This window comes from Leuresthes tenuis, unplaced genomic scaffold (assembly GCF_036924035.1).
Source record: "Leuresthes tenuis unplaced genomic scaffold, fLeuTen1.0.hap1 SCAF_21, whole genome shotgun sequence".
Taxonomy (NCBI): domain Eukaryota; kingdom Metazoa; phylum Chordata; class Actinopteri; order Atheriniformes; family Atherinopsidae; genus Leuresthes; species Leuresthes tenuis.
This window is the reverse complement of record NW_027325375.1, coordinates 13,303,113-13,360,693: the sequence shown is the minus strand read 5'-3', so window position 1 is coordinate 13,360,693 and position 57,581 is coordinate 13,303,113. Positions and strand designations below refer to the sequence as shown.

At 43.4% G+C, this 57,581-nt stretch overlaps 8 non-coding genes across 8 annotated transcripts; 2 read left to right on the top strand and 6 right to left on the bottom strand.

Moving 5' to 3' along the window:
* Positions 1-4,800: 4,800 nt before the first annotated feature.
* LOC140280705 (U5 spliceosomal RNA) lies at positions 4,801-4,914 on the top strand. The gene has a single exon (XR_011909637.1). It is a non-coding gene; the product is annotated as a U5 spliceosomal RNA (small nuclear RNA).
* Positions 4,915-5,222: 308 nt separating this feature from the next.
* On the top strand, positions 5,223-5,407 carry LOC140280493 (U2 spliceosomal RNA). The gene has a single exon (XR_011909455.1). It is a non-coding gene; the product is annotated as a U2 spliceosomal RNA (small nuclear RNA).
* A 4,046-nt stretch (positions 5,408-9,453) lies between these two features.
* LOC140280454 (U2 spliceosomal RNA) lies at positions 9,454-9,637 on the bottom strand. Its single transcript, XR_011909421.1, has one exon. It is a non-coding gene; the product is annotated as a U2 spliceosomal RNA (small nuclear RNA).
* A 308-nt stretch (positions 9,638-9,945) lies between these two features.
* On the bottom strand, positions 9,946-10,059 carry LOC140280685 (U5 spliceosomal RNA). Its single transcript, XR_011909619.1, has one exon. It is a non-coding gene; the product is annotated as a U5 spliceosomal RNA (small nuclear RNA).
* A 23,400-nt stretch (positions 10,060-33,459) lies between these two features.
* On the bottom strand, positions 33,460-33,651 carry LOC140280815 (U2 spliceosomal RNA). Its single transcript, XR_011909733.1, has one exon. It is a non-coding gene; the product is annotated as a U2 spliceosomal RNA (small nuclear RNA).
* Positions 33,652-33,967: 316 nt separating this feature from the next.
* LOC140280760 (U5 spliceosomal RNA) lies at positions 33,968-34,081 on the bottom strand. The gene has a single exon (XR_011909688.1). It is a non-coding gene; the product is annotated as a U5 spliceosomal RNA (small nuclear RNA).
* A 14,942-nt stretch (positions 34,082-49,023) lies between these two features.
* Positions 49,024-49,214, bottom strand: LOC140280763 (U2 spliceosomal RNA). The gene has a single exon (XR_011909691.1). It is a non-coding gene; the product is annotated as a U2 spliceosomal RNA (small nuclear RNA).
* A 316-nt stretch (positions 49,215-49,530) lies between these two features.
* Positions 49,531-49,644, bottom strand: LOC140280709 (U5 spliceosomal RNA). Its single transcript, XR_011909641.1, has one exon. It is a non-coding gene; the product is annotated as a U5 spliceosomal RNA (small nuclear RNA).
* Positions 49,645-57,581: the final 7,937 nt, after the last annotated feature.

Below are 57,581 nucleotides of genomic sequence, written 5' to 3'. Positions count from 1 at the left end.
GGTTTGATATTCACACCTACTCACAGCCGAACACTTCCGCTCCCGCATTTGATGGTGTATAGTCGGGCATTCTCACCCTTTCTCATCAGCTTTTTGCAAATTATGATCTGACATTCACACCTACTTGCAGTCGAACAGCTCTGCTCCCGCTTTTGATTATGTTTGGTTGGATATTCGAAACTTTTCTTCACTGCTTTTTACAAACTTTGGTCGGACGTTCACACCTTCTTGCAGCCGAACACCTCCGCTTCCGCTTTTGATGGTATATATTCGGGCATTCGAACCTTTTCTTACCCGCTTTTTACAAACCATGGTCGGACTTTCACACCTTCTTGTAGCCGAACAACTCCGCTCCCTCTTTTGATGGTGTATGTTCGGGCATTTGAACCTTTTCTTACCCGCATTTTACGAACTATGGTCGGACATTCAAACCTTCTTTTAGCCGAACACATCCACTCCTGCTTTTGATGATGTATGGTTGAGCATTCGCACCTTTTCTTACCCATTTTTTACAAACTATGGTCGGACATTCACACCTTCTTGCAGCTGAACACCTCCTCTCCCGCTTATGATGATGTGTGGTTTGATATGCGAAAATTTTCTTTCATGTTTTCTAGCAATTATTGATGGACATTCAGACCTTCTTGCAGCTGAACACCTCCGCTCCCGCTTTTGATGATGTATAGTCTGGCTTTCGAGCCTTTTCTTCCCCGGTTTTTACAAAATTATTGTTGGACATTCAGACCTTCTTGCAGCCGAAAACCTCCGCTCCCTCTTTTGATCATACATTGTCGGGCATTCGCACCTTCTCTTACCCGCTTTTTACAAACCAGGGTCGGACTTTCACACCTTTTAGTAGCCGAACAACTCCGCTCCCGCTATTGATTGTGTACAGTCGGGTATTTTCACCTTTTCTTACCCGCTTTTTACCAACTATGGTCAGACATTCACACCTTCTTACAGTGGAACACCTCCGCTCCCTCTTTTGATGGTGTATCTTCGGGCATTCGAACCTTTTCTTACCCGCTTTTTACAAACTATGGTCGGACATTAAAACCTTCTTGTAGCCGAACACATCCACTCCTGCTTTTGATGATGTATGGTTGGGCATTCGTACCTTTTCTTACCCATTTTGCAGTAATTATGGGTGGACATTCACACCTTTTTGCATTTTAACACCTCCTCTCCCGCTTATGATCATGTGCGGTTTGATATTCGAAAATTCTCTTCCATGTTTTCTAGCAATTATTGATGGACATTCAGACCTTCTTGCAGCTGAACACCTCCGCTCCAGCTGTTGATGGTGTATAGTCGGGCTTTCGAGCCTTTTCTTCCCCGATTTTTACAAATTATGGATGGACATTCAGACCTTCTTTCAGCCGAAAACGTCCGCTCCCTCTTTTGATCATACATTGTCGGGCATTCGCACCTTTTCTGACCCGCTTTTTACAATTCATGGTCGGACTTTCACACCTTTTAGTAGCGGAACAACTCTGCTCCCGCTATTGATTGTGTACAATAGGGTATTTTAACCTTTTCTTACCTGCTTTTTGCCAATTATGGTTGGACATTCACACCTTCTTACAGCGGAACACCTCCGCTCCCTCCTTTGATGGTGTATGTTCGGCATTCGAACCTTTTCTTACCCGCTTTTTACAAACTATGGTCAGACATTCAAACCTTCTTGTAGCCGAACACATTCACTCCTGCTTTTGATGATGGGTATTCAAACCTACTTGTTGCCCGCTTTTCATTAATTATGGGTGGACATACACACCTTGTCGCAGCCAAACACCTCCGCTCCCTGTGAGGATCGTGTATGGTTGGGCATTCGTACCTTTTCTTACCCATTTTGCAGTAATTATGGGTGGACATTCACACCTTCTTGCATTTGAACACCTCCTCTCCCGCTTATGATCATGTGCGGTTTGATATTCGAAAATTCTCTTCCATGTTTTCTAGCAATTATTGATGGACATTCAGACCTTCTTGCAGCTGAACACCTCCGCTCCAGCTGTTGATGGTGTATAGTCGGGCTTTCGAGCCTTTTCTTCCCAGATTTTTACGAAATATGGATGGACATTCAGACCTTGTTTCAGCCGAAAACCTCCTTACATTGATCAAAAGATCATACATTGTCGGGCATTCGCACCTTTTCTTACCCGCTTTTTACAAACCATGATCGGACTTTCACACCTTTTAGTAGTGGAACAACTCTGCTCCCGCTATTGATTGTGTACAATCGGGTATTTTAACCTTTTCTTACCTGCTTTTTGCCAACTATGGTCGGACATTCACACCTTCTTACAGCGGAACACCTCCGCTCCCTCCTTTGATGGTGTATGTTCGGGCATTCGAACCTTTTCTTACCCGCTTTTTACAAACTATGGTCAGACATTCACACCTTCTTGCAGCCGAACACTTCCGCTCTACCTTTTAGTGTTCTATGGGGTATTCACACCTTTTTTTTCACCGCATTTTATAGATTATGGTTGTAAATTCTCACCCACTCTTATCCGAAGACCTCTCCTCCTGCTTTGGTTAATATATAGTCGGGCATTCGAACCTTTTCTTACCCGCTTTTTACAAATTATGGTCGAACATTCACACCTACTTGCAGCCGAACACCTCCGCTCCCGCTTTTGATGGTGTATAGTCGGGCTTTCGAGCCTTTTCTTCCTCGGTTTTTACAAATTATGGTTGGACATTCAGACCTTGCAGCCGAAAACCTCCGCTCCCTCTTTTGATCATACATTGTCAGGCATTCGCACCTACTTGCAGCCGAATACTTCCGCTCCACCTTTTAGTGATGTATGGTTGGCATTTGCACCTTTTCTTACCCTTTCTTACCCTACTGATTGCTTAAGATTAAGTTGTTTTTTCTCAAACTACAACATTTTTTTAATTGTTGAAACTTGATTTGAAGTGGATAAATAAGGAGGACAAACAGTTTTAAGTCAGGCTGATAGAAGGAATTAATTTTATAGCAAAATCTGTATTTCGTCATATGTCGAGAGATGCTTATTGCTGAAGAAGTTCTTTCTCATTCTACAAAGTACAACGTTGTTTATCATTGAAACTTGATTAGACATGAATAAATATGAAGGACAAAGCAGTCTTAACTTGGTTAGAGTTAAGGAATTCGTTTTATAGGAGAATCCGAATTCGTGCATAACTCGTAAAATAGAGCTTATTTTCGGATTCCTGAAGAATGAGTCTGGTTCTTTCTCATAATACAAAGTTTGTTGTTTATTGTTGAAACTTCATCAGAAGTGAAGAAATAAATGAATGCCTATCAACAAATGTGGGATATAAACTCTAGTGCTTCCTCTAAAATATTTTCCTTTCTCAATTCAGAAATGTGTGTGTGTAAGTCACAACACCCGTGACACCAAAACGGCTTTCTTTTCTCTCTTTTTTCTACACTCTGCACTGTGAGCACACACACCAAATCAGAAAGGCTTTTTTCTCTCTTTTCTACATTATGGACTGTGGGGACACAAAACCGCTCTCTCTTTTTTTTTTTGATTGTGTGCCAGGGCGTTGTCTCACGTATTAGATTATGCTTACGATACGAATGGGTTTATCAGTCACATCAGAATCCATACATACTGATACTCCCGTAATAAAATGGTCAGATCTTATCAAACACACTTTGTTTCTTGTGACAATCAAGTCAGCGAAACAGCGTATACACGTCAAGACACTGAATCAAGTTTGCCACAAGAACTCATAAGTTTGGCAGTATTGCTCTGCCGTCAGCAATCATACACCCATTTTATTTTCGTGAGACATGTGCAGGCACCTGTTCATCTACTGTTCTATCACTATGAATTAGTTTATCTATTATCAATAAGGATACTTCTACAACTACTATCAAAGTATGTCCAGACTTCTTATGTTGTCAGTTGCTATATATGAATAAGTGGGTAGCTACTGACAAGCATTAAGCATGTCACACAGCCCAAACATATAACATTTCAGGACACACCACACAGTTAACAACCACAGTGAAGCGTGTCAAAGCCCAAACATGTAACATTCAACAGGATACTTACACAACACATTCAAATCAAACAGTCAGACAACATACAAGAACATATACCCCAGCCGGCATTGCTCCCTGCCTATTTTCCTACAGCTCACTATGTGTGCGCACACCTTTATTCACAAACTCTTCAACTTATACTCTTTTACCAAAGCTGCTACAGCTCGATTGGCCGAATACCCTTAGATCCTATTTCGGTGAATTTGACATCTGCCTTACATGTAACAGATTAGCGGTTTAGCAGTTTTAATTTAGTTTGAGTGAAGGAATTCATTTTATAGCAAAATCCGAAATCGTGAAGAACTCATGAAAGTAAGCTTATTCTCGGATTCCTGAAACTTTAGATTTGCTCTTTCTTTTACTGCAAAGTACAACGTTGTTTTTTTTTTGTTTAAATCTTTCTAGACATGGTAAATATGAAGGACAAAGCAGTTTTAACATAGTTTGAGTGAAGGAATTCATTTTATAGATAAAATCCCAAGAGTCTGCTGAGAAAAGAGAGTGAATGCGAAGTAGACTTTAACACGGCTCTGGGAGCGAGCCGAGTGTGGGCTAACCGGGAGAATTGCTTGAAAGAAACGCGACACCGAATGAGCGGTCAGAACAAAGCCTCAATACGGTGTTCCCGTGGTGTTTTTGTTGCTGCCTTGTCGATTGCACAGGGGCAAGCGTTTCAACCAAGCAACGCTCACCATGGGGAAGGTGGCTATGGCAACTAGCCTGATGCCCTGCTCCCGCAGTGACGGATAATCGTACTCTGGTTTCTCTTCATAACATACAAGTCTTTTGCCTTTTACTAAAGACTTTCGTGGAGAGCAGCACTAATGAGTTGTTTCTATTTTTGGCAGGCTTTACCTTTGCGGGTGAAGCCCTTTCTGTCTGTGCAAAAGAAATCTTGTTACTGTGCAGAGTGACTTCTCTGAGTAGAGTCGCCTTACTTGTTGCGATTGTGCCGATGTTCGAAGCTGGAGTGCAAAGTTGTTGCTTGAATGGTGCTTGCTGGAGCATGCGGGAGTGCAAAGTTATACCATTTAAAAGGGCTGAAGAGTGCTCAGTGCAGCGGGTGGGCGGAGGTGCAACGTGACACTCTGGCCACCTATGGCCATAAAAAGAACACTGCTACAAGTGCGCATTGTGCCAGCAAGGGCCCTCGGACCTGAAACAGTGGACAGTTATCGCTTCTCGGCCTTTTGGCTAAGATCAAGTGTAGTATCTGTTCTTATCAGTTTAATATGTCCTCTATACGAGGACTACATATTAAATGGATTTTTAAGAATAGGAGTTGAAAAAGAAGCTTTGCTCCGTTCACTCCAAGCATCGACCCAGTACTGCAGTGCCGCTGGGAACGGTGCGCTCTTCTCTGCTCTTGTGAAAAAGCAAACAGCGGTGCAGGATGGAAGTTTCAGGGAGCCCAAGATTAAACTTTCTTTTAATCTGCTGAGAAAAGAGAGTGAATGCGAAGTAGACTTTAACACAGCTCTAGGAGCGAGCCGAGTGTGGGCTAACCGGGAGAATTGCTTGAAAGAAACGCGACACCGAATGAGTGGTCAGAACAAAGCCTCAATACGGTGTTCCCGTGGTGTTTGTGGCTGCCTTGTCTTTTGCACAGAGTAAAAGACAAGGCAGCCATCGAATAGGGCCCGATTGTTCCTACTTGGTCAGCCGAGGAGCAAGGGGGGGGAGCAAGCGTCTCAACCAAGCAAATCTCACCAAGTAGGAACAATCGTGCCCTATTCGATGGCTGCAACACCTGAAAGAGATATTGATGCGAGACCCGATCAAAAGCTTTTTCAAAGTCTAAATTTAAGATGACAAGCCGGGTGTTTCTGTCTCTAGCGTAATCAATGATGTCTCGAATCAGTACGAGGCTGTCGGTGAGTTGTCTCTCTGAGATGGCACAAGACTGGTCTGGGTGAATTACCTCCTCTAAAACAGAGGACATCCGTGTCGTTAAAACCTTGCTAAAAAGTTTACAGTCAAAGTTTAAAAGTGTGATGGGCCTCCAATTCTTTAGGTCAGTCTTATCATTTTTATCAGAAGTGAAGAAATAAATGAATGCCTATCAACAAATGTGGGATCTAAACTCTAGTGCTTCCTCTAAAATAATTTCCTTTCTCAATTTAGAAATGTGTTAGAAAAGGTAAAAATGCCGGTCCATACATAATCAAAATCGGGAGAGGTGGTGTTCAGCTGCAAGAAGGTCTAAATGTCCATCAATAATTGCTAGAAAACATGAAAGAAACTTTTCGAAAATCAAACCGCACATGATCATAAGTGGGATAGGAGGTGTTCAGCTGCAAGGTGTGAATGTCCACCCATAATTCCTGAAAAATGGGCAAAAAAAAGGTGTGAATGCCCAACCATACATCATCAAAAGCAGGAGTGGAAGTGTTCGGCTACAAGAAGGTGTGAATGTCCAACAAAAATATGTAAAAAGCAGTTAAGAAAAGGTTCGAATATCCAACCAAACATAATCAAAAGCGGGAGCAGAGCTTTTCGACTGCAAGTAGGTGTGAATGTCAGATCATAATTTGCAAAAAGCTGATGAGAAAGGGTGAGAATGCCCGACTATACATCATCAAATGCGGGAGCGGAGTTGTTCGGCTGTGAGTAGGTGTGAATCTCCGACCATAATTGCTGAAAAATGTGATAGAAAAGGTAAAAATGCCGGTCCATACATCATCAAAAGCGAGAGGGGTTGTGTTCGGCTGCAAGTAGGTGTGAATGTCCAGCCATAATTACTCACAAACGGGTAAGAAAAGGTAGTATTGCCAGACCATATATGATCAAAACAGGGAGCGGAGGTGGTTCAGCTGCAAGAAGGTTTGAATGTCCGACTAAAGTTCAAATATATTAAAGAAAGCGGGAGGAGAGGTCTTCGGATGAGAGTGGTTGAAAATTTCTGACCATAATGTATAAAATGCGGTGAAAAAAAGGTGTGATAGAACACTAAAAGGTGGAGCGGAAGTGTTCGGCTGCAAGAAGGTGTGAATGTCCGACTATATTTGGTGAAAAGCAGGTGAAGCAAGGTCTGAATGCCAAACCTTACATCATCAAATGCGAGATCAGAGGTGTTTGGCTGCAAGAAGGCCATAGTTTGCCAAAAGCGGGTAAGGTGCGAATGTCCGACTAAATATCAAAAAAATTTGGGGCAGAGGTCTTCGGATGCAAGTGGGTGTGAATATCCAACCATACAAGTATGGTGGAGAGGAAGCTGTGAATAGCCGACCATAGTTTGGAAAAAGCGGGTAAGAAAAGGTTTGAATACCCGAACATACACCATCAAAAGAGGGAGCGGAGGTGTTCCGCTGTACGAAGGTGTGAATGTCCGACCATAGTTGGTAAAAGACGGGTAAGAAAAGGTTAAAATACCCGACTGTACACAATCAATAGCGGGAGCGGATGTGTTCGGCTACAAGAAGGTGTGAAAGTCCGACCATGGTTTGTAAAAAGCGGGTAAGAAAAGGTGCGAATGTCCGTTAATGTATGATCAAAAGAGAGAGCGGAGGTTTTCGGATACAAGAAGGTTTGAATGTCCCACCATAGTTTGTAAAAAGCGGGTAAGAAAAGGTTCGAATGCCCGAACATACACCATCAAAAGAGGGAGCGGAGGTGTTCCGCTGTAAGACGGTGTGAATGTCCGATCATAGTTGGTAAAAAGCGGGTAAGAAAAGGTTAAAATACCCAACTGTACACAATCAAAAGAGGGAGCGGAGTTGTTCAGCTAAGAGAAGGTGTGAAAGTCCGACCATCGTTTGTAAAAAGCGGGTAAGAAAAGGTTCGTATGCCCGAATATACACTATCAAAACCGGAAGTGTAGGTGTTCGGCTGCAAGAAGGTGTGAACGTCCGACCAAAGTTTGTAAAAAAGCAGTTAAGAAAAGGTTCCCCCACAGAGCACAGAACCCAGGAAGCCCACCGCAGGGGCAACCACGCATCCACCCAGAAGACTGCAGAGGAAGCCCCCGGAAAGAGCCCCCATAAGCATAGGGCAGAGGCCCTCCGGGAGCCAGGGGCAACAGCCCACCGACGTCGCCAGGCCCCAGCCGCCCAGACATGGGCCGTGCACTGGATCCGGGCCCCAGGAGGGCCAAGCGCCCCAGACAGCCACACAGTGGGTCAGTGCCTGCCCCAGCACCCCTGGCCAAGTGCCCTGGGAGTCAAGACGTGCCCACAGGTGGGTGAAGTCGCGAGCAGCGGAGAGAGGCCACGCCGCCCCCCCCATCGGGAGAAGCACAGGCAGGCCAGGCGACAGCAAGTCCAAGATCCAGGCCCAATCATTACCACACACACTTTCATGTCCCATACATCTACACGTCCTCCCTCCCTCGACTCCGCTGGGGTGTAGTGCAGCGGGCACACCAGGGGGCCAGCAGCCCCCCAGCCACCACAGACCCCAAACCAGCAGAACAATTAATTAATCCTCCTGGCCCCTCCCGCCCCGAGCAGCAACCAGGAAGCAGGGGTGTGCGAAGAAGACCCCTCCCCTCACCCTTCTGGCTCTTCAATATTTTCTAATAGTGAGCAATTAAAATTGAGGGGCAGCCAAACTTGTAGAACTGGGAGCGTGGCCCTCTGGGCAGCCTACATACCCAAAGAGCCCCGCCCACCAGATGCCACTCAGTGTAACCACCCCCCAAGACCTAATGTGTGTGTGTGAGTGTGTTTGATAAGTAGTAATGTCTAAGGTGTAATTAAAACAGGGGTGGGAACTGCAGAGTGCAACTACTGCAGAGTCCACTACACCCCACCGAACACACACGCCCCCAAAACCCTTCATGTGTGAGTGTGTGCTGTGTACAGGAGCCAGAAGGGAGAGGGGTATGGGGATATACACTGGGGGCAGCCAGGGACTGGCTGCAATAGGCATCCCCGCTACCAGGGAGCCAACACAGGACAGGAGGGCCAGATGTCCACCAGGCCAGGGGCCTGCAGCGACCATATTCTGGGAGCTACTGTACCCCCAGAAGGTACCCATAAGGCCCCACCCCACTCAACCCAACCCCACTCCGGAGGACCTCTACAAAAAACAAACAAACAACAACAAAAAACAAACAAACAAACCACCCGGTCACACCAGTCGCAGCAGCCCGGGCCTGAGACCCAACATCACCCAGGCCCCCCCAGGCCCCCCCTCAACAGGTGCGCTCTTGTGAAAAAGCAAACAGCGGCAGCAACAAAAACACAACGGGAACACCGTATTGAGGCTTTGTTCTGACCGCTCATTTGGTATGGCGTTTCTTTCAAGCAATTCTCCCGGTTAGCCCGCACTCGGCTCGCTCCCAGAGCTGTGTTAAAGTCTACTTCGCATTCACTCTCTTTTCTCAGCAGACTAAAAGAAAGTTTCATCTTGGGGTCCCTGAAACTTGCATCCTGCACCGCTGTTTGCTTTTTCACAAGAGCAGAGAAGAGCGCACCGTTCCCAGCGGCACTGCAGTACTGGGTCGATGCTTGGAGTGAACGGAGCAAGCTTCTTTTTCAACTCCTATTCTTAAAAATCCATTTAATATGTAGTCCTCGTATAGAGGACATATTAAACTGATAAGAACAGATACTACACTTGATCTTAGCCAAAAGGCCGAGAAGCGATAACTGTCCACTGTTTCAGGTCCGAGGGCCCTTGCTGGCACAATGCGCACTTGTAGCAGTGTTCTTTTTATGGCCATAGGTGGCCAGAGTGTCACGTTGCACCTCCGCCCACCCGCTGCACTGAGCACTCTTCAGCCCTTTTAAATGGTATAACTTTGCACTCCCGCATGCTCCAGCAAGCACCATTCAAGCAACAACTTTGCACTCCAGCTTCGAACATCGGCACAATCGCAACAAGTAAGGCGACTCTACTCAGAGAAGTCACTCTGCACAGTAACAAGATTTCTTTTGCACAGACAGAAAGGGCTTCACCCGCAAAGGTAAAGCCTGCCAAAAATAGAAACAACTCATTAGTGCTGCTCTCCACGAAAGTCTTTAGTAAAAGGCGAAAGACTTGTATGTTATGAAGAGAAACCAGAGTACGATTATCCGTCACTGCGGGAGCAGGGCATCAGGCTAGTTGCCATAGCCACCTTCCCCATGGTGAGCGTTGCTTGGTTGAAACGCTTGCCCCTGTGCAATCGACAAGGCAGCAACAAAAACACCACGGGAACACCGTATTGAGGCTTTGTTCTGACCTCTCATTCGGTGTCGCGTTTCTTTCAAGCAATTCTCCCGGTTAGCCCACACTCGGCTCGCTCCCAGAGCCGTGTTAAAGTCTACTTCGCATTCACTCTCTTTTCTCAGCAGACTCTTGGGATTTTATCTATAAAATGAATTCCTTCACTCAAACTATGTTAAAACTGCTTTGTCCTTCATATTTACCATGTCTAGAAAGATTTAAACAAAAAAAAAACAACGTTGTACTTTGAAGTAAAAGAAAGAGCAAATCTAAAGTTTCAGGAATCCGAGAATAAGCTTACTTTCATGAGTTCTTCACGATTTCGGATTTTGCTATAAAATGAATTCCTTCACTCAAACTAAATTAAAACTGCTAAACCGCTAATCTGTTACATGTAAGGCAGATGTCAAATTCACCGAAATAGGATCAAAGGGTATTCGGCCAATCGAGCTGTAAAAGCTTCGGTAAAAGAGTATAAGTTGAAGAGTTTGTGAATAAAGGTGTGCGCACACATAGTGTGCTGTACGAAAATAGGCAGGGAGCAATGCCGGCTGGGGTATATGTTCTTGTATGTTGTCTGACTGTTTGATTTGAATGTGTTGTGTAAGTATCCTGTTGAATGTTACATGTTTGGGCTTTGACACGCTTCACTGTGGTTGTTAACTGTGTGGTGTGTCCTGAAATGTTATATGTTTGGGCTGTGTGACATGCTTAATGCTTGTCAGTAGCTACCCACTTATTCATATATAGCAACTGACAACATAAGAAGTCCGGACATACTTTGATAGTAGTTGTAGAAGTATCCTTATTGATAATAGATAAACTAATTCATAGTGATAGAACAGTAGATGAACAGGTGCCTGCACATGTCTCACAAAAATAAAATGGGTGTATGATTGCTGACGGCAGAGCAATACTGCCAAACTTATGAGTTCTTGTGGCAAACTTGATTCAGTGTCTTGACGTGTATACGCTGTTTCGCTGACTTGATTGTCACAAGAAACAAAGTGTGTTTGATAAGATCCGACCATTTTATTACGGGAGGATCAGTATGTATGGATTCTGATGTGACTGATAAACCCATTCGTATCGTAAGCATAATCTAATACGTGAGACAACGCCCTGGCACACAATCAAAAAAAAAAAAGAGAGCGGTTTTGTGTCCCCACAGTCCATAATGTAGAAAAGAGAGAAAAAAGCCTTTCTGATTTGGTGTGTGTGCTCACAGTGCAGAGTGTAGAGAAAAGAGAGAAAAGAAAGCCGTTTTGGTGTCACGGGTGTTGTGACTTACACACACACATTTCTGAATTGAGAAAGGAAATTATTTTAGAGGAAGCACTAGAGTTTAGATCCCACATTTGTTGATAGGCATTCATTTATTTCTTCACTTCTGATGAAGTTTCAACAATAAACAACAAACTTTGTAGAATGAGAAAGAACTTCTTCAGCAATAAGCATCTCTCGACATATGACGAAATACAGATTTTGCTATAAAATTAATTCCTTCTATCAGCCTGACTTAAAACTGTTTGTCCTCCTTATTTATCCACTTCAAATCAAGTTTCAACAATTAAAAAAATTTTGTAGTTTGAGAAAAAACAACTTCATCTTAAGCAATCAGTAGGGTAAGAAAGGGTAAGAAAAGGTGCAAATGCCAACCATACATCACTAAAAGGTGGAGCGGAAGTATTCGGCTGCAAGTAGGTGCGAATGCCTGACAATGTATGATCAAAAGAGGGAGCGGAGGTTTTCGGCTGCAAGGTCTGAATGTACAACCATAATTTGTAAAAACCGGGGAAGAAAAGGCTCGAAAGCCCGACTATACACCATCAAAAGCGGGAGCGGAGGTGTTCGGCTGCAAGTAGGTGTGAATGTTCGACCATAATTTGTAAAAAGCGGGTAAGAAAAGGTTCGAATGCCCGACTATATATTAACCAAAGCAGGAGGAGAGGTCTTCGGATACGAGTGGGTGAGAATTTACAACCATAATCTATAAAATGTGGTGAAAAAAAAGGTGTGAATACCCCATAGAACACTAAAAGGTAGAGCGGAAGTGTTCGGCTGCAAGAAGGTGTGAATGTCTGACCATAGTTTGTAAAAAGCGGGTAAGAAAAGGTTCGAATGCCCGAACATACACCATCAAAGGAGGGAGCGGAGGTGTTCCGCTGTAAGAAGGTGTGAATGTCCGACCATAGTTGGCAAAAAGCAGGTAAGAAAAGGTTAAAATACCCGATTGTACACAATCAATAGCGGGAGCAGAGTTGTTCCGCTACTAAAAGGTGTGAAAGTCCGACCATGGTTTGTAAAAAGCGGGTAAGAAAAGGTGTGAATGCCCGACAATGTATGATCAAAAGAGGGAGAGGAGGTTTTCGGCTGAAACAAGGTCTGAATGTCCATCCATATTTTGTAAAAATCTGGGAAGAAAAGGCTCGAAAGCCCGACTATACACCATCAACAGCTGGAGCGGAGGTGTTCAGCTGCAAGAAGGTCTGAATGTCCATCAATAATTGCTAGAAAACATGGAAGAGAATTTTCGAATATCAAACCGCACATGATCATAAGCGGGAGAGGAGGTGTTCAAATGCAAGAAGGTGTGAATGTCCACCCATAATTACTGCAAAATGGGTAAGAAAAGGTACGAATGCCCAACCATACATGATCCTAACAGGGAGCGGAGGTGTTTGGCTGCGACAAGGTGTGTATGTACACCCATAATTAATGAAAAGCGGGCAACAAGTAGGTTTGAATATCCATCATCAAAAGCAGGAGTGGATGTGTTCGGCTACAAGAAGGTTTGAATGTCTGACCATAGTTTGTAAAAAGCGGGTAAGAAAAGGTTCGAATGCCCGAACATACACCATCAAAGGAGGGAGCGGAGGTGTTCCGCTGTAAGAAGGTGTGAATGTCCAACCATAATTGGCAAAAAGCAGGTAAGAAAAGGTTAAAATACCCTATTGTACACAATTAATAGCGGGAGCAGAGTTGTTCCGCTACTAAAAGTTGTGAAAGTCCGACCATGAATTGTAAAAAGCGGGTAAGAAAAGGTGCGAATGCCCGACAATGTATGATCAAAAAAGGGAGCGGAGGTTTTCGGCTGAAAGAAGGTCTGAATGTCCATCCATAATTTGTAAAAATCGGGGAAGAAAAGGCTCGAAAGCCCGACTATACACCATCAACAGCTGGAGCGGAGGTGTTCAGCTGCAAGAAGGTCTGAATGTCCATCAATAATTGCTAGAAAACATGGAAGAGAATTTTCGAATATCAAACCGCACATGATCATAAGCGGGAGAGGAGGTGTTAAAATGCAAAAAGGTGTGAATGTCCACCCATAATTACTGCAAAATGGGTAAGAAAAGGTACGAATGCCCAACCATACATCATCAAAAGCAGGAGTGGATGTGTTCGGCTACAAGAAGGTTTTAATGTCCGACCATAGTTTGTAAAAAACGGGTAAGAAAAGGTTCGAATGCCCGAACATACACCATCAAAAGAGGGAGCGGAGGTGTTCCACTGTAAGAAGGTGTGAATGTCTGACCATAGTGGGTAAAAAGCGGGTAAGAAAAGGTGAAAATACCCGACTGTACACAATCAATAGCGGGAGCGGAGTTGTTCGGCTACTAAAAGGTGTTAAAAGGTGTGAAAGTCCGACCCTGGTTTGTAAAAAGCGGGTAAGAGAAGGTGCGAATGCCCGACAATGTATGATCAAAAGAGGGAGCGGAGGTTTTCGGCTGCAAGAAGGTCTGAATGTCCAACAATAATTTTGTAAAAACCGGGGAAGAAAAGGCTCGAAAGCCCGACTATACATCATCATCATCAGGAGTGGATGTGTTCGGCTAAAAGAAGGTTTGAATGTCCGACCATAGTTCGTAAAATGCGGGTAAGAAAAGGTTCGAATGCCCGAACATACACCATCAAAAGAGGGAGCGGAGGTGTTCCGCTGTAAGACGGTGTGAATGTCCAACAATAGTTGGTATAAAGCGGGTAAGAAAAGGTTAAAATACCCGACTGTACACAATCAAAAGCGGAAGCGGAGGTGTTCGGCTGCAAGAAGGTGTGAATGTCCGACCAAAGTTTTTAAAAAGCAGTGAAGAAAAGTTTCAAATATCCAACCAAACATAATCAAAAGCGGGAGCGGAAGTGTTCGGCTGTGAGTAGGTGTGAATGTCAAACCATAATTGCTGAAAAATGTGTTAGAAAAGACTAGAATGCCGGACCATACATCATCAAAAGCGGGAAAAGTGGTGTTCGGCTGCAAGTAGGTGTGAATGTCCAGCCATAATTACTCACAAACCGGTAAGAAAAGGTAGTATTGCCAGACCATACATTATCAAAACAGGGAGCGGAGGTGGTTCAGCTGCAAGGTTTGAATGTCTGACTAAAGTTTATAAAAAGCGGGTAAGACAAGGTGCGAATGCCTGACAATGTATGATCAAATGAGGGAGCGGAGGTTTTCGGCTGCAAGAAGGTCTGAATGTCCAACAATAATTTTGTAAAAACTGGGGAAGAAAAGGCTCGAAAGCCCGACTATACATCATCAAAAGCGGGAGCGGAGGTGTTCAGCTGCAAGAAGGTCTGAATGTCCATCAATAATTGCTAGAAAAAATGAAAGAAAATTTTCGAATATCAAACCACACATCATCATAAGCGGGAGAGGAGGTGTTCAGCTGCAAGAAGGTGTGAATGTCCGACCATAGTTTGTAAAAAATGGGTAAGAAAAGGTGCGAATGCTCAACCATACATCATCAAAAGCAGGATTGGATGTGTTCGGCTAAAAGAAGGTTTGAATGTCCGACCATAGTTCGTAAAATGCGGGTAAGAGAAGGTTCGAATGCCCGAATATATACCATCAAAAGCGGAAGCGGAAGCGGAGGTGTTCGGCTGCAAGAAGGTGTGAATGTCCGACCAAAGTTTGTAAAAAGCAGTGAAGAAAAGTTTCGAATATCCAACCAAACATAATCAAAAGCGGGAGCGGAAGTGTTCGGCTGTGAGTAGGTGTGAATGTCAAACCATAATTGCTGAAAAATGTGTTAGAACAGACTAGAATGCCGGACCATACATCATCAAAAGCGGGAAAAGTGGTGTTCGGCTGCAAGTAGGTGTGAATGTCCAGCCATAATTACTCACAAACCGGTAAGAAAAGGTAGTATTGCCAGACCATACATTATCAAAACAGGGAGCGGAGGTGGTTCAGCTGCAAGGTGTGAATGTCTGACTAAAGTTTATAAAAAGCGGGTAAGACAAGGTGCGAATGCCTGACAATGTATGATCAAATGAGGGAGCGGAGGTTTTCGGCTGCAAGGTCTGAATGTACAACCATAATTTGTAAAAACCGGGGAAGAAAAGGCTCGAAAGCCCGACTATACACCATCAAAAGCGGGAGCGGAGGTGTTCGGCTGCAAGTAGGTGTGAATGTTCGACCATAATTTGTAAAAAGCGGGTAAGAAAAGGTTTGAATGCCCGACTATATATTAACAAAAGCAGGAGGAGAGGTCTTCGGATAAGAGTGGGTGAGAATTTCCAACCATAATCAATAAAATGCGGTGAAAAAAAAGGTGTGAATACCCCATAGAACACTAAAAGGTGGAGCAGAAGTGTTCGGCTGCAAGAAGGTGTGACTGTTCGACTATATTTGGTGAAAAGCAGGTGAAGCAAGGTCTGAATGCCCAACCTTACATCATCAAAAACGAGATCAGAGGTGTTTGGCTGCAAGAAGGCCATAGTTTGCCAAAAGCGGGTAAGCTGCGAATGACCGACTAAATATCAACAAAAGTGGGGGCGGAGGTCTTCGGATGCAAGTGGGTGTGAATATCCCACCATACAAGTATGGTGGAGAGGAAGCTGTGAATAGCCGACCATAGTAAAAAGCGGGTGAGAAAAGGTGCGAATGTCCAATCATACATGATCAAAACAGGGAGCGGAGGTGTTTGGCTGCGACAAGGTGTGTATGTCCACCCATAATTAATGAAAAGCGGGCAACAAGTAGGTTTGAATACCCATCATCAAAAGCAGGAGTGGATGTGTTCGGCTACAAGAAGGTTTGAATGTCTGACCATAGTTTGTAAAAAGCGGGTAAGAAAAGGTTTGAATGCCCGAACATACACCATCAAAAGAGGGAGCGGAGGTGTTCCGCTGTAAGACGGTGTGAATGTCCAACAATAGTTGGTAAAAAGCGGGTAAGAAAAGGTTAAAATACCCGACTGTACACAATCAATAGCGGGAGCGGAGTTGTTCGGCTACAAGAAGGTGTGAAAGTCCAACCATGGTTTGTAAAAAGCGGGTAAGAAAAGGTGCGAATGCCCGACAATGTATGATCAAAAGAGGGAGTGGAGGTTTTCGGCTGCAAGAAGGTCTGAATGTCCAACCATAATTTGTAAAAACCGGGGAAGAAAAGGCTCGAAAGCCCGACTATACACCATCAAAAGTGGGAGCGGAGGTGTTCAGCTTCAAGACGGTGTTCAGCTTCAAGACGGTCTGAATGTCCATCAATAATTGCTAGAAAACATGAAAGAAAATTTTCGAATATCAAACTGCACATGATCATAAGCAGGAGAGGAGGTGTTCAGCTGCAAGAAGGTGTGAATGTCTACCCATAATTACTGAAAAATGGGTAAGAAAAGGTGCGAATGCCTAACCATACATCATCAAAAGAGGGAGCGGAGGTGTTCCGCTGTAAGACGGTGTGAATGTCCGACCATAGATGGTAAAAAGCGGGTAAGAAAAGGTTAAATTACCCGACTGTACACAATCAAAAGAGGGAGCGGAGTTGTTCAGCTAAGAGAAGGTGTGAAAGTCTGACCTTGGTTTGTAAAAAGCGGGTAAGAAAAGGTTCGTATGCTCGAATATACACCATCAAAAGCGGAAGCGGAGGTGTTCGGCTGCAAGATATTGTGAACGTCCGACCAAAGTTTGTAAAAAGCAGTTAAGAAAAGGTTTGAATATCTAACCAAACATAAGAATGAGTCTTTTCCGCTGTAGAATGCCCGACTATAGACCATCAAATGCGGGAGCAGAGGTGTTTGGCTCTGAGTAGGTGTGAATGTCCGACCATAATTGCTGAAGAATGTGTTAGAAAAGGTAAGAATGCTGGACCATACATCATCAAAAGCGGTAGAGGTGGTGTTCGGCTGCAAAAAGGTGTGACTGTTCGACTAAAGTTTGTAAAAAGTGGGTAAGACAAGGTGCGAATGCCTGACAATGTATGATCAAAAGCGGGAGCGGAGGTGTTCAGCTGCAAGAAGGTCTACATGTCCATCGATAATTGCTAGAAAACATGAAAGAAACTTTTCGAAAATCAAACCGCACATGATCATAAGTAGGATAGGAGGTGTTCAGCTGCAAGGTGTGAATGTCCACCCATAATTCCTGAAAAATGGGCAAAAAAAAGGTGTGAATGCCCAACCATACATCATCAAAAGCAGGAGTGGAAGTGTTCGGCTACAAGAAGGTGTGAACGTCCAACCAAAATATGTAAAAAGAAGTTAAGAAAAGGTTCGAATATCCAACCAAACATAATCAAAAGCGGGAGCAGAGCTGTTCGACTGCAAGTAGGTGTGAATGTCAGATCATAATTTGCAAAAAGCTGATGAGAAAGGGTGAGAATGCCCGACTATACATCATCAAATGCGGGAGCGGAGTTGTTCGGCTGTGAGTAGGTGTGAATCTCCGACCATAATTGCTGAAAAATGTGTTAGAAAAGGTAAAAATGCCGGTCCATACATCATCAAAAGCGAGAGAGGTTGTGTTCGGCTGCAAGTAGGTGTGAATGTCCAGCCATAATTACTCACAAACGGGTAAGAAAAGGTAGTATTGCCAGACCATATATGATCAAAACAGGGAGCGGAGGTGGTTCAGCTGCAAGAAGGTTTGAATGTCAAACTAAAGTTCAAATATATTAACAAAAGCGGGAGGAGAGGTCTTCGGATGAAAGTGGTTGAAAATTTCCAACCATAATGTATAAAATGCGGTGAAAAAAAAGGTGTGATAGAACACTAAAAGGTGGAGCGGAAGTGTTCGGCTGCAAGAAGGTGTGAATGTCCGACTATATTTGGTGAAAAGCAGGTGAAGCAAGGTCTGAATGCCCAACCTTACATCATCAAAAGCAAGATCAGAGTTGTTAGGCTGCAAGAAGGCCATAGTTTGCCAAAAGCGGGTAAGGTGCGAATGTCCGACTAAATATCAACAAAATTTGGGGCGGAGGTTTTCGGATGCAAGTGGTTGTGAATATCCCACCATACAAGTATGGTGGAGAGGAAGCTGTGAATAGCCGACCATAGTTTGGAAAAAGCGTGTAAGAAAAGGTTTGAATGCCCGAACATACACCATCAAAAGAGGGAGCGGAGGTGTTCCGCTGTACGAAGGTGTGAATGTCCGACCATACTTGGTAAAAAGCGGGTAAGAAAAGGTTAAAATACCCGACTGTACACAATCAATAGCGCGAGCGGATGTGTTCGGCTACAAGAAGGTGTGACAGTCCGACCATGGTTTGTAAAAAGCGGGTAAGAAAAGGTGCGAATGTCCGACAATGTATGATCAAAAGAGAGAGCGGAGGTTTTCGGATACACGAAGGTTTGAATGTCCTACCATAGTTTGTAAAAAGCGGGTAAGAAAAGGTTCGAATGCCCGACTATACACCATAAAAAGCGGGAGCGGAGGTGTTCCGCTGTAAGACGGTGTGAATGTCCGACCATAGTTGGTAAAAAGCGGGTAAGAAAAGGTTAAAATACCCGACTGTACACAATCAATAGCGGGAGCGGAGTTGTTCGGCTACAAGAAGGTGTGAAAGTCCGACCATGGTTTGTAAAAAGCAGTTAAGAAAAGGTTCGAATATCCAACCAAACATAATCAAAAGCGGGAGCAGAGCTGTTCGACTGCAAGTAGGTGTGAATGTCCAGCCATAATTACTCACAAACGGGGGAAGAAAAGGTAGTATTGCCAGACCATACATGATCAAAACAGGGAGCGGAGGTTCAGCTGCAAGGTGTTAATGTCTGACTATAGTTTGTAAAAAGCGGGTAAGACAAGGTGCGAATGCCCAACAATGTATGATCAAAAGAGAGAGCGTAGGTGTTCGGCTGCAAGGTCTGAATGTCCAACCATAATTTGTAAAAACCGGGTAAGAAAAGGCTCGAAAGCCCGACTATACATCATCAAAAGCGGGAGCGGAGGTGTTCAGCTGCAAGAAGGTGTGAATGTTCGACTAAAGTTTGTAAAAAGCTGGTAAGACAAGGAGCGATGTCCCGACATTTTATGATCAAAAGCGGGAGCGGAGGTGTCCAGCTGTGAGTAGGTGTGAATGTCCGACCATAATTGCTGAAAAATGTGTTAGAAAAGGTAAGAAAAGCGGGAGAGGTGGTGTTCGGCTACAAGAAGGTGTGAAAGTCCGACAATGGTTTGTAAAAAGCGGGTAAAAAAAGGTTCAAATGCCCGAATATACATCATCAAAAGCGGAAGCGGAGGTGTTCGGATGCAAGAAGGTGTGAACGTCCGACTAAAGTTTGTAAAAAGCAGTGAAAAGCGAGAAAAAGCATTTCGTGAGTTCTGCATGATTTGGGATTTTGCTTATAAAATGCATTACTTCACTCAAACTATGTTAAAACTGATTTGTCCTTCATATTTACCATGTCTAGAAATATTTAAACAAAAAAACAACGTTGTACTTTGCAGTAAAAGAAAGAGCAAATCTAAAGTTTCAGGAATCCGAGTATAAGCCTGCTTTCATGAGTTCTGCACGATTTCGGATTTTGCTATAAAATGAATTGCTTTGCTCAAACCAAGTTAAAACTGCTTTGTCCTTCCATATTCATCAATGTCTAGATCGACTTCAACAAAGAAAAACATTGGACTTTGCAGTAGAAGAAGTTGAAATCCATCTACACATTGATTAATATGAAGGACAAAGCAGTTCCCACTTGCCCATAAGAAAATAAGCTTATTCTCGGATTCCTGATCCTTCAGTGTTGCTCTTTCTTCTACTGCAAAACACAATGTTGTTCTTTGTTGAAGTCGATCTAGACATTGATAAATATGAAGGAAAAAGCAGTTTTAACTTGGTTTGAGTGAATTAATTCATTTTATACATAAAATCCGAAATCGTGCAGAACTCATGAAAATAAGCTTATTCTCGGATTCCTAAAACTTTTGATTGGCTCTTTCTTTTACTGCAAAGTACAACGTTGTTTTTTTTGTTTAAATATATCGAGACATTGATAAATATGAAGGTAAAAGCCGTTTTAACATAGTTTGAGTGAAGGAATTGATTTTATAGATAAAATCCCAAATCATGCAGAACTCCTCAAAAGGGGCGTATGGCTTAATCACAAGTGTGGTTCTTTCTCATTCAGGGTAGTATGAGGAAGTTTATGCTTGAAATATATGTAGAAATGGGTACATATGAAGGACAAATCAGTGTTAACTTAGTTTGAGTGAAGGAATTCATTTTATACATAAAATCCCAAATCATGCAGAACGTATGAAAAGAAGCTTATTCTCGGATTCCTGATCCTTCAGTTTTGCTCTTTCTTCTACTGCAAAATACAATGTTGTTCTTTGTTGAAGTCGATCTAGACATTGATAAATATGAAGGAAAAGCAGTTTTAACTTGGTTTGAGTGAATGAATTCATTTTATACATAAAATCCGAAATCGTGCAGAACTCATGAAAATAAGCTTATTCTCGGATTCCTAAAACTTTTGATTTGCACTTTCTTTTACTGCAAAGTACAACGTTGTTTTTTGTTGAAATCTATCTAGACATTGATTACATTCACACCTACTTGCAGTCGAACACCTTCTCATCCACTTATGATCATGTGCGGTTGGGCTTTCGCACCTTTTCTTACCCATTTTTCAGTAATTATGGGTGGACATTCAGACCTTCTTGCAGCCGAAAACCTTAAAATCAGTTTTAACATAGTTTGAGTGAAGTAATGCATTTTATAAGCAAAATCCCAAATCATGCAGAACTCACGAAATGCTTTTTCTCGCTTTTCACTGCTTTTTACAAACTTTAGTCGGACGTTCACACCTTCTTGCATCCGAACACCTCCGCTTCCGCTTTTGATGATGTATATTCGGGCATTTGAACCTTTTTTTACCCGCTTTTTACAAACCATTGTCGGACTTTCACACCTTCTTGTAGCCGAACACCACCTCTCCCGCTTTTCTTACCTTTTCTAACACATTTTTCAGCAATTATGGTCGGACATTCACACCTACTCACAGACGAACACCTCCGCTCCCACATTTGATAGTGTATAGTTGGGCATTCTCACCCTTTCTCATCAGCTTTTTGCAAATTATGATCTGATATTCACACCTACTTGAAGTCGAACAGCTCTGCTCCCGCTTTTGATTATGTTTGGTTGGATATTCGAACATTTTCTTAATGCTTTTTACAAACTTTGGTTGGACGTTCACACCGTCTTGCAGCCGAACACCTCCGCTTCCGCTTTTGATGGTGTATAGTCGGGCATTCGAGCCTTTTCTTACCCACCTATTACTTACTATGGTTGGACATTAAAACCTTCTTGTAGCCGAACACATCCGCTCCTGCTTTTGATGATGTATGATTTGGCATTCGCACCTTTTCTTACCCATTTTTCAGTAATTATTGGTCGGACATTCAGACCTTCTTGCACCTGAACACCTCTGCTCCCGCTTTTGATGGTGTATAGTCGGGCTTTCGAGCCTTTTCTTCCCCGATTTTTACAAATTATGGTTGGACATTCAGACCTTGCAGCCGAAAACCTCCGCTCCCTCTTTTGATCATACATTGTCGGGCATTCGCCCCTTGTCTTACACGGTTTTTACAAACTTTAGTCAGACATTCACACCTTGCAGCTGAACCACCTCCATTCCCTGTTTTGATCATGTGTGGTCTGGAAATACTACCTTTTCTTCCCCCGTTTGTGAGTAATTATGGCTGGACATTCACACCTACTTGCAGCCGAAAAACTGCCTCTCCCGCTTTTGATGATGTATTGTCCGGCATTCTAGTCTTTTCTATCACATTTTTCAGCAATTATGATCTGACATTCACACCTACTTGCAGTCGAACAGCTCTGCTCCCGCTTTTGATTATGTTCGGTTGGATATTCAAACCTTTTCTTAACTGCTTTTTACAAACTTTGGTCGGACGTTCACACCTTCTTGCAGCCGAACACCCCCGCTTCTGCTTTTGATGGTATATATTCGGGTATTCGAACCTTCTCTTACCCGCTTTTTACAAACCATGGTTGGACTTTCATATCTTCTTGTATCTGAACAACTCCACTCCTGCTTTTGATGATTTATGGTTGGACATTCGCATCTTTTCCTACCCATTTTTCAGTAATTATAGGTGGATATTCACATCTTCTTGCAGCTGAACACCTCCTCTCCCGCTAATGATCATGTAAGGTTTGATATTCGAAAATTTTCTTTCATGTTTTAAAGCAATTATTAATGGACATTCACACCTACTTGCAGCCGAACACCACTTCTCCCGCTTTTGATGATGTATGGACCGGCATTCTTACCTTTTCTAACACATTTTTCAGCAATTATGGTTGGAGAATCACACCTACTCACAGCCGAACAACTCCGCTACCGCATTTGATGGTGTATAGTCGGGATTTCTCACCCTTTCTCATCAGCTTTTTGCAAATTATTCTCTGACATTCACACCTACTTGCAGTCGAACAGCTCTGCTCCCGCTTTTGATTATGTTTGGTTAGATATTCGAACCTTTTCTTAACTGCTTTTTTACAAACTTTGGTCGGACGTTCACACCTTCTTGCAGCCGAACACCTACACTTCCGGTTTTGATAGTGTATATTCGGGCATACGAACCTTTTCTTACCCGCTTTTTACAAACCATGGTCGGACTTTCACACCTTCTCTTAGCTGAACAACTCCGCTCCCTGTTTTGATTGTGTACAGTCGGGTATTTTAACCTTTTCTTACCCGCTTTTTACCAACTATGATCGGACATTCACACCGTCTTACAGCGGAACACCTCCGCTCCCTCTTTTGATGGTGTATGTTCGGGCATTCGAACCTTTTCTTACCCGCTTTTTACAAACCAGGGTCGGACTTTCACACCTTTTAGTAGCCGAACAACTCCGCTCCCGCTATTGATTGTGTACAGTCGGGTATTTTAACCTTTTCTTACCCGCTTTTTACCAACTATGGTCGGACATTCACACCGTCTTACAGCGGAACACCTCCTCTCCCGCTTATGATCATGTACGGTTTGATATTCGAAAATTTACTTTCTTGTTTTAAAGCAATTATTGATGGACATTCAAACCTTCTTTTTGATGGTGTATAGTCGGGCTTTCGAGCCTTTTCTTCCCGGTTTTTACAAACCATGGTCGGACTTTCACACCTTCTTGTAGCCGAACAACTCCGCTCCTGCTATTGATTGTGTACAGTCGGGTATTTTAACCTTTTCTTACCCGCTTTTTACCAACTATGGTCGGACATTCACACCGTCTTACAGCGGAACACCTCTGCTCCCGCTTTTGATGGTGTATAGTCGGGCATTCGAACCTTTTCTTACCCGCTTTTTACAAACTATGGTGGGACATTCAAACCGTCTTGTATCCGAAAACCTCCGCTCTCTCTTTTGATCATACATTGTCGGACATTCGCACCTTTTCTTACCCGCTTTTTACAAACTATGGTGGGACATTCAAACCTTCTTGTATCCGAAAACCTCCGCTCTCTCTTTTGATCATACATTGTCGGACATTCGCACCTTTTCTTACCCGCTTTTTACAAACCATGGTTGGACTTTCACACCTTCTTGTAGCCGAACACCTCCGCTCCCTCTTTTGATGGTGTATGTTCGGGTATTCAAACCTTTTCTTACCCGCTTTTTCCAAACTATGGTCGGCTATTCACAGCTTCCTCTCCACCATACTTGTATGGTTGGATATTCACACCCACTTGCATCCGAAGACCTCTGCCCCAAATTTTTTTGATATTTAGTCGGACATTCTTACCTTACCCGCTTTTGGCAAACTATGGCCTTCTTGCAGCCAAACACCTCTGATCTCGCATTTGATGATGTAAGGTTTGGCATTCAGACCTTGCTTCACCTGCTTTTCACCAAATATAGTCGGACATTCACACCTTCTTGCAGCCGAACACTTCCGCTCCACCTTTTAGTGTTCTATCACACCTTTTTTTCACCGCATTGTATACATTATGGTCGGAAATTTTCAACCACTCTCATCCGAAGACCTCTCCTCCCGCTTTCTTTAATATATTTGAACTTTAGTCGGACATTCAAACCTTCTTGCAGCTGAACCACCTCCGCTCCCTGTTTTGATCATATATGGTCTGGCAATACTACCTTTTCTTACCCGTTTGTGAGTAATTATGGCTGGACATTCACACCTACTTGCAGCCGAACACAACCCCTCTCGCTTTTGATGATGTATGGACCGGCATTTTTACCTTTTCTAACACATTTTTCAGCAATTATGGTCGGAGATTCACACCTACTCACAGCCGAAAAACTCCGCTCCCGCATTTGATGATGTATAGTCGGGCATTCTCACCCTTTCTCATCAGCTTTTTGCAAATTATGATCTGACATTCACACCTACTTGCAGTCGAAAAGCTCTGCTCCCGCTTTTGATTATGTTTGGTTGGATATTCGAACCTTTTCTTAACTGCTTTTTACATATTTTGGTTGGACGTTCACACCTTCTTGTAGCCGAACACTTCCACTCCTGCTTTTGATGATGTATGGTTGGGCATTCACACCTTTTTTTTGCCCATTTTTCAGGAATTATGGGTGGACATTCACACCTTGCAGCTGAACACCTCCTATCCCACTTATGATCATGTGCGGTTTGATTTTCGAAAAGTTTCTTTCATGTTTTCTAGCAATTATTGATGGACATGTAGACCTTCTTGCAGCTGAACACCTCCGCTCCCGCTTTTGATCATACATTGTCAGGCATTCGCACCTTGTCTTACCCACTTTTTACAAACTTTAGTCGAACAGTCACACCTACTTGCAGCCGAACACAACCTCTCTCGCTTTTGATGATGTATGGATCGGCATTCTTACCTTTTCTAACACATTTTTCAGCAATTATGGTCGGAGATTCACACCTACTCACAGCCGAACAACTCCGCTCCCGCATTTGATGGTGTATAGTTGGGCATTCTCACCCTTTCTCATCAGCTTTTTGCAAATTATGATCTGACATTCACACCTACTTGCAGTCGAACAGCTCTGCTCCTGCTTTTGATTATGTTTGGTTGGATATTCGAACCTTTTCTTAACTGCTTTTTACAAACTTTGGTTGGACGTTCACACCTCCTTGTAGCCGAACACATGCACTCCTGCTTTTGATGATGTATGGTTGGGCATTCGCACCTTTTTTTTACCATTTTTTCAGGTATGATGGGTGGACATTCACACCTTCTTACAGCTGAACACCTCCTCTCCCACTTATGATCATGTGTGGTTTGATTTTTGAAAATTTTCTTTCATGTTTTCTAGCAATTATTGATGGACATTTAGACCTTCTTGCAGCTGAACACCACCTCTCCCGATTTTGATGATGTATGGACCGGCATTTTTACCTTTTCTAACACATTTTTCAGCAATTATGGTTGGAGATTCACACCTACTCACAGCCGAACAACTAGGCTACCGCATTTGATGGTGTATGGTCGGGATTTCTCACCCTTTCTCATCAGCTTTTTGCAAATTATTCTCTGACATTCACACCTACTTGCAGTCGAACAGCTCTGCTCCCGCTTTTGATTATGTTTGGTTAGATATTCGAACCTTTTCTTAACTGCTTTTTTACAAACTTTGGTCGGACGTTCACACCTTCTTGCAGCCGAACACCTACACTTCCGGTTTTGATAGTGTATATTCGGGCATACGAACCTTTTCTTACCCGCTTTTTACAAACCATGGTTGGACTTTCACACCTTCTCTTAGCTGAACAACTCCGCTCCCTCTTTTGATTGTGTACAGTCGGGTATTTTAACCTTTTCTTACCCGCTTTTTACCAACTATGATCGGACATTCACACCGTCTTACAGCGGAACACCTCCGCTCCCTCTTTTGATGGTGTATGTTCGGGCATTCGAACCTTTTCTTACCCGCTTTTTACAAACCAGGGTCGGACTTTCACACCTTTTAGTAGCCGAACAACCCCGCTCCCGCTATTGATTGTGTACAGTCGGGTATTTTAACCTTTTCTTACCCGCTTTTTACCAACTATGGTCGGACATTCACACCGTCTTACAGCGGAACACCTCCTCTCCCGCTTATGATCATGTACGGTTTGTTATTCGAAAATTTACTTTCTTGTTTTAAAGCAATTATTGATGGACATTCAAACCTTCTTTTTGATGGTGTATAGTCGGGCTTTCGAGCCTTTTCTTCCCGGTTTTTACAAACCATGGTCGGACTTTCACACCTTCTTGTAGCCGAACAACTCCGCTCCTGCTATTGATTGTGTACAGTCGGGTATTTTAACCTTTTCTTACCCGCTTTTTACCAACTATGGTCGGACATTCACACCGTCTTCCAGCGGAACACCTCTGCTCCCGCTTTTGATGGTGTATAGTCGGGCATTCGAACCTTTTCTTACCCGCTTTTTACAAACCAGGGTCGGACTTTCACACCTTTTAGTAGCCGAACAACCCCGCTCCCGCTATTGATTGTGTACAGTCGGGTATTTTAACCTTTTCTTACCCGCTTTTTACCAACTATGGTCGGACATTCACACCGTCTTACAGCGGAACACCTCCTCTCCCGCTTATGATCATGTACGGTTTGTTATTCGAAAATTTACTTTCTTGTTTTAAAGCAATTATTGATGGACATTCAAACCTTCTTTTTGATGGTGTATAGTCGGGCTTTCGAGCCTTTTCTTCCCGGTTTTTACAAACCATGGTCGGACTTTCACACCTTCTTGTAGCCGAACAACTCCGCTCCTGCTATTGATTGTGTACAGTCGGGTATTTTAACCTTTTCTTACCCGCTTTTTACCAACTATGGTCGGACATTCACACCGTCTTCCAGCGGAACACCTCTGCTCCCGCTTTTGATGGTGTATAGTCGGGCATTCGAACCTTTTCTTACCCGCTTTTTACAAGCTATGGTGGGACATTCAGACCTTCTTGTATCCGAAAACCTCCGCTCTCTCTTTTGATCATACATTGTCGGACATTCGCACCTTTTCTTACCCGCTTTTTACAAACCATGGTCGGACTTTCACACCTTCTTGTAGCCGAACACATCCGCTCCCGCTATTGATTGTGTACAGTCGGGTATTTTAACCTTTTCTTACCCGCTTTTTACCAACTATGGTCGGACATTCACACCTTCGTACAGCGGAACACCTCCGCTCCCTCTTTTGATGGTGTATGTTCGGGTATTCAAACCTTTTCTTACCCGCTTTTTCCAAACTATGGTCGGCTATTCACAGCTTCCTCTCCACCATACTTGTATGGTTGGATATTCACACCCACTTGCATCCGAAGACCTCTGCCCCAAATTTTTTTGATATTTAGTCGGACATTCGCACCTTACCCGCTTTTGGCAAACTATGGCCTTCTTGCAGCCAAACACCTCTGATCTCGCATTTGATGATGTAAGGTTTGATATTCAGACCTTGCTTCACCTGCTTTTCACCAAATATAGTCGGACATTCACACCTTCTTGCAGCCGAACACTTCCGCTCCACCTTTTAGTGTTCTATCACACCTTTTTTTCACCGCATTTTATACATTACGGTTGGAAATTTTCAACCACTCTCATCCGAAGACCTCTCCTCCCGCTTTTGTTAATATATTTGAACTTTAGTCGGACATTCAAACCTTCTTGCAGCTGAACCACCTCCGCTCCCTGTTTTGATCATATATGGTCTGGCAATACTACCTTTTCTTACCCGTTTGTGAGTAATTATGGCTGGACATTCACACCTACTTGCAGCCGAACACAACCTCTCTCGCTTTTGATGATGTATGGACCGGCATTCTTACCTTTTCTAACACATTTTTCAGCAATTATGGTCGGAGATTCACCCTTACTCACAGCCGAACAACTCCGCTCCCGCATTTGATGGTGTATAGTCGGGCATTCTCACCCTTTCTCATCAGCTTTTTGCAAATTATGATCTGACATTCACACCTACTTGCAGTCGAACAGCTCTGCTCCCGATTTTGATTATGTATGGTTGGATATTCGAACTTTTTCTTAACTGCTTTTTACAAACTTTGGTTGGACGTTCACACCTTCTTGTAGCCGAACACATGCACTCCTGCTTTTGATGATGTATGGTTGGGCATTCGCACCTTTTTTTTACCCATTTTTCAGGTATTATGGGTGGACATTCACACCTTCTTGCAGCTGAACACCTCCTCTCCCACTTATGATCATGTGTGGTTTGATTTTCGAAAATTTTCTTTCATGTTTTCTAGCAATTATTGATGGACATTTAGACCTTCTTGCAGCTGAACAGGCTTTGTGCACATGTCTCATGAAAATAAAATGGGTGTATGATTGCTGACGGCAGAGCAATACTGCCAAACTTATGAGTTCTTGTGGCAAACTTGATTCAGTGTCTTGACGTGTATACGCTGTTTCGCTGACTTGTCACAAGAAACAAAGTGTGTTTGATAAGATCCGACCATTTTATTACGGGAGGATCAGTATGTATGGATTCTGATGTGACTGATAAACCCATTCGTATCGTAAGCATAATCTAATACGTGAGACAACGCCCTGGCACACAATCAAAAATAAAAAGAGAGAGCGGTTTTGTGTCCCCACAGTCCATAATCTAGAAAAGAGAGAAAAAAGCCTTTCTGATTTGGTGTGTGTGCTCACAGTGCAGAGTGTAGAGAAAAGAGAGAAAAGAAAGTCGTTTTGGTGTCACGGGTGTTGTGACTTACACACACACATTTCTGAATTGAGAAAGGAAATTATTTTAGAGGAAGCACTAGAGTTTAGATCCCACATTTGTTGATAGGCATTCATTTAATTTTTCTTTTAATCAGTTTTAAAGTGAATACTAACTGAGAAATGAAAAAGGTGAAGAGTTTAGAAGCTTGGTTCAAGAGCAAAACTTGGTTTATGATCAGCTGAGTCTCTAAACAGAACAGCAAAGGGCTTCATCGAACATTTAAAAAAGATTCAGATTGTTAGAATATCCAGAATTTATAGGAATGGTGGTGATTACTCTTATTTTCTAGAATGGAAATAACTGCACCATGTCTGTTTTATGAATTTAAGGGGCTAAAAAGTTTTGTTCTCGTTTTTCTATGATTAACCGAATGTATGTGAGAGTCCAAACAGACAGAAGGGTTACGGCCGAGCGCTGGACCTTCCAAAAAAGATGAGACAGGCTGGACCTGTGCCATACTAGTTAAGACCGGCCTGTGGATAACAGGTTCTTTAAACTCTCACACACACAAACTCACACACGTACGCACACATACACCCATACACACACACATTCTTGAACTTGCTGCAAGATTAAACATTTGCATTAACTGACTCCAGCAACTCTGAGTCTCATTGAGAGACTTTTCTCAACAATTGGGTCCTCAAACCAGATCTCAACGTTTTTTCCGCTTTCCAGGGTCGGAGCTGAAACCGTGCACGGGGGAGTCCAGTACTCCTAATGAAAGACCCCCTGCTGAATTGCGGTAATTAGGGGCCAGTGTCCACTGAAAGGGGGAAACAGGGACGAGATCGTACTTTTGAATCAATGGCCAGAAGCCATTGGCAGTGCAGGCATCAACAATAATGGTGTTATTTCACCCATTAACACTTAAGGTACCTCATGCAGTGGCTGTGATATGGTTACTTAACAAAATATCTTTACCAGACATCTCTCCTACATAACAGTTCTTCTTTCACAGCCACACCTTGTTGTCGAGAGATGTGCTACACTTAATCCATCCACACTGCTACCTACCCCACAGATGGAAAGCCTCATGATTGCATGTCAGAAATAACCATCAGTGTTTTACCCAGGCCAGACTTAACTGATATACGTTATGAAAATGCAGAAATAACTATATTTATTCAACAGGTCAAGCAAAAAACCCTGATGGCACAAATGCTACAGGATTTGCAGTAGTAACAGAAACTGAAGTTTTCTTAAAACAACCACTACCAAAAAATTACTCTGTTCAAGCAGTCGAATTGGTAGCTTTAACTGAAGCTTGTAAATTAAATAACAAAAAGGTTGTTAACGTTTACACTGACAGTCAGTATGCCTTCTCAACTGTACATGTGTTAACACAGCATTGGAAAAACAGGTATGTTGACATCCACAGCTAAATGTATAAACTACAAATATTTTAGCATTATTAGATGTTATTCAATTGCCATCTACAATAGACTCGTATGAATGACCGGAAGGAAAACCATACTGCCAAAGAATTTGTTTAAATATGCTGCAGTATTGAGCCACGGACCATGTCATGTCTCAACAGGAGGGATGGAAGCAATAATGAACAAGGTTTTTACAGCATATGGTTTTACTAATTATTGAATTTTTTTTTTAGAATAAATAAATGAATAAAGTTTTGTCTAGCAGGTCAAATATGTGCAAAATACATTCCACAGGGCAATCTAAGACCAAAACGAAGATAATTCCCTAAGCCAGTGTATCTTTTTCAACATATTTGTTTGGATTTCATTATTTCATTATTGTGTAGATTTCATTGAACTAAATTAATGTTAAGGGAAACGATTCTGCTCAGTGACAACAGAGGTTTTTACCAAATGGTCTGAAATATTTCCATGTGCACAAGCAGATGCACTCTCAGTAGCAAAATCACGCGTAAAATAACTCATTTCTAGATTTGAAATTCCTGAAAAGATCTTCAGTGATAATTTGACACACTTTGTAAACTATGTCATCTCACTGATGGCAAAGAACTTAAAATAGATCTTAGAAACCACTGTGATATAGAAGGTTTCGCTAACACATTGGAATTGTTTTACTATTTACATATGCATGTGCAGTGAAGAATTGCTTGCTGCTGATAAATGCAAAGAAGAACAGCTTACACATAGATGCTCACATATAGGCTGCTGAATGCAATGAAGACCTGCTTATCCAGTAAAGTTCAATGTCAATGTGTAATATTCAATTAGGATTTGCAAAACAGTGAAGTTAAACAATGAATGGGTCCATAGTCGGTATGAGAAGACTACAGGAATATTTACCTGGGTGTACGTTCAAACAGAGATGAGAAAATTGCGATAAATTATTGTTTGTTTGTTTGTTAGTATGTATATGAATGTTATGTGTATAAACTGTGTTGAGTTGTAGTTACTCAGTAGTGTCTCAGTGAAACAACCGACGGGGGAAGCCTTGCGGTGACAACAAAAGCAGTGTTTTACTGATCAGTCAAGTTGCTCCAGTGTACTCCATACAAACTGGTTGGCTACTGAAGGGATAGAAAATGGGGAATACTTGTTTTAAAGCAAACAAGGAATTAGATGGGAAAAATACATGTTTTAACGGGACCCAGACAATATTATATAGATGTCGCCACTGAAGTAAAGAACATTTACGTGGGATGGTGTGAGGGTCCTCGTTTGGCTGACGTTCGCCGATATGCTCGCCATGCTCAGAACCAAGTTGAGACGCGTAAGACAACCAAAAGGGACAAGTGTGAAAAGGAGCTGCATTTGGCAACCATGACCATGTATTACGCAGTTGGTGTAAACAGAGGACGAGGTCGAAGTCGAAGACGTGGACGTGTGGGAGAGGAGGTCGAAATGGGCCACGCCAGAGCTATGATCCGAATATTTGTTTTTACTGTGGCCAGACTGGACACTGGAAGAAGGACTGTCCACAGCTAAAAAGTGATGAAATTGGGCAAAAGGCTGACTGAGGGTGGGAGGCAGGTTCTGGACGTCACGCGGCAGCGGAGCCTCCACTAATGGGTGATAGCACAAACAGTTTTGCATGCTATTTCCGTCCTAGAGCAAAGATATTTCTCTCAGAATATAGGAACTTATGTTCATCAGTAGTGACGTCAGGGGAGTTTGATTGTCCTCCAAAGTTAAGTGGAAACCACGTTTACTGTATGTCTGCATCAGGCCAGGTTGTGAAGGAGAAAATGACAATGCCCATTGCGTGTTGTCACTCCCGATGAGCTCTCCTTCAAACACTCATTTTTGTTATCAGAGTTGTGTCCCATTAACCTGATGGGCTGTGATCTCATGTGTAAATTAGGCATTATTTTAACTTCTACACCAGAGGGTGTTAAGGTTATGTTACAACCTGACAAAGTTTTCACAGCAGTGCAGTTTGATTCATCGGCACTTACATATGCTTATGAGTGGAAACTTCCCAGCTCTCCTTTTTCACAACAACTAGTGGAAGAAGCAAAAGCGTTAGTTTCACCCCTTTCTGATTTCATGCAACCTACTGATTTGCACTGCACATCACACATTTCTTTGGGGCCTGACAATGACTATGAGAAGAAGTGAAAAAATATGTGCGCCTACTTTATTGTGTGTGAGTGTGTTTGATAAGTAGTAATGTCTAAGGTGTAATTAAAACAGGGGTGGGAACTGCAGAGGGCAACTACTGCAGAGTCCACTACACCCCACCGAACACACACGCCCCCAAAACCCTTCATGTGTGAGTGTGTGCTGTGTACAGGAGCCAGAAGGGAGAGGGGTATGGGGATATACACTGGGGGCAGCCAGGGACTGGCTGCAATAGGCATCCCCCGCTACCAGGGAGCCAACACAGGACAGGAGGGCCTGATGTCCACCAGGCTCGGGGCCTGCAGCGACCATATTCTGGGAGCTACTGTACCCCCAGAAGGTACCCATCCCGCCCCACCCCCACTCAACCCAACCCACTCCGGAGGACCTCTACAAAAAACAAACAAACAACAACAAAAAACAAACAAACAACCACCCGGTCACGACCAGTCGCAGCAGCCCGGGCCTGAGACCCACCATCACCCAGGCCCCCCCAGGCCCCTCCTCAACAGGTGCGCTCTTGTGAAAAAGCAAACAGCGGCAGCAACAAAAACACAACGGGAACACCGTATTGAGGCTTTGTTCTGACCGCTCATTTGGTATGGCGTTTCTTTCAAGCAATTCTCCCGGTTAGCCCGCACTCGGCTCGCTCCCAGAGCCGTGTTAAAGTCTACTTCGCATTCACTCTCTTTTCTCAGCAGACTAAAAGAAAGTTTCATCTTGGGCTCCCTGAAACTTGCATCCTGCACCGCTGTTTGCTTTTTCACAAGAGTAGAGAAGAGCGCACCGTTCCCAGCGGCACTGCAGTACGGGGTCAATGCTTGGAGTGAATGGAGCAAGCAAATTTTTCAACTCCTATTGCTAAAAATCCATTTAATATGTAGTCCTCGTAGAGAGGACATATCAGATATTAAACTGATAAGAAACAGATACTACACTTGATCTTAGCCAAAAGGCCGAGAAGCGACAACTGTCCACTGGTTCACGTCCGAGGGCCCTTCCTGGTACAATGCGCACTTGTCCGCTAACACCCCTGTTCTTTTTATGGCCATAGGTGGCCAGAGTGTCACTTTGCACCTCCGCCCACCTGCTGCACTGAGCACTCTTCAGCCCTTTTAAATGGTATAACTTTGCACTCCCGCACGCTCCAGCAAGCACCATTCAAGCAACAACTTTGCACTCCAGCTTCGAACATCGGCACAGTCGCAACAAGTAAGGCGACTCTACTCAGAGAAGTCACTCTGCACAGTAACAAGATTTCTTTTGCACAGACAGAAAGGGCTTCACCCGCAAAGGTAAAGCCTGCCAAAAATAGAAACAACTCATTAGTGCTGCTCTCCCACCAGAAGTCTTTAGTAAAAGGCGAAAGACTTGTACGTTATGAGAGAAACAGAGTACGATTATCCGTCACTGCGGGAGCAGGGCATCAGGCTAGTTGGCATAGCCACCTTCCCCATGGTGAGCTTTGCTTGGTTGAGACGCTTGCCCCCCCCCCCCCCCCCCCCCCCCCCCTGCTCCTCGGCTGACCAAGTAGGAACAATCGGGCCCTATTCGATGGCTGCCCTTGTCTTTTACTCTGTGCAAAAGACAAGGCAGCAACAAAAACACCACGGGAAAACCGTATTGAGGCTTTGTTCTGACCGCTCATTCGGTGTCGCGTTTCTTTCAAGCAATTCTCCCGGTTAGCCCACACTCGGCTCGCTCCCAGAGCCGTGTTAAAGTCTACTTCGCATTCACTCTCTTTTCTCAGCAGACCTCTTGGGATTTTATCTATAAAATGAATTCCTTCACTCAAACTATGTTAAAACTGCTTTGTCCTTCATATTTACCATATCTAGAAAGATTTAAACAAAAAAAAACAACGTTGTACTTTGCAGTAAAAGAAAGAGCAAATCTAAAGTTTCAGGAATCCGAGAATAAGCTTACTTTCATGAGTTCTTCACGATTTCGGATTTTGCTATAAAATGAATTCCTTCACTCAAACTAAATTAAAACTGCTAAACCGCTAATCTGTTACATGTAAGGCAGATGTCAAATTCACCGAAATAGGATCTAAGGGTATTCGGCCAATCGAGCTGTAGCAGCTTTGGTAAAAGAGTATAAGTTGAAGAGTTTGTGAATAAAGGTGTGCGCACACATAGTGAGCTGTAGGAAAATAGGCAGGGAGCAATGCCGGCTGGGGTATATGTTCTTGTATGTTGTCTGACTGTTTGATTTGAATGTGTTGTGTAAGTGTCCTGTTGAATGTTACATGTTTGGGCTTTGACACTTCACTGTGGTTGTTAACTGTGTGGTGTGTCCTGAAATGTTATATGTTTGGGCTGTGTGACATGCTTAATGCTTGTCAGTAGCTACCCACTTATTCATATATAGCAACTGACAACATAAGAAGTTTCAACGATAAACAACGTTGTACTTTGTAGAATGAGAAAGAACTTCTTCAGCAATAAGCATCTCTCGACATATGACGAAATACAGATTTTGCTATAAAACTAATTCCTTCTATCAGCCTGACTTAAAACTGTTTGTCCTCCTTATTTATCCACTTCAAATCAAGTTTCAACAATTAAAAAAATTTTGTAGTTTGAGACAAAACAACTTCATCTTAAGCAATCAGTAGGGTAAGAAAGGGTAAGAAAAGGTGCAAATGCCAACCATACATCACTAATTCGGCTCACTAGTAGGTGCGATTGCCTGACAATGTATGATTAAAAGAGGGAGCGGAGGTTTTCGGCTGCAAGGTCTGAATGTCCAACCATAATTTGTAAAAACCGGGGAAGAAAAGGCTCGAAAGCCCGACTATACACCATCAAAAGTGGGAGCGGAGGTGTTCGGCTGCAAGTAGGTGTGAATGTTCGACCATAATTTGTAAAAAGCGGGTAAGAAAAGGTTTGAATGCCCGACTATATATTAACCAAAGCAGGAGGAGAGGTCTTCGGATACGAGTGGGTGAGAATTTACAACCATAATCTATAAAATGCGGTGACAAAAAAGGTGTGAATACCCCATAGAACACTAAAAGGTAGAGCGGAAGTGTTCGGCTGCAAGAAGGTGTGAATGTCTGACCATAGTTTGTAAAAAGCGGGTAAGAAAAGGTTCGAATGCCCGAACATACACCATCAAAGGAGGGAGCGGAGGTGTTCCGCTGTAAGAAGGTGTGAATGTCTGACCATAGTTGGTAAAAAGCGGGTAAGAAAAGGTGAAAATACCCGACTGTACACAATCAATAGCGGGAGCGGAGTTGTTCGGCTACTAAAAGGTGTGAAAGTCCGACCCTGGTTTGTAAAAAAAGGGTAAGAGAAGGTGCGAATGCCCGACAATGTATGATCAAAAGAGGGAGCGGAGGTTTTCGGCTGCAAGAAGGTCTGAATGTCCAACAATAATTTTGTAAAAACCGGGGAAGAAAAGGCTCGAAAGCCCAACTATACATCATCAAAAGCGGGAGCGGAGGTGTTCAGCTGTAAGAAGGTCTGAATGTCCATCAATAATTGCTAGAAAAAATGAAAGAAAATTTTCGAATATCAAACCGCACATCATCATAAGCTGGAGAGGAGGTGCGAATGTCCGACTAAATATCAACAAAATTTGGGGCGGAGGTTTTCGGATGCAAGTGGGTGTGAATATCCCACCATACAAGTATGGTGGAGAGGAAGCTGTGAATAGCCGACCATAGTTTGGAAAAAGCGGGTAAGAAAAGGTTTTGAATGCCCGAACATACACCATCAAAAGAGGGAGCGGAGGTGTTCCGCTGTACGAAGGTGTGAATGTCCGACCATACTTGGTAAAAAGCGGGTAAGAAAAGGTTAAAATACCCGACTGTACACAATCAATAGCGGGAGCGGATGTGTTCGGCTACAAGAAGGTGTGACAGTCCGACCATGGTTTGTAAAAAGCGGGTAAGAAAAGGTGCGAATGTCCGACAATGTATGATCAAAAGAGAGAGCGGAGGTTTTCGGATACACGAAGGTTTGAATGTCCTACCAAAGTTTGTAAAATGCGGGTAAGAAAAGGTTCGAATGCCCGACTATACACCATAAAAAGCGGGGAGCGGAGGTGTTCCGCTGTAAGACGGTGTGAATGTCCGACCATAGTTGGTAAAAAGCGGGTAAGAAAAGGTTAAAATACCCGACTGTACACAATCAATAGCGGGAGCGGAGTTGTTCGGCTACAAGAAGGTGTGAAAGTCCGACCATGGTTTGTAAAAGCAGTTAAGAAAAGGTTCGAATATCCAACCAAACATAATCAAAAGCGGGAGCAGAGCTGTTCGACAAGTAAGTGTGAATGTCCAGCCATAATTACTCACAAACGGGGGAAGAAAAGATAGTATTGCCAGACCATACATGATCAAAACAGGGAGCGGAGGTTCAGCTGCAAGGTGTTAATGTCTGACTATAGTTTGTAAAAAGCGGGTAAGACAAGGTGCGAATGCCCAACAATGTATGATCAAAAGAGAGAGCGGAGGTGTCCAGCTGTGAGTAGGTGTGAATGTCCGACCAATTGCTGAAAAATGTGTTAGAAAAGGTAAGAATACTGGACCGCGGGAGAGGTGGTGTTCGGCTGCAAGAAGGTGTGAAAGTCCGACAATGGTTTGTAAAAAGCGGGTAAAAAAAGGTTCAAATGCCCGAATATACATCATCAAAAGCGGAAGCGGAGGTGTTCGGATGCAAGAAGGTGTGAACGTCCGACCAAAGTTTGTAAAAAGCAGTGAAAAGTGAGAAAAAGCATTTCGTGAGTTCTGCATGATTTGGGATTTTGCTTATAAAATGCATTACTTCACTCAAACTATGTTGAAACTGATTTGTCCTTCATATTTACCATGTCTAGAAATATTTAAACAAAAAAACAACGTTGTACTTTGCAGTAAAAGAAAGAGCAAATCTAAAGTTTCAGGAATCCGAGTATAAGCCTGCTTTCATGAGTTCTGCACGATTTCGGATTTTGCTATAAAATGAATTGCTTTGCTCAAACCAAGTTAAAACTGCTTTGTCCTTCCATATTCATCAATGTCTAGATCGACTTCAACAAAGAAAAACATTGGACTTTGCAGTAGAAGAAGTTGAAATCCATCTACACATTGATAAATATGAAGGACAAAGCAGTTCCCACTTGCCCATAAGAAAATAAGCTTATTCTCGGATTCCTGATCCTTCAGTGTTGCTCTTTCTTGTACTGCAAAATACAATGTTGTTCTTTGTTGAAGTCGATCTAGACATTGATAAATATGAAGGAAAAAGCAGTTTTAACTTGGTTTGAGTGAATTAATTCATTTTATACATAAAATCCGAAATCGTGCAGAACTCATGAAAATAAGCTTATTCTCGGATTCCTAAAACTTTTGATTGGCTCTTTCTTTTACTGCAAAGTACAACGTTTTTTTTTTTGTTTAAATATATCGAGACATTGATAAATATGAAGGTAAAAGCCGTTTTAACATAGTTTGAGTGAAGGAATTGATTTTATAGATAAAATCCCAAATCATGCAGAACTCCTCAAAAGGGGCGTATGGCTTAATCACAAGTGTGGTTCTTTCTCATTCAGGGTAGTATGAGGAAGTTTATGCTTGAAATATATGTAGAAATTGGTACATATGAAGACAAAGCAGTGTTAACTTAGTTTGAGTGAAGGAATTCATTTTATACATAAAATCCCAAATCATGCAGAACGTATGAAAAGAAGCTTATTCTCGGATTCCTGATCCTTCAGTTTTGCTCTTTCTTCTACTGAAAAATACAATGTTGTTCTTTGTTGAAGTCGATCTAGACATTGATAAATATGAAGGAAAAAGCAGTTTTAACTTGGTTTGAGTGAATTAATTCATTTTATACATAAAATCCGAAATCGTGCAGAACTCATGAAAATAAGCTTATTCTCGGATTCCTAAAACTTTTGATTTGCACTTTCTTTTACTGCAAAGTACAACGTTGTTTTTTGTTGAAATCTATCTAGACATTGATTACATTCACACCTACTTGCAGTCGAACACCTTCTCATCCACTTATGATCATGTGCGGTTGGCTTTCGCACCTTTCTTACCCATTTTTCAGTAATTATGGGTGGACATTCAGACCTTCTTGCAGCCGAAAACTCCGCTCCTCTTTTGATCATACATTGTCGGGCATTCACACCTTGTCTTACCCGCTTTTTACAAACTTTAGTCGGACATTCAAACCTTCTTGCAGCTGAACCACCTCCGCTCCCTGTTTTGATCATTTATGGTCTGGCAATAGTACCTTTTCTTACCCGTCTGTGAGTAATTATGGCTGGACATTCACACCTTCTTGCAGCCGAACACAACCTCTCCCGCTTTTGATGATATATGGTCCGGCCTTCTTACCTTTTCTAACACATTTTTCAGCAATTATGGTCGGACATTCACACCTACTCACAGACGAACACCTCCGCTCCCACATTTGATAGTGTATAGTTGGGCATTCTCACCCTTTCTCATCAGCTTTTTGCAAATTATGATCTGATATTCACACCTACTTGAAGTCGAACAGCTCTGCTCCCGCTTTTGATTATGTTTGGTTGGATATTCGAACATTTTCTTAATGCTTTTTACAAACTTTGGTCGGACGTTCACACCGTCTTGCAGCCGAACACCTCCGCTTCCGCTTTTGATGGTGTATAGTCGGGCATTCGAGCCTTTTCTTACCCAACTATTACTTACTATGGTTGGACATTCAAACCTTCTTGTAGCCGAACACATCCGCTCCTGCTTTTGATGGTGTATGATTTGGCATTCGCATCTTTTCTTACCCATTTTTCAGTAATTATTGGTCGGACATTCAGACCTTCTTGCACCTGAACACCTCTGCTCCCGCTTTTGATGGTGTATAGTCGGGCTTTCGAGCCTTTTCTTCCCCGATTTTTACAAATTATGGTTGGACATTCAGACCTTGCAGCCGAAAACCTCCGCTCCCTCTTTTGATCATACATTGTCGGGCATTCGCCCCTTGTCTTACACGGTTTTTACAAACTTTAGTCAGACATTCACACCTTGCAGCTGAATCACCTCCATTCCCTGTTTTGATCATGTGTGGTCTGGAAATACTACCTTTTCTTCCCCCGTTTGTGAGTAATTATGGCTGGACATTCACACCTACTTGCAGCCGAAAAACCACCTCTCCCGCTTTTGATGATGTATTGTCCGGCATTCTAGTCTTTTCTATCACATTTTTCAGCAATTATGATCTGACATTCACACCTACTTGCAGTCGAACAGCTCTGCTCCCGCTTTTGATTATGTTCGGTTGGATATTCAAACCTTTTCTTAACTGCTTTTTAAAAACTTTGGTCGGACGTTCACACCTTCTTGCAGCCGAACACCCCCGCTTCCGCTTTTGATGGTATATATTCGGGTATTCGAACCTTCTCTTACCCGCTTTTTACAAACCATGGTTGGACTTTCATACCTTCTTGTAGCTGAACAACTCCACTCACAGCCGAACAACTTCGCTACCGCATTTGAGTGTGTATAGTCGGGATTTCTCACCCTTTCTCATCAGCTTTTTGCAAATTATTCTCTGACATTCAAACCTACTTGCAGTCGAACAGCTCTGCTCCCGCTTTTGATTATGTTTGGTTAGATATTCGAACCTTTTCTTAACTGCTTTTTTACAAACTTTGGTCGGACGTTCACACCTTCTTGCAGCCGAACACCTACACTTCCGGTTTTGATAGTTTATATTCGGGCATACGAACCTTTTCTTACCCGCTTTTTACAAACCATGGTCGGACTTTCACACCTTTTAGTAGCCGAACAACTCCGCTCCCGCTATTGATTGTGTACAGTCGGGTATTTTAACGTTTTCTTACCCGCTTTTTACCAACTATGGTCGGACATTCACACCGTCTTACAGCGGAACACCTCCTCTCCCGCTTATGATCATGTACGGTTTGATATTCGAAAATTTACTTTCTTGTTTTAAAGCAATTATTGATGGACATTCAAACCTTCTTTTTGATGGTGTATAGTCGGGCTTTCGAGCCTTTTCTTCCCGGTTTTTACAAACCATGGTCGGACTTTCACACCTTCTTGTAGCCGAATAACTCCGCTCCCTCTTTTGATTGTGTACAGTCGGGTATTTTAACCTTTTCTTACCCGCTTTTTACCAACTATGATCGGACATTCACACCGTCTTACAGCGGAACACCTCCGCTCCCTCTTTTGATGGTGTATGTTCGGGCATTCGAACCTTTTCTTACCCGCTTTTTATAAACCAGAGTCGGACTTTCACACCTTTTAGTAGCCGAACAACTCCGCTCCCGCTATTGATTGTGTACAGTCGGGTATTTTAACCTTTTCTTACCCGCTTTTTACCAACTATGGTCGGACATTCACACCGTCTTACAGCGGAACACCTCCTCTCCCGCTTTTGATGGTGTATAGTCGGGCATTCGAACCTTTTCTTACCCGCTTTTTACAAACTATGGTGGGACATTCAAACCTTCTTTTATCCGAAAACCTCCGCTCTCTCTTTTGATCATACATTGTCGGACATTCGCACCTTTTCTTACCCGCATTTTACAAACCATGGTCGGACTTTCACACCTTCTTGTAGCCGAACACATCCGCTCCCGCTATTGATTGTGTACAGTCGGGTATTTTAACCTTTTCTTACCCGCTTTTTACCAACTATGGTCGGACATTCACACCTTCGTACAGCGGAACACCTCCGCTCCCTCTTTTGATGGTGTATGTTCGGGTATTCAAACCTTTTCTTACCCGCTTTTTCCAAACTATGGTCGGCTATTCACAGCTTCCTCTCCACCATACTTGTATGGTTGGATATTCACACCCACTTGCATCCGAAGACCTCTGCCCCAAATTTTTTTGATATTTAGTCGGACATTCGCACCTTACCCGCTTTTGGCAAACTATGGCCTTCTTGCAGCCAAACACCTCTGATCTCGCATTTGATGATGTAAGGTTTGGCATTCAGACCTTGCTTCACCTGCTTTTCACCAAATATAGTCGGACATTCACACCTTCTTGCAGCCGAACACTTCCGCTCCACCTTTTAGTGTTCTATCACACCTTTTTTTCACCGCATTTTATACATTATGGTCGGAAATTTTCAACCACTCTCATCCGAAGACCTCTCCTCCCACTTTCTTTAATATATTTGAACTTTAGTCGGACATTCAAACCTTCTTGCAGCTGAACCACCTCCGCTCCCTGTTTTGATCATATATGGTCTGGCAATACTACCTTTTCTTACCCGTTTGTGAGTAATTATGGCTGGACATTCACACCTACTTGCAGCCGAACAAAACCCCTCTCGCTTTTGATGATGTATGGACCGGCATTTTTACCTTTTCTAACACATTTTTCAGCAATTATGGTCGGAGATTCACACCTACTCACAGCCGAACAACTCCGCTCCCGCATTTGATGATGTATAGTCGGGCATTCTCACCCTTTCTCATCAGCTTTTTGCAAATTATGATCTGACATTCACACCTACTTGCAGTCGAAAAGCTCTGCTCCCGCTTTTGATTATGTTTGGTTGGATATTCGAACCTTTTCTTAACTGCTTTTTACATATTTTGGTTGGACGTTCACACCTTCTTGTAGCCGAACACATGCACTCCTGCTTTTGATGATGTATGGTTGGGCATTCACACCTTTTTTTTGCCCATTTTTCAGGAATTATGGGTGGACATTCACACCTTGCAGCTGAACACCTCCTATCCCACTTATGATCATGTGCGGTTTGATTTTCGAAAAGTTTCTTTCATGTTTTCTAGCAATTATTGATGGACATGTAGACCTTCTTGCAGCTGAACACCTCCGCTCCCGCTTTTGATCATACATTGTCGGGCGTTCGCACCTTGTCTTACCCACTTTTTACAAACTTTAGTCGAACAGTCACACCTACTTGCAGCCGAACACAACCTCTCTCGCTTTTGATGATGTATGGACCGGCATTCTTACCTTTTCTAACACATTTTTCAGCAATTATGGTCGGAGATTCACACCTACTCACAGCCGAACAACTCCGCTCCCGCATTTGATGGTGTATAGTCGGGCATTCTCACCCTTTCTCATCAGCTTTTTGCAAATTATGATCTGACATTCACACGTACTTGCAGTCGAACAGCTCTGCTCCTGCTTTTGATTATGTTTGGTTGGATATTCGAACCTTTTCTTAACTGCTTTTTACAAACTTTGGTTGGACGTTCACACCTTCTTGTAGCCGAACACATGCACTCCTGCTTTTGATGATGTATGGTTGGGCATTCGCACCTTTTTTTTTTACCATTTTTTCAGGTATTATGGGTGGACATTCACACCTTCTTGCAGCTGAACACCTCCTCTCCCACTTATGATCATGTGTGGTTTGATTTTCGAAAATTTTCTTTCATGTTTTCTAGCAATTATTGATGGACATTTAGACCTTCTTGCAGCTGAACACCACCTCTCCCGATTTTGATGATGTATGGACCGGCATTTTTACCTTTTCTAACATATTTTTCAGCAATTATGGTTGGAGATTCACACCTACTCACAGCCCAACAACTAGGCTACCGCATTTGATGGTGTATAGTCGGGATTTCTCACCCTTTCTCATCAGCTTTTTGCAAATTATTCTCTGACATTCACACCTACTTGCAGTCAAACAGCTCTGCTCCCGCTTTTGATTATGTTTGGTTAGATATTCGAACCTTTTCTTAACTGCTTTTTTACAAACTTTGGTCGGACGTTCACACCTTCTTGCAGCCGAACACCTACACTTCCGGTTTTGATAGTGTATATTCGGGCATACGAACCTTTTCTTACCCGCTTTTTACAAACCATTGTCGGACTTTCACACCTTCTCTTAGCTGAACAACTCCGCTCCCTCTTTTGATTGTGTACAGTCGGGTATTTTAACCTTTTCTTACCCGCTTTTTACCAACTATGATCGGACATTCACACCGTCTTACAGCGGAACACCTCCGCTCCCTCTTTTGATGGTGTATGTTCGGGTATTCGAACCTTTTCTTACCCGCTTTTTACAAACCAGGGTCGGACTTTCACACCTTTTAGTAGCCGAACAACTCCGCTCCCGCTATTGATTGTGTACAGTCGGGTATTTTAACCTTTTCTTACCCGCTTTTTACCAACTATGGTCGGACATTCACACCGTCTTACAGCGGAACACCTCCTCTCCCGCTTATGATCATGTAGGGTTTGATATTCGAAAATTTACTTTCTTCTTTTAAAGCAATTATTTATGGACATTCAAACCTTCTTTTTGATGGTGTATAGTCGGGCTTTCGAGCCTTTTCTTCCCGGTTTTTACAAACCATGGTCGGACTTTCACACCTTCTTGTAGCCGAACAACTCCGCTCCTGCTATTGATTGTGTACAGTCGGGTATTTTAACCTTGTCTTACCCGCTTTTTACCAACTATGGTCGGACATTCACACCGTCTTACAGCGGAACACCTCCTCTCCCGCTTTTGATGGTGTAGAGTCGGGCATTCGAACCTTTTCTTACCCGCTTTTTACAAACTATGGTGGGACATTCAAACCTTGTATCCGAAAACCTCCGCTCTCTCTTTTGATCATACATTGTCGGACATTCGCACCTTTTCTTACCCGCTTTTTACAAACCATGGTCGGACTTTCACACCTTCTTGTAGCCGAACACATCCGCTCCCGCTATTGATTGTGTACAGTCGGGTATTTTAACCTTTTCTTACCCACTTTTTACCAACTATGGTCGGACATTCACACCTTCGTACAGCGGAACACCTCCGCTCCCTCTTTTGATGTTGTATGTTCGGGTATTCAAACCTTTTCTTACCCGCTTTTTCCAAACTATGGTCGGCTATTCACAGCTTCCTCTCCACCATACTTGTATGGTTGGATATTCACACCCACTTGCATCCGAAGACCTCTGCCCCCAATTTTTTTGATATTTAGTCGGACATTCGCACCTTACCCGCTTTTGGCAAACTATGGCCTTCTTGCAGCCAAACACCTCTGATCTCGCATTTGATGATGTAAGGTTTGGCATTCAGACCTTGCTTCACCTGCTTTTCACCAAATATAGTCGGACATTCACACCTTCTTGCAGCCGAACACTTCCGCTCCACCTTTTAGTGTTCTATCACACCTTTTTTTCACCGCATTTTATACATTATGGTCGGAAATTTTCAACCACTCTCATCCGAAGACCTCTCCTCCCGCTTTCTTTAATATATTTGAACTTTAGTCGGACATTCAAACCTTCTTGCAGCTGAACCACCTCCGCTCCCTGTTTTGATCATATATGGTCTGGCAATACTACCTTTTCTTACCCGTTTGTGAGTAATTATGGCTGGACATTCACACCTACTTGCAGCCGAACACAACCCCTCTCGCTTTTGATGATGTATGGACCGGCATTTTTACCTTTTCTAACACATTTTTCAGCAATTATGGTCGGAGATTCACACCTACTCACAGCCGAACAACTCCGCTCCCGCATTTGATGATGTATAGTCGGGCATTCTCACCCTTTCTCATCAGCTTTTTGCAAATTATGATCTGACATTCACACCTACTTGCAGTCGAACAGCTCTGCTCCCGCTTTTGATTATGTTTGGTTGGATATTCGAACCTTTTCTTAACTTCTTTTTACATATTTTGGTTGGACGTTCACACCTTCTTGTAGCCGAACACATGCACTCCTGCTTTTGATGATGTATGGTTGGGCATTCACACCTTTTTTTTGCCCATTTTTCAGGAATTATGGGTGGACATTCACACCTTGCAGCTGAACACCTCCTATCCCACTTATGATCATGTGCGGTTTGATTTTCGAAAAGTTTCTTTCATGTTTTCTAGCAATTATTGATGGACATGTAGACCTTCTTGCAGCTGAACACCACCTCTCCCGATTTTGATGATGTATGGACCGGCATTTTTACCTTTTCTAACACATTTTTCAGCAATTATGGTTGGAGATTCACACCTACTCACAGCCGAACAACTCCGCTACCGCATTTGATGGTGTATAGTCGGGCATTCTCACCCTTTCTCATCAGCTTTTTGCAAATTATGATCTGACATTCACACCTACTTGCAGTCGAACAGCTCTGCTCCTGCTTTTGATTATGTATGGTTGGATATTCTAACCTTTTCTTAACTGCTTTTTACAAACTTTGGTTGGACGTTCACACCTTCTTGTAGCCGAACACATGCACTCCTGCTTTTGATGATGTATGGTTGGGCATTCGCACCTTTTTTTTACCCATTTTTCAGGTATTATGGGTGGACATTCACACCTTCTTGCAGCTGAACACCTCCTCTCCCACTTATGATCATGTGTGGTTTGATTTTCGAAAATTTTCTTTCATGTTTTCTAGCAATTATTGATGGACATTTAGACCGTCTTACAGCGGAACACCTCCTCTCCCGCTTATGATCATGTACGGTTTGATATTCGAAAATTTACTTTCTTGTTTTAAAGCAATTATTGATGGACATTCAAACCTTCTTTTTGATGGTGTATAGTCGGGCTTTCGAGCCTTTTCTTCCCGGTTTTTACAAACCATGGTCGGACTTTCACACCTTCTTGTAGCCGAACAACTGCGCTCCTGCTATTGATTGTGTACAGTCGGGTATTTTAACCTTTTCTTACCCGCTTTTTACCAACTATGGTCGGACATTCACACCGTCTTACAGCGGAACACCTCTGCTCCCGCTTTTGATGGTGTATAGTCGGGCATTCGAACCTTTTCTTACCCGCTTTTTACAAACTATGGTGGGACATTCAAACCTTCTTGTATCCGAAAACCTCCGCTCCCTCTTTTGATGGTGTATGTTCGGGTATTCAAACCTTTTCTTACCCGCTTTTTCCAAACTATGGTCGGCTATTCACAGCTTCCTCTCCACCATACTTGTATGGTTGGATATTCACACCCACTTGCATCCGAAGACCTCTGCCCCAAATTTTTTTGATATTTAGTCGGACATTCGCACCTTACCCGCTTTTGGCAAACTATGGCCTTCTTGCAGCCAAACACCTCTGATCTCGCATTTGATGATGTAAGGTTTGGCATTCAGACCTTGTTTCACCTGCTTTTCACCAAATATAGTCGGACATTCACACCTTCTTGCAGCCGAACACTTCCGCTCCACCTTTTAGTGTTCTATCACACCTTTTTTTCACCGCATTTTATACATTATGGTCGGAAATTTTGACATCTGCCTTACATGTAACAGATTAGCGGTTTAGCAGTTTTAATTTAGTTTGAGTGAAGGAATTCATTTTATAGCAAAATCCGAAATCGTGAAGAACTCATGAAAGTAAGCTTATTCTCGGATTCCTGAAACTTTAGATTTGCTATTTCTTTTACTGCAAAGTACAACGTTGGTTTTTTTGTTTAAATCTTTCAAGACATGGTAAATATGATTTTTATATATATAATAAATATATTTATTTCTGTTTACAATATATGACATGTAATAGAACTGAACCGGACCGGGGGACAAGGAAAGAAGAAGAAGAAGAAGAGGAAAGAAGAGAAAAACAGAACATACATCGCATACAACACAGCTGTGGATATAGATGACCTGAGACGACATGATAATACATCAACTGCTTAGCGACCATGCTACTGGACTAATGAATGTGGTTGTGTGTGTGTGAGAACATGCAACACCCATGGCACAGGACCTACATGATAACCGTGCTTAGTTATGAGTGTATAAGCGTACAGGGCCACAATCCACAGCCCCCCCAAGCAATCAGAAGCAGGCAGAGAAGGCCACAAGACCCAGGCCACCAGCAGCTCCCACAGAGCACAGAACCCAGGAAGCCCACCGCAGGGGCAACCACGCATCCACCCAGAAGACTGCAGAGGAAGCCCCCGGAAAGAGCCCCCATAAGCATAGGGCAGAGGCCTTCCGGGAGCCAGGGGCAACAGCCCACCGACGTCGCCAGGCCCCAGCCGCCCAGACATGGGCCGTGTACTGGATCCGGGCCCCAGGAGCCCGAGCGCCCCCAAACCCCCCGGCAGAGGCCCCACCCAATACCCAGGAGGGCCAAGCGCCCCAGACAGCCACACAGTGGGTCAGTGCCTGCCCCAGCACCCCTGGCCAAGTGCCCTGGGAGTCAAGACGTGCCCACAGGTGGGTGAAGTCGCGAGCAGCGGAGAGAGGCCACGCCGCCCCCCCCATCGGGAGAAGCACAGGCAGGCCAGGCGACAGCAAGTCCAAGATCCAGGCCCAATCATTACCACACACACTTTCATGTCCCATACATCCACACGTCCTCCCTCCCTCGACTCCGCTGGGGTGTAGTGCAGCGGGCACACCAGGGGGCCAGCAGCCCCCCAGCCACCACAGACCCCAAACCAGCAGAACAATTAATTAATCCTCCTGGCCCCTCCCGCCCCGAGCAGCAACCAGGAAGCAGGGGTGTGCGAAGAAGACCCCTCCCCTCACCCTTCTGGCTCTTCAATATTTTCTAATAGTGAGCAATTAAAATTGAGGGGCAGCCAAACTTGTAGAACTGGGAGCGTGGCCCTCTGGGCAGCCTACATACCCAAAGAGCCCCGCCCACCAGATGCCACTCAGTGTAACCACCCCCCAAGACCTAATGTGTGTGTGTGAGTGTGTTTGATAAGTAGTAATGTCTAAGGTGTAATTAAAACAGGGGTGGGAACTGCAGAGGGCAACTACTGCAGAGTCCACTACACCCCACCGAACACACACGCCCCCAAAACCCTTCATGTGTGAGTGTGTGCTGTGTACAGGAGCCAGAAGGGAGAGGGGTATGGGGATATACACTGGGGGCAGCCAGGGACTGGCTGCAATAGGCATCCCCGCTACCAGGGAGCCAACACAGGACAGGAGGGCCTGATGTCCACCAGGCTCGGGGCCTGCAGCGACCATATTCTGGGAGCTACTGTACCCCCAGAAGGTACCCATCCCGCCCCACCCCACTCAACCCAACCCCACTCCGGAGGACCTCTACAAAAAACAAACAAACAACAACAAAAAACAAACAAACAAACCACCCGGTCACACCAGTCGCAGCAGCCCGGGCCTGAGACCCACCATCACCCAGGCCCCCCCAGGCCCCCCCTCAACAGGTGCGCTCTTGTGAAAAAGCAAACAGCGGCAGCAACAAAAACACAACGGGAACACCGTATTGAGGCTTTGTTCTGACCGCTCATTTGGTATGGCGTTTCTTTCAAGCAATTCTCCCGGTTAGCCCGCACTCGGCTCGCTCCCAGAGCCGTGTTAAAGTCTACTTCGCATTCACTCTCTTTTCTCCGCAGACTAAAAGAAAGTTTCATCTTGGGCTCCCTGAAACTTGCATCCTGCACCGCTGTTTGCTTTTTCACAAGAGTAGAGAAGAGCGCACCGTTCCCAGCGGCACTGCAGTACGGGGTCAATGCTTGGAGTGAACGGAGCAAGCTAATTTTTCAACTCCTATTGCTAAAAATCCATTTAATATGTAGTCCTCGTAGAGAGGACATATCAGATATTAAACTGATAAGAACAGATACTACACTTGATCTTAGCCAAAAGGCCGAGAAGCGACAACTGTCCACTGGTTCACGTCCGAGGGCCCTTCCTGGCACAATGCGCACTTGTCCGCTAACACCCCTGTTCTTTTTATGGCCATAGGTGGCCAGAGTGTCACTTTGCACCTCCGCCCACCTGCTGCACTGAGCACTCTTCAGCCCTTTTAAATGGTATAACTTTGCACTCCCGCACGCTCCAGCAAGCACCATTCAAGCAACAACTTTGCACTCCAGCTTCGAACATCGGCACAGTCGCAACAAGTAAGGCGACTCTACTCAGAGAAGTCACTCTGCACAGTAACAAGATTTCTTTTGCACAGACAGAAAGGGCTTCACCCGCAAAGGTAAAGCCTGCCAAAAATAGAAACAACTCATTAGTGCTGCTCTCCACAGATGTCTTTAGTAAAAGGCGAAAGACTTGTACGTTATGAAGAGAAACCAGAGTACGATTATCCGTCACTGCGGGAGCAGGGCATCAGGCTAGTTGGCATAGCCACCTTCCCCATGGTGAGCTTTGCTTGGTTGAGACGCTTGCCCCCCCCCCACCCCCCCCCCCCACCCCCTTGCTCCTCGGCTGACCAAGTAGGAACAATCGGGCCCTATTCGATGGCTGCCTTGTCTTTTACTCTGTGCAAAAGACAAGGCAGCAACAAAAACACCACGGGAAAACCGTATTGAGGCTTTGTTCTGACCGCTCATTCGGTGTCGCGTTTCTTTCAAGCAATTCTCCCGGTTAGCCCACACTCGGCTCGCTCCCAGAGCCGTGTTAAAGTCTACTTCGCATTCACTCTCTTTTCTCAGCAGACTCTTGGGATTTTATCTATAAAATGAATTCCTTCACTCAAACTATGTTAAAACTGCTTTGTCCTTCATATTTACCATGTCTAGAAAGATTTAAACAAAAAAAAACAACGTTGTACTTTGCAGTAAAAGAAAGAGCAAATCTAAAGTTTCAGGAATCCGAGAATAAGCTTACTTTCATGAGTTCTTCACGATTCCGGATTTTGCTATAAAATGAATTCCTTCACTCAAACTAAATTAAAACTGCTAAACCGCTAATCTGTTACATGTAAGGCAGATGTCAAATTCACCGAAATAGGATCTAAGGGTATTCGGCCAATCGAGCTGTAGCAGCTTTGGTAAAAGAGTATAAGTTGAAGAGTTTGTGAATAAAGGTGTGCGCACACATAGTGAGCTGTAGGAAAATAGGCAGGGAGCAATGCCGGCTGGGGTATATGTTCTTGTATGTTGTCTGACTGTTTGATTTGAATGTGTTGTGTAAGTGTCCTGTTGAATGTTACATGTTTGGGCTTTGACACTTCACTGTGGTTGTTAACTGTGTGGTGTGTCCTGAAATGTTATAGGTTTGGGCTGTGTGACATGCTTAATGCTTGTCAGTAGCTACCCACTTATTCATATATAGCAACTGACAACATAAGAAGTCTGGACATACTTTGATAGTAGTTGTAGAAGTATCCTTATTGATAATAGATAAACTAATTCATAGTGATAGAACAGTAGATGAACAGGTGCCTGCACATGTCTCACGAAAATAAAATGGGTGTATGATTGCTGACGGCAGAGCAATACTGCCAAACTTATGAGTTCTTGTGGCAAACTTGATTCAGTGTCTTGACGTGTATACGCTGTTTCGCTGACTTGATTGTCACAAGAAACAAAGTGTGTTTGATAAGATCCGACCATTTTATTACGGGAGGATCAGTATGTATGGATTCTGATGTGACTGATAAACCCATTCGTATCGTAAGCATAATCTAATACGTGAGACAACGCCCTGGCACACAATCAAAAAAAAAAGAGAGAGCGGTTTTGTGTCCCCACAGTCCATAATGTAGAAAAGAGAGAAAAAAAGCCTTTCTGATTTGGTGTGTGTAATCACAGTGCAGAGTGTAGAGAAAAGAGAGAAAAGAAAGCCGTTTTGGTGTCACGGGTGTTGTGACTTACACACACACATTTCTGAATTGAGAAAGGAAATTATTTTAGAGGAAGCACTAGAGTTTAGATCCCACATTTGTTGATAGGCATTCATTTATTTCTTCACTTCTGATGAAGTTTCAACAATAAACAACAAACTTTGTATTATGAGAAAGAACCAGACTCATTCTTCAGGAATCCGAAAATAAGCTCTATTTTACGAGTTATGCACGAATTCGGATTCTCCAATAAAACGAATTCCTTAACTCTAACCAAGTTAAGACTGCTTTGTCCTTCATATTTATTCATGTCTAATCAAGTTTCAACGATAAACAACGTTGTACTTTGTAGAATGAGAAAGAACTTCTTCAGCAATAAGCATCTCTCGACATATGACGAAATACAGATTTTGCTATAAAATTAATTCCTTCTATCAGCCTGACTTAAAACTGTTTGTCCTCCTTATTTATCCACTTCAAATCAAGTTTCAACAATTAAAAAAATTTTGTAGTTTGAGACAAAACAACTTCATCTTAAGCAATCAGTAGGGTAAGAAAGGGTAAGAAAAGGTGCAAATGCCAACCATACATCACTAAAAGGTGGAGCGGAAGTATTCGGCTGCAAGTAGGTGCGAATGCCTGACAATGTATGATTAAAAGAGGGAGCGGAGGTTTTCGGCTGCAAGGTCTGAATGTCCAACCATAATTTGTAAAAACTGGGGAAGAAAAGGCTCGAAAGCCCGACTATACACCATCAAAAGCGGGAGCGGAGGTGTTCGGCTGCAAGTAGGTGTGAATGTTCGACCATAATTTGTAAAAAGCGGGTAAGAAAAGGTTTGAATGCCCGACTATATATTAACCAAAGCAGGAGGAGAGGTCTTCGGATACGAGTGGGTGAGAATTTACAACCATAATCTATAAAATGCGGTGAAAAAAAAGGTGTGAATACCCCATAGAACACTAAAAGGTAGAGCGGAAGTGTTCGGCTGCAAGAAGGTGTGAATGTCTGACCATAGTTTGTAAAAAGCGGGTAAGAAAAGGTTCGAATGCCCGAACATACACCATCAAAGGAGGGAGCGGAGGTGTTCTGCTGTAAGAAGGTGTGAATGTCCGACCATAGTTGGCAAAAAGCAGGTAAGAAAAGGTTAAAATACCCGATTGTACACAATCAATAGCGGGAGCAGAGTTGTTCCACTACTAAAAGGTGTGAAAGTCCGACCATGGTTTGTTAAAAGCGGGTAAGAAAAGGTGTGAATGCCCGACAATGTATGATCAAAAGAGGGAGAGGAGGTTTTCGGCTGAAACAAGGTCTGAATGTCCATCCATATTTTGTAAAAATCTGGGAAGAAAAGGCTCGAAAGCCCGACTATACACCTTCAACAGCTGGAGCGGAGGTGTTCAGCTGCAAGAAGGTCTGAATGTCCATCAATAATTGCTAGAAAACATGGAAGAGAATTTTCAAATATCAAACCGCACATGATCATAAGCGGGAGAGGAGGTGTTCAAATGCAAGAAGGTGTGAATGTCCACCCATAATTACTGCAAAATGGGTAAGAAAAGGTACGAATGCCCAACCATACATGATCCTAACAGGGAGCGGAGGTGTTTGGCTGCGACAAGGTGTGTATGTACACCCATAATTAATGAAAAGCGGGCAACAAGTAGGTTTGAATACCCATCATCAAAAGCAGGAGTGGATGTGTTCGGCTACAAGAAGGTTTGAATGTCTGACCATAGTTTGTAAAAAGCGGGTAAGAAAAGGTTCGAATGCCCGAACATACACCATCAAAGGAGGGAGCGGAGGTGTTCCGCTGTAAGAAGGTGTGAATGTCCAACCATAATTGGCAAAAAGCAGGTAAGAAAAGGTTAAAATACCCTATTGTACACAATCAATAGCGGGAGCAGAGTTGTTCCGCTACTAAAAGGTGTGAAAGTCCGACCATGAATTGTAAAAAGCGGGTAAGAAAAGGTGCGAATGCCCGACAATGTATGATCAAAAAAGGGAGCGGAGGTTTTCGGCTGAAAGAAGGTCTGAATGTCCATCCATAATTTGTAAAAATCGGGGAAGAAAAGGCTCGAAAGCCCGACTATACACCATCAACAGCTGGAGCGGAGGTGTTCAGCTGCAAGAAGGTCTGAATGTCCATCAATAATTGCTAGAAAACATGGAAGAGAATTTTCGAATATCAAACCGCACATGATCATAAGCGGGAGAGGAGGTGTTAAAATGCAAAAAGGTGTGAATATCCACCCATAATTACTGCAAAATGGGTAAGAAAAGGTACGAATGCCCAACCATACATCATCAAAAGCAGGAGTGGATGTGTTCGGCTACAAGAAGGTTTTAATGTCCGACCATAGTTTGTAAAAAACGGGTAAGAAAAGGTTTGAATGCCCGAACATACACCATCAAAAGAGGGAGCGGAGGTGTTCCACTGTAAGAAGGTGTGAATGTCTGACCATAGTTGGTAAAAAGCGGGTAAGAAAAGGTGAAAATACCCGACTGTACACAATCAATAGCGGGAGCGGAGTTTTTCGGCTACTAAAAGGTGTGAAAGTCCGACCCTGGTTTGTAAAAAGCGGGTAAGAGAAGGTGCGAATGCCCGACAATGTATGATCAAAAGAGGGAGCGGAGGTTTTCGGCTGCAAGAAGGTCTGAATGTCCAACAATAATTTTGTAAAAACCGGGGAAGAAAAGGCTCGAAAGCCCGACTATACATCATCAAAAGCGGGAGCGGAGGTGTTCAGCTGCAAGAAGGTCTGAATGTCCATCAATAATTGCTAGAAAAAATGAAAGAAAATTTTCGAATATCAAACCACACATCATCATAAGCGGGAGAGGAGGTGTTCAGCTGCAAGAAGGTGTGAATGTCCGACCATAGTTTGTAAAAAATGGGTAAGAAAAGGTGCGAATGCTCAACCATACATCATCAAAAGCAGGAGTGGATGTGTTCGGCTAAAAGAAGGTTTGAATGTCCGACCATAGTTCGTAAAATGCGGGTAAGAAAAGGTTCGAATGCCCGAACATACACCATCAAAAGAGGGAGCGGAGGTGTTCCGCTGTAAGACGGTGTGAATGTCCAACAATAGTTGGTATAAAGCGGGTAAGAAAAGGTTAAAATACCCGACTGTACACAATCAAAAGCGGAAGCGGAGGTGTTCGGCTGCAAGAAGGTGTGAATGTCCGACCAAAGTTTGTAAAAAGCAGTGAAGAAAAGTTTCGAATATCCAACCAAACATAATCAAAAGCGGGAGCGGAAGTGTTCGGCTGTGAGTAGGTGTGAATGTCAAACCATAATTGCTGAAAAATGTGTTAGAAAAGACTAGAATGCCGGACCATACATCATCAAAAGCGGGAAAAGTGGTGTTCGGCTGCAAGTAGGTGTGAATGTCCAGCCATAATTACTCACAAACCGGTAAGAAAAGGTAGTATTGCCAGACCATACATTATCAAAACAGGGAGCGGAGGTGGTTCAGCTGCAAGGTGTGAATGTCTGACTAAAGTTTATAAAAAGCGGGTAAGACAAGGTGCGAATGCCTGACAATGTATGATCAAATGAGGGAGCGGAGGTTTTCGGCTGCAAGAAGGTCTGAATGTCCAACAATAATTTTGTAAAAACCGGGGAAGAAAAGGCTCAAAAGCCCGACTATACATCATCAAAAGCGGGAGCGGAGGTGTTCAGCTGCAAGAAGGTCTGAATGTCCATCAATAATTGCTAGAAAAAATGAAAGAAAATTTTCGAATATCAAACCACACATCATCATAAGCGGCAGAGGAGGTGTTCAGCTGCAAGAAGGTGTGAATGTCCGACCATAGTTTGTAAAAAATGGGTAAGAAAAGGTGCGAATGCTCAACCATACATCATCAAAAGCAAGAGTGGATGTGTTCGGCTAAAAGAAGGTTTGAATGTCCGACCATAGTTCGTAAAATGCGGGTAAGAAAAGGTTTGAATGCCCGAACATACACCATCAAAAGAGGGAGCGGAGGTGTTCCGCTGTAAGACGGTGTGAATGTCCAACAATAGTTGGTATAAAGCGGGTAAGAAAAGGTTAAAATACCCGACTGTACACAATCAATAGCGGGAGCGGAGTTGTTCGGCTGCAAGAAGGTGTGAATGTCCAACAATAGTTGGTATAAAGCGGGTAAGAAAAGGTTCGAATGCCCGAATATATACCATCAAAAGCGGAAGCGGAGGTGTTCGGCTGCAAGAAGGTGTGAATGTCCGACCAAAGTTTGTAAAAAGCAGTGAAGAAAAGTTTCGAATATCCAACCAAACATAATCAAACGCGGGAGCGGAAGTGTTCGGCTGTGAGTAGGTGTGAATGTCAAACCATAATTGCTGAAAAATGTGTTAGAAAAGACTAGAATGCCGGACCATACATCATCAAAAGCGGGAAAAGTGGTGTTCGGCTGCAAGTAGGTGTGAATGTCCAGCCATAATTACTCACAAACCGGTAAGAAAAGGTAGTATTGCCAGACCATACATTATCAAAACAGGGAGCGGAGGTGGTTCAGCTGCAAGGTGTGAATGTCTGACTAAAGTTTATAAAAAGCGGGTAAGACAAGGTGCGAATGCCTGACAATGTATGATCAAATGAGGGAGCGGAGGTTTTCGGCTGCAAGGTCTGAATGTACAACCATAATTTGTAAAAACTGGGGAAGAAAAGGCTCGAAAGCCCGACTATACACCATCAAAAGCGGGAGCGGAGGTGTTCGGCTGCAAGTAGGTGTGAATGTTCGACCATAATTTGTAAAAAGCGGGTAAGAAAAGGTTTGAATGCCCGACTATATATTAACAAAAGCAGGAGGAGAGGTCTTCGGATAAGAGTGGGTGAGAATTTCCAACCATAATCAATAAAATGCGGTGAAAAAAAAGGTGTGAATACCCCATAGAACACTAAAAGGTGGAGCAGAAGTGTTTGGCTGCAAGAAGGTGTGACTGTTCGACTATATTTGGTGAAAAGCAGGTGAAGCAAGGTCTGAATGCCCAACCTTACATCATCAAAAACGAGATCAGAGGTGTTTGGCTGCAAGAAGGCCATAGTTTGCCAAAAGCGGGTAAGCTGCGAATGACCGACTAAATATCAACAAAAGTGGGGGCGGAGGTCTTCGGATGCAAGTGGGTGTGAATATCCCACCATACAAGTATGGTGGAGAGGAAGCTGTGAATGGCCGACCATAGTAAAAAGCGGGTGAGAAAAGGTGCGAATGTCCAATCATACATGATCAAAACAGGGAGCGGAGGTGTTTGGCTGCGACAAGGTGTGTATGTCCACCCATAATTAATGAAAAGCGGGCAACAAGTAGGTTTGAATACCCATCATCAAAAGCAGGAGTGGATGTGTTCGGCTACAAGAAGGTTTGAATGTCTGACCATAGTTTGTAAAAAGCGGGTAAGAAAAGGTTCGAGTGCCCGAACATACACCATCAAAAGAGGGAGCGGAGGTGTTCCGCTGTAAGATGGTGTGAATGTCCAACAATAGTTGGTAAAAAGCGGGTAAGAAAAGGTTAAAATACCCGACTGTACACAATCAATAGCGGGAGCGGAGTTGTTCGGCTACAAGAAGGTGTGAAAGTCCGACCATGGTTTGTAAAAAGCGGGTAAGAAAAGGTGCGAATGCCCGACAATGTATGATCAAAAGAGGGAGTGGAGGTTTTCGGCTGCAAGAAGGTCTGAATGTCCAACCATAATTTGTAAAAACCGGGGAAGAAAAGGCTCGAAAGCCCGACTATACACCATCAAAAGTGGGAGCGGAGGTGTTCAGCTCCAAGACGGTGTTCAGCTTCAAGACGGTCTGAATGTCCATCAATAATTGCTAGAAAACATGAAAGAAAATTTTCGAATATCAAACTGCACATGATCATAAGCAGGAGAGGAGGTGTTCAGCTGCAAGAAGGTGTGAATGTCTACCCATAATTACTGAAAAATGGGTAAGAAAAGGTGCGAATGCCTAACCATACATCATCAAAAGAGGGAGCGGAGGTGTTCCGCTGTAAGACGGTGTGAATGTCCGACCATAGATGGTAAAAAGCGGGTAAGAAAAGGTTAAATTACCCGACTGTACACAATCAAAAGAGGGAGCGGAGTTGTTCAGCTAAGAGAAGGTGTGAAAGTCCGACCTTGGTTTGTAAAAAGCGGGTAAGAAAAGGTTCGAATGCCCGAATATACACCATCAAAAGCGGAAGCGGAGGTGTTCGGCTGCAAGATATTGTGAACGTCCGACCAAAGTTTGTAAAAAGCAGTTAAGAAAAGGTTTGAATATCTAACCAAACATAAGAATGAGTCTTTTCCGCTGTAGAATGCCCGACTATAGACCATCAAATGCGGGAGCGGAGGTGTTCGGCTCTGAGTAGGTGTGAATGTCCGACCATAATTGCTGAAGAATGTGTTAGAAAAGGTAAGAATGCTGGACCGAACATCATCAAAAGCGGTAGAGGTGGTGTTCGGC